The sequence below is a fragment of the Amphibalanus amphitrite genome, unplaced genomic scaffold (genome assembly GCF_019059575.1).
Source record: "Amphibalanus amphitrite isolate SeventyFive unplaced genomic scaffold, NRLGWU_Aamphi_draft 000097F_arrow, whole genome shotgun sequence".
Lineage (NCBI taxonomy): Eukaryota > Metazoa > Arthropoda > Thecostraca > Balanomorpha > Balanidae > Amphibalanus > Amphibalanus amphitrite.
In genome coordinates this window covers 123,526-193,079 of record NW_024881592.1, presented here as the reverse complement: position 1 = coordinate 193,079, position 69,554 = coordinate 123,526, and the positions used below count along the sequence as shown (strand labels likewise).

General features: G+C 48.4%; 6 protein-coding genes across 7 annotated transcripts; 1 reads left to right on the top strand and 5 right to left on the bottom strand.

Moving 5' to 3' along the window:
• Positions 1–21,637: 21,637 nt before the first annotated feature.
• Positions 21,638–23,638, bottom strand: LOC122380394. Its single transcript, XM_043363542.1, has 5 exons — positions 23,604–23,638; positions 23,292–23,394; positions 22,769–22,981; positions 22,203–22,535; positions 21,638–21,982 (listed from the first exon to the last, which is right to left on the bottom strand). The coding sequence occupies exons 2-5, from the start codon at positions 23,382–23,384 to the stop codon at positions 21,833–21,835; spliced, it is 789 nt and encodes a 262-aa protein (XP_043219477.1). The 5' UTR covers positions 23,385–23,394; positions 23,604–23,638; the 3' UTR covers positions 21,638–21,832.
• Positions 23,639–31,198: 7,560 nt separating this feature from the next.
• LOC122380408 lies at positions 31,199–36,673 on the top strand. Of its 2 annotated transcripts, none has more exons than XM_043363560.1 (2): positions 31,199–34,378; positions 35,725–36,673. In XM_043363560.1, the coding sequence occupies exons 1-2, from the start codon at positions 31,588–31,590 to the stop codon at positions 35,736–35,738; spliced, it is 2,805 nt and encodes a 934-aa protein (XP_043219495.1). In that variant the 5' UTR covers positions 31,199–31,587; the 3' UTR covers positions 35,739–36,673. The 2 variants fall into 2 exon arrangements, with proteins under 2 accessions (XP_043219495.1, XP_043219496.1); XM_043363561.1 differs by having other exon boundaries at positions 31,203–33,376; positions 35,232–36,673.
• Positions 36,674–41,064: 4,391 nt separating this feature from the next.
• Positions 41,065–43,695, bottom strand: LOC122380395. Its single transcript, XM_043363543.1, has 5 exons — positions 43,396–43,695; positions 42,683–42,779; positions 42,199–42,414; positions 41,601–41,936; positions 41,065–41,399 (listed from the first exon to the last, which is right to left on the bottom strand). Exons 2-5 carry the CDS (start codon positions 42,773–42,775, stop codon positions 41,253–41,255), a joined length of 792 nt encoding a protein of 263 aa, XP_043219478.1. The 5' UTR covers positions 42,776–42,779; positions 43,396–43,695; the 3' UTR covers positions 41,065–41,252.
• A 4,737-nt stretch (positions 43,696–48,432) lies between these two features.
• LOC122380415 lies at positions 48,433–50,692 on the bottom strand. Its single transcript, XM_043363567.1, has 5 exons — positions 50,592–50,692; positions 50,120–50,216; positions 49,613–49,828; positions 48,974–49,309; positions 48,433–48,769 (listed from the first exon to the last, which is right to left on the bottom strand). The coding sequence occupies exons 2-5, from the start codon at positions 50,210–50,212 to the stop codon at positions 48,623–48,625; spliced, it is 792 nt and encodes a 263-aa protein (XP_043219502.1). The 5' UTR covers positions 50,213–50,216; positions 50,592–50,692; the 3' UTR covers positions 48,433–48,622.
• A 1,137-nt stretch (positions 50,693–51,829) lies between these two features.
• LOC122380372 lies at positions 51,830–54,206 on the bottom strand. The gene is made up of 5 exons (XM_043363468.1): positions 54,098–54,206; positions 53,701–53,797; positions 53,062–53,274; positions 52,564–52,890; positions 51,830–52,246 (listed from the first exon to the last, which is right to left on the bottom strand). The coding sequence occupies exons 2-5, from the start codon at positions 53,791–53,793 to the stop codon at positions 52,106–52,108; spliced, it is 774 nt and encodes a 257-aa protein (XP_043219403.1). The 5' UTR covers positions 53,794–53,797; positions 54,098–54,206; the 3' UTR covers positions 51,830–52,105.
• Positions 54,207–57,321: 3,115 nt separating this feature from the next.
• LOC122380398 lies at positions 57,322–66,298 on the bottom strand. Its single transcript, XM_043363551.1, has 9 exons — positions 65,455–66,298; positions 64,623–64,775; positions 62,985–63,120; positions 62,605–62,732; positions 61,997–62,125; positions 58,984–59,148; positions 58,677–58,787; positions 58,117–58,230; positions 57,322–57,867 (listed from the first exon to the last, which is right to left on the bottom strand). Exons 1-9 carry the CDS (start codon positions 66,245–66,247, stop codon positions 57,746–57,748), a joined length of 1,851 nt encoding a protein of 616 aa, XP_043219486.1. The 5' UTR covers positions 66,248–66,298; the 3' UTR covers positions 57,322–57,745.
• Between the last annotated feature and the right edge of the window lie 3,256 nt (positions 66,299–69,554).

The following is a 69,554-nucleotide window of genomic DNA, read 5'->3' as shown; positions in this document are numbered from 1 at the left end:
ACGCGAGCGGAGAGTGATTACCAATAATTCACACACGACAGCGCATACCGTGGCCGGGCTGTACGGATTCGGAGAAGCTCCGTCTGCCGGGCGTTCTCTGGGCCCATGCCCACGGTAACGGCAACTCCCCACGTCAATCGGTGCACGCCGCGAATATTGTCACGCCATCCGACCGAGCCATGGGAGAATACCCGATCAATCGGCCGCAGAGGAGCCGTACCCGAAACAGCGCCGATATCCGCTCCCAGAGATTGGCATTCTCCTCTCGGCTGCAGGCCGGCCGCGCGCCCCCTGCAGAGCGTGAGAAACGACCCGGCGGCCGGTCAGCAGCGGGAACCGATATCGCGGCCAGCCCGCTGCGGACGGGTAACGCGGTAGCCGGCGACGACGAAGAGCTCAATTAGGCGCCGACTGCGCGCGATAAGGGGCCCAATTAAGGCCAGATTACACGGCGTTCGGAGCAGCGGCGGCGAGCTATGCGGCCGGTGCCGGCGGGCGCCCCACGATGGCCCACGGAGCAGTCAGGCCGCCGGGCCGGCCGCACGCGACCCGCTCAACGCCCATTATGGACGCCGCATGCCATAACTAGCATAGTAGATTATAACGACAGACGGCTTCAAGAAGAGGCTGAGTTATGAGTGGGAGCGTGGGAAGGAGTTTATCTCAACACCTGCGGGAAGCAACGATTGGTTTTCAAGTGGAACTCCTTGATAATTGGTTCAGACCTTGTGCTATATGGTCGGTACAGGAATCTGCCTGAGGAGATTATAAAATGTTCCTGATTGTCACAACGTTTCACAAATCGACGTAAACCTTGTGAACCAAAACAGCTACAGTAGGTACACACTTTGTGTCGCGGAAAAGCGCATTTAAAAGCTCTTTTAGAGCTGTCTCGCTAAAATGTCCTCAGAATTCACTGACGTCAACGGATTGGCCTTCAGAAGGCCAAACCACCAAAGTAGACGGGTTTCTCAAAAAAAAAAAAAAACTCAATAACTTTGGCGTCAAGCATTGTATAAGCCGTCGTTTTGTAATCTTAAGTTTTGCGATTTAGCCCCAAAGAAGAACAATTTCTTTTATGCATAGGCGTAGGAACAGGGGGGGCCAGGTGGGCAAGTGCCCACCCACTTTTCGAGGTGGGGGGGCCGACCATGTGTTTTGGCCCACCCACTTTTTACTCGGCCCCTCGTCTCGATTTGAGAGGACGTCGTCACCTTCCAGAATAAACAAACTCGGTAAAAATAAGTTCCACGAATCCCCACGCACGGACTCCAAGGGGCCGTGATGGATCCAAGGAGGCCCTCTGTTCATACTGTCAGTCGAAGCCCCTGAGACTGATGGCCTGAGAGGCCCTAGTGGATCTGAGGAGGCCCCAATATCCACACTGGTCTGGGGAGGCCCCTGACACTGGCGGTCCTGGGAGGCCCCCTATCCACACTAGTCAGAGGTCTGAGACTGGTGGTCTGGGAGGGCCCCTCCATCCACACTAGTCAGAATAGGCCCCTGGCCCGGACACTGGCGTCTAGCCGAGGCCCCCTACCCTCACTAGTCAGAGGAGCCCCTCTATCCTCAATAGTCCAGAAGAGGCCTATCCATCTACACTGTAGTCAGAGGAGGCCCCTGAGACTGATGACCTGAGAGGCCCTTATAATCACACAAACCCAAGGCAGAAGAGTGCCCATGGGACTGATGGACTGAGAGGCCCTTCTATTCATACTGGCCACAGGAGAACCCCAAAACCTTTCGGATCTGGAGGGTCCCTCAAATCCGGCACCAGTCAGAAGAGTCACCCCGAGACTGATGGCCTGGGAAGCCCTTATATTCACACTAGGCAGAGGAGGCCCCTGAGACTGATGGTATGAGAGGCCCTCATATTCACACCAGTCAGAAGAGGCCCCCGAGGCTGATGGCTGTGAGGCCCTTCTGTTCATATAACTGGCCACTGGAGGCCCCTGAAACCGGTGTCTGGGAGGGCCCTCTATCCAAACTAGTCAGAAGAGGCCCCTGAGACCGATGGTCTGAGAGGCTCTTATATTCATACTGGCCACAAGAGGCCCCTGAGACTGATAGTCAGAGAGGTCCACTCCTAATGAATCTGAGGGGCCCTCTATCCACATTTACACTTTTCTAGGGAGGCCCCCGAGACTGATGGTCTGAGAGGCCCTTTTATTATACTGTCCACAGGAGCCCCCTGAGATTAATGGTCTGAGAGGCTCTTCTATTTATACTAACCAAGAGAGGCCCCTAGGATTGATGGTCTAACAGGCCCTTCTATTTATACTAGCCAGAGGAGGCCCATGAGACTGATTGGTCTGAGAGGCCCTTCTATTCAAACTAGGCAGATGAGGCCCCTGAGAATGATAGTCCGAAGAGCCAGGCGGCGGCAACTGGCCGTGGCCATATTTCGGCTCGGTAGGGCCCCACAGAGCTCATGAGAGCACCTCAAGGCTCCTAAGTAGACACGCTTATCCCCAAAGGGTGCCACGCCGGCTTCTGAAGGCTCCTTGTAGGCATCTAAGGGCCCTTTCCGGCCTCTAACGGCTCCACCCGCCTGTGATGGCTCCACACCAGTGTTAATGAGCGCCACACAGCGGCGCCTTTGAGGGTCATACTAGTGTCTCTTAGGGCCCTATATCGGTGGCTCTGGGGGCCCCACACCGGCGCCTCTGTGGGCCACCACACCTGTGCATCTCAAGGCTCTATAGGTATATCTGAAGGACCCACACCGACAGCTCTGAGGGCCCCACACCAGTATCTCGGAGCTCTGAAGGCCCACACCGGTGACTCTGAGGACTCACCGGCTCCTGAGAGCACCATGTTGATGTCTAACGGCTCCACAAGGCCACTGAAGGCACCACACAAGCTCTCACTGAGCTCTAATGTCCATGTACCGGCCTCTGAGGGATTTAAGCCAGCGCATTCATAGCTCCACACCAGCAATTGTAAGGGATTCACACTGAAGTATCTGTGGGTTCCACACCGGTGTATCTAAGGGCCACATACCGGCATCTCTAAGGGCCCCATACCGGCGTCTCCGAGGGTCCACATCTGGCGGGCACCCATCAGCGACTGAAGGTCCCACACTGTCGACTCCGAGAGCCCCATCTGCGTCTGGGAGCAACATGCCGTCTCTAAGAACCACAGCGGCTCCTCCGTCGAAAGATGGGCGTCTGCATGCCAAATGGGAGCGGTTCTGAGACAGTAGGGCACCTACGTGCAATAGAGGGGCGCCTATGAAGCCCATAGGGGCGCCTCAATGCGAAAGAGGGGTGCCTCTGAGGACATATATGGGCATCCACATGCAATAGAGGTCTGCGACTGCAATTGATCAATGCCATGGGGGTGCATTCATAAGAAACAGGTGCGCCGGCATGGCAAAGAGAGGCGCCTTCAAGTGTCCATAAAAGAGAGACGCCTATGATAAGCGCACATTGTATGCGACAACGGGGCGACTGTGGGACATAGGGATGTCTCTGATGACATAGGGCGCTTATATGCCAAAGAGGGCGCCTATGAAGCTAATGGGGACACCTGGGAAACGAGGAAGACATTAGCGTAAGGTTTTCCAGGGGTCATGCGCCGTTTGCGGCAAATAGATTCTAAAAAAAATCGGAGGGGAATAAGTTTTAAAAATGGTGCGGACTTTCCGCACTGTTCGCTTAAGCGGTTACGCCCCTGGGTACATCTGCCCGATCTCAGAAGCTAGATTTGGAGGTCATACTTGAAAGCAGCCAGCAGGACGAGGCAAAAGTTGGAGGCCCCTGAAAAAAGGAGGCCCCCTGGAAAAGGAGGCCCCTTGACAGGGTGGCCCACCCACTTTTCATGACGTTCCTACGCCCGTGCTTTTATGCATAAATCGCCCCCGTAAAAACAAAATCTTGGAAAGAAACTAATTTCCTTACGCTATAAGGTGTCAATCAACATACCACATTCAATCAAATAACTTTATTTATAAGAAGTGCCCTAATCCAAAACTGACGATGTCAGATTGTAACTCGATTTGAAGCCGCTTAGACCAGGTAGAGCAAAGTTATGAGAGATATCCACCAGATTCCCCCCTAAAGAGGTGCGTCAAATAAATAGTCCTTTACGGCAAAAGAGCACCTTTAACGTTTGACCTAATCATGACATGACCTTGTCCTGATCTTCTTGCAAACTTGATGTAAGCCGTCCTCAATAATCAAAGGTTCTCGTTTATAGGTTGAAAAACGAAACGGGCCATAAGACATGCTCGCACGTTCCAAACATCATTTTGCAGCCATGTGACCTTTTGTGACCTATCCTGCGTGGCCTGACCAAGTAGCAGTGACGTCACATAGTAATGCAAAGCTCAAGACAAGGATTTGTTAACGATAGAAAATAATGTATTGGTTTAATCTCCGATATAGCACATTTGACGTTGATAGTCTCGCCAAAGGTGAACAAGTAATAACTGTCCTTTGACCTGACCTGTGACGTCATTGTTGGCACCAATGCTTATGAAACTGGGTCACCTGGTGTGGTTTTCTGCATGGGATTATCATGAGCTCCGCAACGGTTTCAAGCTTGGAGAGATGCGCGGAATAAATAGTCATTCACGTCAAAAGAACAACTTAACGTTTGCCCTTATCATGACCTGACATGCGCGACAAGCGTCCGACCCAAAAATGCACAGCCTTGGGTACACATCAGGCTGCATTACGGAAGTAAAATTATTGGCCGGGGTCCGGAGTCGGACCCCGCGACCTCCCCGGTGGCGAAACTCCTTGGATCAGCAAAGGATGTGCCTTTACCTTGAGTGCCATCACCTCTCCTTTACCCATAATAGCCATATTATTAAATAAAACGTGCAACAAAAACGGTTCAAAAATATCTTGCAATATTGTCTCTTGGCGTGTGTGTGTGGGGGGGAGGGGAAAGGACTTATAGGTACTTACCTATAAGGCCGATTGCTGTTAGTTAGCAAAAAAAAATGTTTCACTGAATTTTCCGTTGTTCGACAGATATTGCCGCAAAAGCATGGACAGAACTGTAACGAGCTTTCGTGGCACACTGTAGATGGGTGTTAGTTTTTAACAACTTTCTTTTTAGTTAGTTTCTTTCTAACCTTTCCACCTCGTGTTTTATGTGCGACCCCTCTTTCTCGCCGCTGTCACTGAGAAGTCAGAGCCAAAGGAACCGGGTTAGGTTAGACGACTGCTCGTAAAAGTGCGTTCTCCTCCACGACGCCTAACGAAAGGACCAACCGTACTGGATCAGGGGCGTAGGCAGGGGGGGGGCCACTGGGCCATGGCCCCCCCCTTGGGCGCCGAAGGCGCCCTTTGCGATTGGAGGGCGCCGAAGGCGCCCTCCAATCGCAAATGCAATTGTGATATAATCGAATCGAAAAACAATCGCGACTGGAGGGCGCCCTCCAATCGCGAATGTGTTTACAGGGAAAATACGGATGGAGGGCGCCCTCGGAGGACGCCCATTCCAAATACGCCCTCCAAATACGGTTGGAGGGCTCCCTCGGGCGCCCTCCAACCACATTTGTAGGCTGTAGCTCTCTAAGCGTAACGGTGGTCGCCTATGTAAGCCGCTGTCCTGTAAATAAGCTCTCACCTCTCACCCGAAGGCGCCCTCCTGTAGGTCGCCACCCTGCTACACATTGCCGCCCTTCTGCTGATCGGCGTCCTCATAATTATTGGCGCTCTTACCTATTGAGCCCTCATGTGAAATTTTGAAGGCCGCCTTTCTCCCTTTTGGCACCCTCTTGTTCAGTGCCGCCCTCCTATATGGTTCCCTAGTCCTTCCTGTTGAATGTTAATCGGGGCCCTTCTCCTATTGGCGCCCTCGTGTAGATCGCCGCCCTCCTAACCACTGGCACCCTCCTGTTGATCACCGCCCTCCTATCCACTGGCACCTTCCTGTTGACCAGCGCCCTCCGCACAGACGCCCTCCTGTTCGTGTCATCCTCTTGAGCAAAGGCGCCCTCCTCACCATTGCCACCCCCATTTTAATCGTCACCCTTCCGCTCATTGGCGACTTCCAGTTGATGACCGCCCTCCCACCTATTGGCGACCTCTTGTTGATCGCCACCCTCCTATTGGTGCTCTCCTGTTCCTCGCCACCCTCTTACCTGGTGGCGCCCTCCTGTTGATTGTTGATCGGCGCCCTCCTACCTATTGGTGCCCTCCTGTTGATCGCTGCCCTTCTATCCATTGGCGCCCTCCTGCTGCTCGCCAACTTCCTACCTATCGGTGCCCTACTGTCGAAACTCGGGATGTTGATCGGGGCTCTTCTACCTATTAGTGCCCTCCTGTGGATCGCAGCCTTCTACCTATTGGCAACATCCGTTGATCGCTGCCCTCCTATCATTTATTACTCCTTTGGCATGTTTTTCAACTTAGTCGTTCTATTGCACATAGTTGATGTCTTGCCTGTGAAAACTGCCACAAATGAACGTGCATTCAGCACAATGAATGAAGTATCTATACCTACCAAAACTATCTACGCTCTACGATGCATAAAACACGTCTTTGGTCTTAACGGATTGATCCTACTTTACGTGCATCATGGCATCTATATGGATTACGATTAAGTATTGTCAACAGGTTCGGGCGCAACAGCAGGCATCTGAAGTTTCGGTGATTGAAACTGGTTATGTGGGTACACTGTATGCATCTGTGAGAAGGCTATGAAGGCTGGTCTGAGGTAATTTGGATGATGTTTACGCATCTCGCGCTCCGGTATCAATCCGATACGGTGATCTGGTGCGTAGATATGCCACCGCCAATAAACTTTTATACATCGACACCCATGAGCCAAGCTTTCTGTACAGTTTGTGTGGCAGCGGCCCTACCAAACCTTAGGTTTTTTACACCTTCAAATTTGGTAAAAGAGCGAGAGGAGCTTTGAACAGTGATCGTATAAAAGGCGTGCCTAAAAAGCGGAGGAAAAGGTTGTTTTCAAAAATTTCGCGCGCCTTCGGCGCAGCATTTCAAGAACACTGACCTTTTGGACCTGGAGTATAAAGAATACACACGATGCAAAATCAATGCAGCACGACCTATACGAGGTTACGCAAAAAAAAAACTGTGGCATGGTAAAAAACGCCTCCCAACCCCCCAACCCCACTGAGCGATTTTTTATCTCGCGACCGTATGGCGCCTCCTTGGGTGAGGTGGCGCCCTCCAAACCCTTGGCCCCCCCCCTTCGCGATTTCTAAATACGCCGCTGTACTGGATTGTTTGTTTGTTTGTTTGTTTTGTTGGGTTAGGCCCTTTCGGTCGACAAGACCATTGCAGAGCCGGAAGGATGACAGGAATTAGGGGAGACATTGGTCTGGGCAGGCACCCTAGAGAGTCGCCGGGGCTGAGCCCGTCCATAGGACAGGCCGACCAGCCCCCCAAGCACTCTCTGCACCCGGCTACGGGGTGCAGCTCCCTCGGGAGCAGCGGTGCCGCTCCAAGAGAGCAGCCCGCATGAGATAAAGTTGCCTGTCCAGCCCGGAAGGGGGTTGTGGCGTGGAGGAGAGGGATTTCAGTATCCTGAGGATAGAAGCACGGATAGGTGACCGTACTGGAGCGATCAGCGAGGCCATATATTCATCGCCAGCAGTCATCACTTGGCGTTCCATCCATCGGAAGACTAGCAACCACAAGCGCCACCTACAATTATTGACAGCGAGGCTTCCGCTCACCGCGCCACCTGATGTCCAGTGTCCACCTCATAGTCTCGATGGGCCGCCAGCAGCGCTACCTGTGGTCCATCTCGGGCCCTGTTTCACCAACACTGCCAGCACACGTGGCAGTTTGGGTGTCCATGGAAACATCAACAAGGCAATAGCTCCAACACTGCCACAAGTATGACGTCAGCTCGCGGAATGCGCTGGCAGCGCGCTGGCAGCGTCGGTGAAACACTGCCTCAGTCTCGACATGCCGCCAGCAGCGCTACCTGTGGCCCATCCATGGATGAAAGAACCTCATTCATGATCCACCTTATACGATTACGTGACAAAAGATCGTGAGACAAAAGATCGTATGGAAAAAGATTGTAGGAAAATGATCGTAAGCTAAAGATCGTATGTTGTAAAAGATCGTACGACAATGATCGTAAGATGAAGATCTAATGTCGCAAAAAAATGTACGAATAAAGATCGTAAGCAAAGGATCGTAAAGCAAAGGATCGTAGGAAAAAGATCGTAGGATAAAGATCGTATGTTGTAGAAGATCGTACGACAAAGATCGTAAGCAAAAGACCGTAAAGCAATTGATTGTATGAAAACTATCGTAGGAAAATGACCGTAAGCTGAAGATCGTATGTCGCAAAAAAATGTACGAATAAAGATCGTAAGCAAAGGATCGTAAAGCAAAGGATCGTAGAAAAAAGATCGTAGGATAAAGATCATATGTTGTAAAAGATCGTACGGCAAAAGATCGTAAGCAAAATATCGTAAAGCAATTGATCGTATGAAAAAGATCGTAGGAAAATGATCGTAAACCTTACACACTCGACGTGCCGACAGCAGCGCCACCTGTGGTCCATCTCACAGTCTCCGCGTGCTGACAGCTGCGTTTTCTATGTTTAAAGTTCGCCTATTTCACTCCACCACCACCAAACAGCAAGTCCTTTTTCGCGAATTGATAACGCCATTAATGGTCTGTCAAACTGAATGATATGCATGTAAATATAAAACGTTGTTTTGACACCAGGCTTTATTATTTTAATGAAGGTTTTCAAGATTTTTTAATGGAAGCTTTCAAGATTTATTTGACCTACATACGATTTTGACCTCGAACCGAACAATATCTCGATGTTTTGTATTACTGTTTCCAATTGACTTGGCTGAAGAAGGAGCCGAATGCTCTTGAAATCTTCCATTAAAATAATAAAGCTGGTGTCAAAACAACGTTTTATACAAGTTAACTACTCCCAGCTGAACAGCAACATTTACAACTGAACGATTTGCAGTATCATTCAACTTCGACAAGCTTCCTGACACGAGAAGTCTTGACATAACCTTGACTTGTCTTGAGGTCAACACCCAAGCAGATCTTTCCCAAACAAAAGTGTAGCCTTCCAAGCGCCTAAAGGTGGTGAGCACTATGACGCCAAAAACAGCTCTGCCATCATTTCGGACTGAGAAATTTGCCAAAAATGAGACCCCTGACTTAGGGGCCTACAACTGACCTCATAGATCACCGACTGACCTGAGACCCTTAATGGTACAGTAACAGTAGTCGCCGTGTGTTTTAACCTCGCACACGCTCTAAAGCTCTTGCTCAATTAGAGGCGAAATTTAAGTGCGTGTGGGGCAGTCCCCTCCCCCCCGGGCACCACACACACACACAGGAGCCGGGGAGAATGTAGACAACCGATCAGTCCGGCGAAAATTAAGGCTTTCAAATGAAAAGCCTTGTGGCGGTATTTGATGTTTGACTCTGATGATGATATTCAGCCCGAAATCAGTGTCATTATAGCGATATGGATACGGTAACGAATAACGATAGCGTAAACATACACCCTCAGTAAGCTTAACAACCTGGCAGGCTTAACTTCTGTTCATAAACTCACAAAATGACCGAATAGTCGCGTTTAACATTGATCGGGAGCTATTGCCAAGAAAAAAAACTCCAATAACCTTAGAGATGTCGCATATGACGCAAACAAGGTCAATAATACAAAATGCAAACATCGGTCCTTGCGAGGAGTGCATGAAATGACCATTACACATATATGCAGTCTTAGTTTATTTCCGGCGTCAGAATCTCAGATTTCGTATTTCCTTCGTTGACCGATAATCAGGGTTTGTGTTTCTTAACCCGCGCCCCAGTGGCGGTCTCAGCCAACTTCGCCATAGTGGGGGGAGGGGGGGGCATATGTTACCACCCACCTCTAACTCAAAAACTTAGAGGGCTAGAAAGACGCCGTAAAAAGCAGTCGATAGCGCTCAATGCGTATGTTTGAAAGTATTTCGGTCATTTTCATATTAGAGCAATATTGGGGTCACCAGAGGTCATCAAAGGTCAAATTTCCCAATCGTCATTATATTTTTTTCAGAAAACATGTCGTTATCCCAGGAACTATGATAGCTAGAAAAACGCATGGAAAGGCAATCGATAGCTATTAACCCTCGCGGGCCCGGGGGGGGGGCGTTTTTCGCCCCCCCCCCTGGCGAATATTTGCGATAACTCCCGAACGCTTAGGGATAGGAAGGCGAAACTTTCAGTACCTTTTCTCCCATCAATTTGACATCTTCTGAAGTAAAAAATTTGGACCTAGCCCCCTTGATGACGTCACAAGGTCCATTTTTCTAGACCCCTGCACGGCAAAAATCGGCGTCACAGACGCAAACTTCAAATAGCTGCTAAAAATAGAGTTTTAGAGATAAAGACAAATTACGAGCACGGTTGTGTAGCGTTTGACCTAGAGAAAAATAGAAAAATAGTTTTGGTGACCTGAGGTCAGAGGTCAGGTCAACGACCCCGAAATGTGGTTTTAGTTTTTTTTTTGCAAATAACTTCGACAAAAATGGTCCTAGAGCTACGGCAGTGGTGCCATCGCATTCGCCTTGTCAAGCCGCGTCGAATGATATATATTTTGTTCGGAAAAGGTCAAGTTTCATGTTGACCTCATGTGACCTCGAATGACCTCTGGTTGACCTTGACACATGAAAGGTCGTTTATGATGGATTTGTACCCGCTGATCACGAATCTGGCATCTATTTTCCTCTAAGCCTTCATTTAGAGCTTCCGGATGGCAAAATTGTCTTATTTATTATTACTAGCTTGAATCAGTGAAATAGCCTCTAGCAGGGATACTCTTCTGTGACCTTGACCTTTGAGCAGCCTTGTATCGTAAGATGAACCACATATAGGGAACTGATAAGCCTCAAAACATTTCAAAACATCTTGGAAGTTAGCCCGCAAGATGTGCGAAAAAGTGCCAAGTTTGAGGTCAATTTTGAGCGTGACCTTGACCTTGACCTTTGATTTGGAACACATTTTCAGAATCCTCAGATTCTCTCCTTTCGTTTGACACCCAATTTTGCCGGTTTGATGCAGCCTGCCGTCCTCTAGAAGGCTTACTTTGAGATCACTACACATGTGCCGGTTTTGGCCTTTGACCTTGACCTCTTACCTTGAAAATTGACCTGAGGTCAAAAATTTTAGGTGCATTAGAATCGTCTCGTAAGGACCTTTCGTTTGGTATCGCTTTTGTTTCCGTAGCTCCCTTATTTACGGAGTTAGACAGGGGGGGGGGGGCGAAAAACGCCCCCCCCCGGGCTGCGATGGTTGGGATTACCCCCCGGGCCCGGCCGGGTTAAACTCTTCTTTTGAAAAGGTCATCATCAAAATTGACCTCAGGTCAACGGTTTAGCCTCCAGAGGGCAACAACACCAAAAAAAAAAACTGTTTTTACGAAGAGTGTTTTTCGACAATAACTTTTGACTAAAAACCGCCACGACATTTTTATTGCCAGAATCGTGTTCCTGCCAGAATCGTGTTCCTCCCGTCGAGACGCGTCGAATGAACTATAATTTGACCTTGAAAGGTCAACTCGAAAATTTGACCTTAGGTCAAGGTCATGGCCTGACCGGAAAAGGTCATGTTGCATCTCAGTCGATGCGTCTCAACAAGACAAACACAATCAATGTGGCCATTCCCAGCGTTCTATCTCTTTCCAATCGAGAGTTATTGGCACAAATCTGTTTGTAGCCTCAAATGACCTCGGATGACCTTTCTAGAGGCTATCAGCAAAAAAGTCACCTTGGTCGTCACGGGTGGTCCAAAATCCAAATCATTGTGATTCTGAAATATTTGGACTGTTCCTATGCGTACACACGGATCTAGAGGCATTTTCATTTTCTCCATTGACTTATAATGGTAAGGTCACGCAACTGCATCGAATGCAACTGCTGCAACTGCAACGCAACTGCATGGAGTGCATCGAATCGCGATTCTGTGTGCTTGAGATAGTTGGAGATCGTTCCCGGCGCCAGAATAGCAGTTTTCATTTTTTTCCCCATTGACTTATAATGAGGTCACGAAAATGACCTGACCTCATATGACCTTTAGCAAAAATCCGAGATATACAAGTTGTTAGACTCGTAATGGATACTAGATCCTGCAAGTTTCATTCCCTGTGAAAGCTCCTCTGGCAGTGAGGGCGTTACGAAGTTGCGACATCTGAAGACCGTGCAGAGGTTCACTTATGACGTCACTGGTCAGTGACCTGACCTGACCCGAAAATGCCGTTGGTGTCAAAAGATTGGGATTGAATCAAAGGTCACGTATGATAAGTTTCAGCTCTCTATCGCCAGTGTGTTTGGAGCTATCGCGAAAAACCCTATGGGGGGGGGCGGCACCCGCCCCCCCCCCCTCGGCCGGCGAGGGTTAAATAAAAAATGTAAACATCAGGAATAGACGCGTTCACAAACAAGCTAGGTCATCGGCCGAATTTTGATAAACACTCAGCGAACAGTTCGCAAACGTTCATGAACTTACAAAATGGCCGAAGAGCCGTGATTTTGGCAGGTCAGGTGCGCCCAATGATATACTGTTTTTTGTTTGTTAGATCAACTTGGAGACGGGGTGTTAACATCATGGGAAAGATCAGGGTCAAAGCTACTCAGGTCACAAAGCTTACTTGATGTCATATTGGCCGTTTTCACGACGGAATAGCAGGCATCTATTTAATCCCCATTTGATCCTTTGGTTCCTCAGGAATTTTAGTAGTTCTTTTTAGTAGGTTCCCCAGCTTTCGAATGAATGGTGTGTTAGTTTGCTATTTTTCTATTAAATATCACATCGATTTACTTTATCTAAGGATTTATCACTAATATCAACATAAAGCGTAAGCACAATTATAAAATTATGAAATTATTAAATACTAGTACAATAGTTAAAAAAAGATACTGTGTTGCCAGGCTACAAAGAATATATTCATTTATGGCGCACGACAGACATTTAGAAAGCAGCGCCCTGTTTTATTGCACGCTGCTAGCCGCTTCCATTGGGTTTTGCAGGCCGACGTCATTGGTCGTTACACGTATGATGTCACGCGACTTGTGGCCTGTCACGGCTCTTTAATGATCTCCACTAAATGAATGTAACAATGGCCTTTTAATGGAATAACCTTCTGTTCAAAATTCTAAAAATTGCCAAAAGTTTTCGTATTTATTAACCGGAGGTTCAATAAATACGAGAAAATCGCCCGTACCTCCCTCAAATTTTGTCGTAGAGCAAAAAATAAAATACGACTTGAATTCCCGTTCAATTCTCTACAAAATGGCTATCTCCAACATTCACGGAAGTGTATTTTGCCATCACACATATCCCTTGAACAAACTACTCCACGTAGTCTCCGTTCAGCTGCACGCATTTTTCCCAGCGCTCCACCCAGTGTAGGAAGCCGGCGCGGAAGAAGTCAGGGCTGCAGCCGCGAATCCACTCCTTCACAGCAGACTTCACGGCTGCGTCGTCCTCGTACCGTCTGCCACGCAGATGGTCCTTCATGGGCCCGAAGAGGTGGTAGTCGCTGGGCGCCAGGTCCGGGCTGTACGGCGGCTGTCGCATCACCGACCAGCCCAGCCTCTCGATCTCGCGGACGGTGGCGCGCGACGTGTGAGGACGGGCGTTGTCGTGGTGGATCTTGATGCCGCTGACCTCCAGTTCCGGTCTCTTCTCTCTCACCGCTCTCTTCAGCTTCCGTAGCGTCTTGATGTAGCGGTTGCTGTCCACGGTCTGCCCTGCCTCCAAAAAGTCAACCAGGATGACCCCGTCACGATCCCAAAAGACCGTGACCATGACCTTGCCAGCACTCGCAGCGACCTTGAAGTGTCTGGAGACGGGTGAGCCGGGATGTCTCCACTCCATGGACTGGCGCCTAGTTTCCGGACAATAGTGATGTGCCCAGGTTTCGTCCCCGGTGACGACTCCGTTGAAGAACTGATCTCCGGCCGCCCGGTACTCTTGCAGGAGATCCTCGCAGATTCGTCGCCGATTCTCCTTTTGCTCCTGGGTGAGTTCTCTGGGAACCCATCGGGCGCAGACTTTGTGGTAGCCCAGCTGCCTGACCATGTTGACCACTGAGCCCACCGAACAAGCCAGCTGTTCAGCCAGGTCCGTGACTCGGATCCGGCGATTGGCCTTGATCAGGTCATCCAGTTTCTGAAGGTTTTCGGGTGTTGCGGATACCTTGGGTCTTCCCGGTCGGGGTTCGTCCCGGATGCCTCGCTTTCCATGCTTGAAGCGCTTTACCCACTTTCAAATGGCAGATACCGCCAGTGCATCATCGCCATAGGCTTCGCGCAGTTTCCGGTGGATTACAGTGGCCGATGTTTCGCCGAGTTTAACGTAAAATTCAATAACTGAACGTTGCTTTAAAACATGGTCCATTTCGTCACGACACCACAGCAGAACATACAACCAGAAAGAAAATCTGAAATAGCCAGTTTGTGGAGAATTTTTCGTAGTTTCACGTGCTTTTTTCATTGTTGCTCCACGACAACACTTAAGGGAGATACGAGCGATTTTCTCGTATTTATTGAACCTCCTAGTATAACAAGTGATTTACATATAATGCTGTTCACCAGAGTGCTTCGTCATTTGATTGCAATGGCCTTTTAAAGGTAGTGTGCCACCTTTGAAAGATTTCCCATTTTATTTTTCCTAGGATAAGAAGCTTCTGTTTTTACCTAATATCGCAAAAAAAAATCAAAAATGGGCCTGGAATAGTGCCTTTTTCGCCTAAAAGTTTTTCGGTTTTTAGATATGTATAACAACTGTAGTGGGCTCACCTGCAAACAGGCGTCGGGCAACAATCGCGAATGCGGCGCACTTGTGACAATAAGCAAAGGTCATTATATCGAGTTACGACGTACGGGAATGAGTTATCAGCTGTCTAATCATTCGTAGACAACACAATGTCGAGCCTTAAACTGTAAGCCTGTATTGGTATTGTTTCTTTTATTTGGCTGTCGAACATTATTTATGGTTTGAAATATGATTTTATGTAAAATAATTGATATGAAAAAGCCGTCTCTTAAGTTATGACCCCATATCACCACACGCAAGTGGCAGAAATGACAATGATCAGCTGACGCATTTTTCTTGGCCGAAGTCAGAGCGCGCGGCCCGACGCACCACCACCGCACCACAAAGTATGAGCCGCGCCCAAAGCCAGGGCCCCGGTAACGTGAGGTAGCCGAGTCGGGGCAGCGTGCGCTGACCCAAGCCGGGGCCGCAGCTTTAGGCGCGGTCTACCGCATCCCCGCGGGCAGCCCCGGGCTATCACATGACACCGGGAGGACGCGCGGCCCCGGCTTGGGTCAGCGCACGCTGCCCCGACTCGGCTACCTCACGTTACCGTGGCCCTGGCTTTGGGCGCGGTCTACCGCACCACCTAACAGGCGTGTTCGAAACCGCAGGAGATGATGATGAACAGGTTTATCGAAACTTGATTGGATGAGCATATCGGTAATAGCGATTTCAGTGTGTGCATTTATTGTTCAAAGTGGTGTGAAATGTGGTTGGGGTACGACCGACAACCCGTCGGGGCGAATTTCGCACTGGGGTACTCAAAATTTGAAGAATTTAAGACGTTTCCATGAGTTTTGAAGGTATGGATAAGTTCTAAAAATCCGGTTCTCCTTATCTGGGCCATTAACTCATACGGTCCAGGAAAGCTGGCACACTACCTTTAAGATCCTCGTACTGTGCGTCCCTTGTCATAAGCTCTATTAAGACGTGCGCAATCCTTCAATTAAGTGCTGCACTAGTGACAGGTCCATGCAGGGGTCAGTGATTAGCACAGCTCAACTCAGGGAGGGTCAAGGTCAGGTTAATCAGATAAGCACAAATACCCGAAAATCAAGAGTGGTATTCGCAACATATGACATGTTTGACATGTGATATGTGATATATTAACCCTCGCCCGTATTGGTGTTTTTCCAGCCGAGAACGTATAAGGGGGGGGGGGGGGGGTCCAACGGACCCCCCCTTGCCGTTTCGCCCCTGATCGAGCTACAGCTTCGCGGAAAAAACGAGCGTGTTGCCCGTGACGAGAGGAAGCCGATGATACCTAATTTTAAGGTCCTAGGTCATTGGTTGACCTTGCAGGTCAGGTCAATGACCCAAAAGTCGGGAAAATCGGGACCTGTTGGAACGTCGTAAAGTGTGGCTGCTACGGGGTTTTTCGGGGTGCTGATCACGAATATCATGTTAGTTTTGATCACAGATGATGTCTTCATGCATTTAGTCCGGGTCGGGTCAGGTCAGGTCAGGTCAACCAGTAGGGGTCCTGCCGGGTATTCCTAGTAGGTGTCAACCGCCTCTGATAGCTTCGTAACATGTTACGAAGGCACCAAAACTACTTCGTAAATGTTCAAATGGTTGCTAAATTCGAATTCAGCTGCAAAAACTGACCTAGAAACATGTAAAACTCGAAAAAGTGTACCGAGGTCATCAAAGGTCAATGACCTGACTTGACCTTCAGGTGACCTTGACACCCACTCTAACGCATGGGGGCAACATCATATCACATGTTTGAACGCTTGAAACCACGAAAAGACTGCAAATGCGCGGCTAATGCGAGCCGACATACGCCGAATCGCGATTCCGGCCAAACATGGTCTCGAAAAGTAGGTCACAGGTCAAAGGTCATTGGGGTCAGGGTCATGAAATTTTCAGAGTAGATGTAAAATTGATTAACGCGAGGGTACTGAAAGTTTCGTCGCGATCGGCCGCTTTTTACGCGAGTTATTCGCGAAAAACCATGGGGGGGTCCGTTCGACCCCCCCCCCCCCCTATACGGGCGAGGGTTAAATATGATGCATGTGACACGACTTAACATGATATGCTATGATATATGACGTAACAACAGCATGTTTATGGGCATTTTTGGGCGGAGATTACGACGGTGACATTAATTTTAGCATACGAGCACGTCTTTGGTCAAAAAGATCAATCTAAAAAATGCATGCATCATAGTCCTCCCTCGTTAAGTAGTTACAAGGATTTGCCAAGATACAGATTAACCCTATTAGTGGCGGGGGGGGGGGGTTGTTTTCATCCACCCCTCAGGTTTTTCGGGAATATCTCCGAAACCGCTGCAGCTACGATGCTGAAATTTTCTGACTTTTCCTAAAAATAAATTGGGCACATTCCCTGAAAATTTCAAGTTCATAACTTTACCAGGGGCGGCTCCATAGCACTGGGAATTGGGGGTCATATTCGTGAAGCGAGTCATTTGGACGAAGATCAAGATGCTGATGTATTATAACTGTATGCAACAGTTTTATGAACAGTGAATGAAAGGTATCATGTGATAACATATACAAAGTTATTGTGCATCCTCTTTTGACACGTTTTTGCTATAATAGGCGGATCCAGGCGTCCAAAAAGGGGGGTTATGTTTTACCTCTCAACATAGAAGCCCTGACACCGCCTATGCATGACCAATACAATTGTAGTCGTTCTCTCATAAGAAAATTGTAACATAACAAGACCATTACCACCCTTTTTAGAAACAGTACCAACAAAAACCTTATTTACTATACTTTTTGTGTACCCCCAATCTCAATGATCTGTATCCGCCTATGATTTTTGAAAATGCATATTTTTAGGATCCATGTGAATTCCTGGTTTATTCGCTATCGATCGGCAAAAGTTGCGTTAAGATTGGTTCAGAAACCTGGCCGTGATAAACAGTCTAAAATGTATCTGCAATTTGCCCGTTTTTACCCCCTCTACCCCCCTATTGACATTTTTTTAATATAAATTAACACATGGTTTCCCGTGTGTAAATGGTTTTAACGCACGACGTGGATGGATTGGAGCACGAGTGTGTTAATGCACGAGTGAAACGAGTGCATTAACGCACAAGTGCTCCATTCCATCCACGAGTGCGTTAAAACCATTTATGCACGGAAACCATGTGTTAAACTAATTAATACATGCTTAACGGTGCGAATTTAAATGAAAATTAAACCTAGTCCATGCCACTAAAAAGGGCCCTTTATGGGAAATCTTAGAATAAAGTCAATGACCCTTCCGAAAAACTTCAGTCGAGAAAGTCATCACTGCACGCGCGTGCACCAATATATATTAACACATGGTTTCCCGTGTGTAAATGGTTTTAACGCACGACGTGGATGGATTGGAGCACGAGTGTGTTAATGCACGAGTGAAACGAGTGCATTAACGCACAAGTGCTCCATTCCATCCACGAGTGCGTTAAAATCATTTATGCACGGAAACCATGTGTTAAACTAATTAATACATGCTTAACGGTGCGAATTTAAATGAAAATTAAACCTAGTCCATGCCACTAAAAAGGGCCCTTTATGGGAAATCTTAGAATAAAGTCAATGACCCTTCCGAAAAACTTCAGTCGAGAAAGTCATCACTGCACGCGCGTGCACCAATTTAAATTGGTGCACGGCTACCTTCGAATTAACGCACGGTTAATCTCCAGTGAACGCACCGTAAAGTATGTATTAATTTAAATTGGTGCACGGCTACCTTCGAATTAACGCACGGTTAATCTCCAGTGATCGCACCGTAAAGTATGTATTAATTTTTATTTTTTAGAAATGTAGATCACGTTGAGCGAAATCGAATGCCGTTTGAATTTTGAAAATCGGCCCGTTAGATCTCGAGATATCAAGGGGAGTCATAAACAGCCCCCCCTGCCACTAATAGGGGTAGCCAGGAGCCTGCCACTAATAGGATTAAGATTTTTGGAAATGTGGATCGATAATTAAAAGTCGAAGATAGCCATTTGTTTGTTTATGGTAGGGGCAGTTTTGTGGCATTTATGGCATGTCTGTACGGTCTGTTCTGAGATTTTAAATGATTTTTTTGAGCATATGCCATTTCGGTCGAAAACTAAGAAATAATGATGCCATTCAAACCTCCATATGCCAAAAAAAGTTAAGACAAATTTTGTGAAATTTCGTCACATTAACCTTCAAGCAATTGTCTATAGGTTACTACAATTTGGAGCGCGTCAGTGGCGCGCCATTTTTTTCTTACAGCTACACCGCGGAGAAAAAGCGGAGAAAAAGCAACGAACCCTCCCCCAGCAACTCGTGGGGTATGCTACATGTACAAAGTAAAGTGCTCATACAATGCTCGGCATTTTACATAAATCGTTTGACGTTTGACATTGTTTTAGTCCACGACCGGTAGGGCTATTAGCGGACCGTATCACCCTTTGCGGGGAGCGCATGGAATCCCTCCCCCCCCCGCCCCCTAAGATCTCCTAATGTTACCGACCGACCCCATATGCCACATACCTATATATGCCCCCCCGCACTGGGGCGAGGGTTGACTTTTTAAATAAACAAATGTAAACATCAGGATCAGACTCGTTCACAAACAAGCTAGGTCATCGGCCGAATTTTGATAAACACTCAGCGAACAGTTCGCAAACGTTCATGAACTTACAAAATGGCCGAAGAGCCGTGATTATGGCAGGTCAGGTGAGTCCAATGATATAATAATTTGTTAGATCAAATTGGGGTGACAACATCATGGGAAAGGTCAGGTCAAAGTTGCTCAGGTCACAAAGCTTACTTGATGTCATGTTGTGTATCATTCGATTCGTCAGATCGTTTTGAGTCCATTGGTGGCTTTTCCGACTCGCTAGGTCAATTTGATCGAAAGTTATTAAGGAAAAACTTCGATTACATCAGGGGCGGCACATGCCCCCTCGGCCCTTCTCCTCCCTCTCGGTCGGCGAGGGTTCGTGTACGATTTCACAAAATAGTATGAGTGATAGATGCGCACATTGCGGGCAATGGCGCAACTATAAAAGCTACTAAAACCTTTCGTGCATGGGCTATATTCTGCTGTAATTCCGGCTTAATGAAAGCACACGAGAGGAAAAAAAACATAATTGGCCTCCAAGAGGCTGGGAGAGCAATTGATTTATGTCGACAAGTTACACAAAAACGGTACGGTGCATATAATACATTGCTCGGAAGGCTTTACACAACACACATCCTTCAAGGACCACTTCGCTGTTCTGAGAACGCAAACGCGCTCAAGACTCCTGGACTCGATACCAGTCGCACAGTCTTATAAAGGAGGCGGCAGCGGGGAGACGGACAGCCATTTATCCCTGCAGGGCAGTCGGGCGTACGTTCTCATACAACATGATGTACATCTGGATGAAGACGATCGTGGGTACCGTGCTGGCCACCAACTTTGCCGTGCCTCTGTTCGTGGTGCTCAACGACCGCCGTCTCTGGGACGAACCAATGGCGGCGCTCGCCGGTAACATGTCTCTGGCGTGTGCCATGGACGGACTGGCCATCATACTCATCGGAATCTACGACCTTATCCGCCTGGACATCACCGGCCTGTGCAGATCCCTGCAGTACATCGGATTCGGGTTCGGCATCGCCTTCAAGGCAGGCCAGGTCTGCATGGCGCTGGATCAGTTCGTGGCTGTATTCTATCCTCTGCGCCACTTCACCATCATGAAGCGCGCTTTGCCGTGGATGTTAGCCGCTACTTGGCTCACATGGTCTGTCCAGATCGTCTTTGGTCTTCTGGTCAACATCTTCGACATGGAGACATTCGCCGACAACGCGCTGAACAGCACCAACACTACGCTGCTGTTTCCCGAGTGTCGCTGGGAGAGTGCGCTCGCCAACGTGTACACGATCGTGTTCGAAATGCAGCTGATCACCTTCTCCCTGGCCACCGCCTGTCTGCTGGTTTATACAGGTGCCGCCGGTCACCGCGTCATGAAGAACCTCATCGAAGAAAGAACGCGTCGTGGAGGCTTTCTCGTCCCCACTGAGGATCAAAAGTTCTTCAGCAACTTCCGCGCCTTCAAGAAGATCATCGCCGTGCTCTCGCTGACAGTGACAATGGACATCGTCGCCCCGATCATCCGCTTCGTCAGCCGCTGGTACCCGATGCCCAAGGTGAACGGCTTCCTGCACCAGGTGCGCCTGCTGGCCTTCATCTTCGAGGGCTGGGCCTACGGTCTGCTGAACGCCAAACTGCGCGCTGCTTATAGAAAAGCTTTGTGCGGGACCAGTGCCAGAGGCTCGACCAGCCCCACCGTCTGCCCACATACGGAAGGACCAATTAATTCCCTGCCGAAACGGCACACCGGTGGTAACAACATTGGAGAAATATCCTCCGCTTCCATCGCGGTAGCTTAGCGTACATGTCACACGCTGTGAAAACCCAGCGAATAATCTGGGTAGATGGCCGGGCGGAAGGCGGGCCGCCGGAGTGGTCACGGAGCAGTGATCATTCAAAGGAGCCTGCCGTAGCCTGCCATGTTGTATGTAATTGATGTTTCTGTTCATTCGTACATACATCTAGCGCTAAATATATTTGCGGCTGAACAAATGGTTTTTCGAGGGAACAACGAAAAACCAACAGGTACTAGATCCCAGGGTAGAAGTATGTAAGTGCGATACTTAAACATTTCTTTGGAAACGCTGTCCCAACTCATTCGAAATATTTTCTGGCGTTTCATGACAAACACGCAGCATTTCAAATGTTTCTGAAATATCATTGGAATTGATTCTCCGTTTTCTACTACACTTACGGTATCGGACTGTATCACATCCTTCCAAGATAAAATATCACAACTTATTTCCGTTACAATTCAACCGATCAATAGCAGCTTCAGATAGACTCCGTTTCAGATAATTCATGTATTTCTGGAGACCAAGTCGTGTCATTAGCGCAACAATGCCCTTTAACGAACCTCAGGTAGCATTAGCAACAGGTTTATCATGAAAAATGGGAATTTTCCCTGTTTCACACCAGTGTTCTCCAATGCCCCTCCCGCTGTCTGCCGATCCAACTCTGCTGCTGCTGTCCTGTGTCCTCGCTCACATCATCTCACTGTGCTCCTCCAGCAGGGCGGAGGTGATGATGGTCTGGAAGCTCTCCTCCGAGTCCAGGTTCAGGCCGCTCCGCAACAGCGCCGGGAAGTAATCGTCGCGGAAGTCCTGCTTCATGCACGATTCCACCTTCACCATCTGAAAACGGCGGGACGGGTCATACGCTGCAATACACACAACACCATACCGTAACGCAGAGAGGCAGAGTGAAAAAGAACCGCTAAAACAGCTACGGCCATCATACTTTGCAAAAAAAAAAATATACAAAAACCGAATGGGAAAGAGACAGTTTCGCCTATCGTTAGTTTGTTACGGGCCGTCGTAATAATGACTGCAGCGTCAGCAACACTGGACGTACCTCGAAGCACTTGAAGAAGGCCATCTGCTTGCCGAAGCCGGCCATAATGGGAGACTTCTCGAAGATGGAGCTGGGGATGCAGGAGGCAAAGTCGCGGCACTTGTCCAAACCGTCGCACAGGTCGTCCGTCATCTCCTTCGGCAGGGGCAGGTCCATGATCCTACGCTTCATCGACGGGAAATCCACCTGCTTGTCAGAGTCGAGGAACTTGAGCTCCTGCAGCACGCAGGTCATGTTGCCGACGAGGGAGGCGATCTTGGCCCTCATCTGCTCCAGTTTGTCGGCGGTGATGTGGCCATCTGCGCTGCGCCTCCAGCGACGCTGGTAGGATACCTGGAGATGTGACCACACAGATTGAAGGTCTAAGCAATCAGTGCTCTCAGTAGCTGATATTTATATGATGGCAAGATGCCTGCCACAAAGTTTAACGGTTAACACTCAGTTCTATATCGACTGATAAAGATATCAACCAGCAAAAAATCACTCCATCCTCTGTTATTATGTCCTGACATCCTGTGAGTCCCTGCTGTCCTCGCCAGACCCCCACGCCACGGCACGGCACTCACCGGCCGGAACTGGACGGGGACGGGCACATACTGGACGCTGTGCGCGTAGCTGGCCGGCCGGGAGGTGTACTCGGAGCCGGCCAGCATGGCCGCCATCTGACCACGCAGCTGCGGCATCTCGGGCCCCTGCTGGCCGGCGCACTTGTCGCAGGCCGCCTCCACCTCAGCCTTGATGTCGGCCATCAGCTGCTCGCCGAAACAGCTCTCCATAATCTGGTGGTACGCAAATGGTGGTGTAGTTTGAGCTGGAAATGTCGAGTGTCAGATCAGGTGATCCAGGTCAGATAGAGTCAGTTGGTAGGCATGTGAAGCTTGAACTTTCAAAATATTGTCGTAAATTAAGATATAGGTAAAATAGATAAATAACTGCACGAGAACACCTTTAAATACCATTGAAATAACTGATTTGACGTGCTTAATTTACAATAAAAAATGCGCAAAAATTTTAATACCTTCTCCCATTTGTCAATGACCAAGGCATCATGCATTCACCTACAAGTAAATTAGCACAACGAACGCTTACCTTCTTCATGGCATATTTCTTGAGCAGCTTCTTTGGAATGCCCGCCGAAGCGATGCATACACAAGCAGCCAGAAGGAGAATTTGGAGCTTCATGATGCTGATTCTGAAAACATAAGAATGAAAAATGTAAACAATACATATGTCAACAATTGATGAGCTCTGCAAAAAGATAACTTCAAGATTCGTAAAACACTTTAAAAACTTGTCGCCTACAACGCATGCAACGCAAATGCAAATAAAACGCGTTAGTCATGAAAAAGGACACGTTGACTGCCGGCCGCAGGCTGACGCCTGACTGTGATCATAGCTCACCTAGATGACAAGGACGGGGCGCTGTGGTCCCACGACTGAGTGGGGACGCCACCGGGAGGTGGTCTTTTATAGGACCCGCGGCGATCGCTGGGGTGAGACGCACCCGAGGCCATTAGCACCAGAGGCGGTGACGTCACGCGAGTCATCATCCTGCCCACGCCGCCGGAGCGGAACACTCTGAATGGGCAGCCGTTTTGTGTTTGTGTGTGTGTGTGGGGGGGGGGGGAGACCAAACATGGTGACCGCTCTGTAATCGGAGGCAGCGTCAGCTCTGCTCCAAGGGATAGAAGGCAGTGACAATACTGTTTTTTTTTTACATCAATAGGAAAACATCAGTTGCGAACGTGATCACCGATCATTCCAAAGTAAGTGGGGGCCATACTTTCTTTTGGCCCCACCTTTTCAGATCGAACAAAAATCCTACAAAAACTTTTTTGTATGTTTCATGTTCTCGTTTAATGAAAGGTCTTTCTTGCGCCATCAAAGGAAGTAAATTTCATTCATGAGTGGGCTCAGCTTCGCATTCTGTCATTTTGGCGGTCAGTGTCACTGGCACCGGTTCAGGAGTATGGCCGGATGTGAGATATACTCTAACTTATGTGAAATATCGGCGTGGGTTTACTTGAGGGCTGAGGCTCTCGTAAGCCCAGCATTGGCTGCCATGAGACCCTCTTCGGCATTTGCCCAGCCAGCAATTCGTCCGGGATGCGGTTGGGGACGGTCGGGATAGACTCCGGATGTCCCGACTTGTCCCTACCGGGTTGGGTAGGCTTGGGTTGTCCCAATCGATACCGGACCTCGATGGCCGGCGGTAGGGGCGACTCGGGATTTCCGGACCACATGCTTAATCGGTTGGGACGCGGTACGGATAGCCCAATCGAATCCCATGTTAAGACAGGCTTGTGATTTACGTTGTTATCCCAACCGATCTGAGAAGGCGCTTCGGGCACCATATCCGGTGGCCCAGAAAGCCTGGAAAAGCAATCAGATGGGCCGCGTGCAGGCAGACGCGTCCTTTGAGCGCAGCGGCCAGTCTAGCTGCCGCGTTGGTCAAGTGTCGATCCCTGCTTTGAGTTGCTGCCTTAGGATATTGCTTTTGAACTGGCTCTAGCAAGCGGTCGGTTCAACTGTTGTCGTTGCAGGGAAATCAGTCCGTCTTTGAGAACAGGGTGAGTAAAGTGCACACTTCATCCGTGATGTAGGGAGCGGGAAAGCTAAGCTATAGGTAATATAAATTTTTATGTTCGTTGTGGTTGTACGGCATGTGAATTACACTCGTGCTGTCGCATGTTTGATCAGTTAGGGGAGAGTGGGGTAATTTGGCCGCTTTTTTTAGAAAACGATGTAACTAAAAATCTACAACACCTTGCTGCATTTTCTCAACGCTGACAGGTGTGGCATACATTTTACTTTCCTGGACAGTAAACTTAAAATGATAGGGTGACTACTTATATTGAAATTGTGACGTATTACAAAGGTCTGCAAAGCGGCCAAATTGCCCCACTAGCAGGGTTATTTGGCCGGGGGTGTGGGGCAATTTGGCCGGTGTTAGTTTGAGGCCATAATTTTTGTTATCGGCGAGTCAGCTTCACATACAGCAATGGCGCGTGTCCTACGACGCATTTGAAGCATTTTGGAGGTTGACTCAGCCGTCACAGGGGTCGAAAATAGTCAAAATAGCGGCTCTAGATGCGATGACAGTTTTTACGAATAGCTTTTGAAGTAATCAAGCTAGGCAAAAACTAAAAGTACCATCGTAATTCTCTCGTCATTCCGCATCGAAACATGTATGTGTTGACCTCGAGAGGTCAAGGTCAAAGGTTGGCTTCAGGTCACGTTACCTCAGGTCGCTTGATCTCAAGGTTACGTGAGTTCAAGGTCATCATGCATGTCATTCGATGCGCCTTGACGAGCTGAACACAATGAGACCATTTGCGCGGCTGTATCTTTTTTCTGTAAGTATTTATTAGCAAAAAAACGTTAGGTAACCGTTGATGACGTCACATGCCCTTACAGCTGTCCAATAGGAAATATGTCATCAAGGTAGTCAAAGTTGGTCATGAATATGTCCTTTATGGTATAATTGACAGTGACAACTCGGCCGTCCCAGCATAGTGACTCTGAGCGCCAGTGGCGCAGCCAGAACTCTGGCGACGGGGGTGAGAGACGTTCGCGATGGGCCCCCCAGCAAAGTGGGCCCCCTCAACCTAATGGGGGCCCCTTACCAACAACGAAAGGACAGATCATTGTCCTGATAATAACCAGCCAAATCGGGGAAAAGGACAAATATCTCTTGATCTGAAGAGGCACGTAAAAAACAACAACATATTTACAGAAACACGACCATTCTGCCCTTATTTGATGGACAGCGTGCAATTCATGGCCAGCGGCCACTCAAATGGTCGGGCTAGGTCAAAAAGCTTTTAAAAAAGCTCAACATCAGTTTTTCGACTATTACTTTTGATATAGGAGACGAGGTAGAGTCAGGGGCGGATCCAGCATTTTGCCAAGGGAGGGGCTATTCCGAATCGGGGGCCCCCCATCGATGGGGGCCCTACCTACCCCCAAAAGTTTAAGCCTGGATTTCGTCCACTTTATTTTTGGGGGCCCCCTATCATGCTTTTTTTGCAAAAAAAAAGAAAATGAGAAAGTCGCCCGGGGGGGCGCTATAGTCCCTATCGCCCCCCTGGATCCGCCCCTGCTAGGAGGCCTTGTATGTGAACTAGGAAGCCCTCTGTGATAGCTAGGAGGCCCTCTGTGCAGATGCGAGCGCAGGCCCTCAGTACAGACTTGGAGACCCTTTGTGTGGATGCGAGTGGAGGCCCTCTGTGGAGATTAAGAGGTCCTGTGTTGGCGAAGAGGATATCTGTGCAGGCTTGGAGTCCCTCTGTGCAGGATAGGAGACCTTCTGTGTGAGTTAGGAGGCCCTCTGTGTTGGCTAGGAGGCCCTTTGTTCGGATGCGAGTGGAGGCCTCTGTGTAGGCTAAGAGATTTTGTGTTTGTTAGGACATCTGTGCAGGCTTGGAGGCCCTCTATGCAGGTTAGGAGGCCCTGTAAAAGTGGTCATCTCTGTGAGTATAAGAGACCTCCAAGTTATGAAAAGCTTTACCAATCTTCTAACAAAGAAGTCTTCTCAGCTAGTCTTCTAAGAAATAACTAAGTGGGTAGGTTAAAAAAAAACTCATCGGATTTCGGCCACTTTATTTTCAGGAGGCCCCCTTTTCAGCTTTTTAACTTTTTATTTTATTTTTGAAAAAAATCGGCCAAGGGGGGGGGGGGGCCATGGCCCCCATGCCCCCCCCCCTTGTATCCGCGCCTGGGTAGAGTAATGAAATTGTCTTTTAATTCGGATCAGTTGATGACCATCATGAACTTCTCAAGTAAGGGCATGACCTTGATCTGCGGTCACATTTTGAAGTTGAACTTTTTAATGGAAATTATAGGTGTTAACATTCGATGCATGTTAACGAGAGAATGATGACAAAGTAAATGTCTCATAATTTTTCTCACCAAAGTTCTTGGAAAAATTCTTAGCAATTAGCAAAACTATTTTGGTAAAATGCGACCATTTAGATGGCTTCACCCTCTGCTCTGTTGCCAAACTTGACATGAGGCATTGAGGTCAAATCTTAAAAGCGAAAGCGTTTTGAAAGGCCTATCGAATGAGTTGTTCCGCGAAGCTCTAGCTCTTTGGTTCACGAGTTATACGGTAACGGTTATTTGTGAAAATATAAAAACAAGAATTTTTTGTCGTAATCTTGTCTTTGTGTTTATCATAATTTTATCATAATTTCATCTTCAATGACCTCAGCGATGGCCTAATCGAAAAAGACCTCTACGATTCTGAAGCATCCTACAGCGATCTGTTGCTTTTCTCGTCTTTCTAGCCTTCTTAAATTATGATCGGGTTTGGCCGATACGCCCCCCCCCATGGCTGATTGCACGCGTTAGAGAGCTATCGAACCCACTTTCAGCGCGCTATAGCTTTATATGTCCTCGAGTGTCGAAATAGGCGAAACTTTTCCTTCAATGAACATGATGACGTGGGCTTTGGTCTGAACTGCAACATGACTGAAGTAATTTCTCCATGATTTTCGACGCTCTTTAGAAAGCTGCCTACCACCGCACTTGTCGCTACGTGACCCTGGAGTCGGGTTAGAAGGGAATATTCAAACACCCCTCAGCGACGTAAAACTGGAAAGCCTGGGGCCCTGCTCTGCGGGGCGCGGTCGAGCTAGGCTAGAGCCAGTTCGGGATGTTTACAAGCCCACGTAAAGCCCTCAAAAATCTGCATAGAGTACAGGCCTTCCAAGACTTGGGGGTTTAGATTAGTGATGTCAATTACGGAAAATCGGAATACCGATACCAAACCAAATACTAACCAAAAGTACGGGAAAATACCGAAACCAAACCAACTTGGGAAACTGAGGGAAATACCAACTTTTTACCGATTTATTAGCCTCTTATACATTAGTGAGGGCTTATGATACCAACAAAATACCAAACACATTACGATTTAAATACCAAATACGAAGTTGGTATCGGTTTGGTATCGGTATACCAAAAAGTTGGTATCCGATTGACATCTCTAGTTTAGATATCAACAATCGACATGGTCTTTTGAGACCTGCGTGGTGGCTATCAGAGGTCGGTGGGCCCCTCAAAAGCCGGTGCAGGAGCCTCGGGTGTCAGTTTGGAGCCATCATGGACCGGTGTGAAGTCCTGATGAATACCTAGGCGTCAAACCCCTAGACGTCAGGGTGGGGCCGGGCGGTGAGGCAGGCACAGACCTGAAGAGAAGAGGAATTTTCAGATGTCGGCTTGGCATCTTAACACCGCGTGGTTCTCCTGCTCAGTGACCCGACCTGACCCCTCCCCAGACACCCACCGTGTGGTGGGGCCCTGCATGGCTGTCTCAGAGGCTGACATATCGTACTGCGGGACCTCCATGAGCCTCAAAAACCTCTATGAGCCCCCTCACGCTTGGGGTAGGCTTCCTGAAGCATAAAATCTCTGAGTCTTGAGATGGGCCCATTAGACGTGAACTGGGCCATCAATATACATGTAGGCGCGCCATTTCCATTTTGTCATTTTATGTTCCTTAGTCCACGTTTACCATTCTGCTGATTTCCTATTTTCTTCCTTGGTTTCACAGCCTTGGCACATTGCTCGCTCGGTCCCTCTGACCTGTCGAGGTCACCGGCTGACCGTAGCCTGGGGCAGGGCCCAGGAATGTAGCTGCGCCGTCGCGACCGCAGGGTCAGAAAAGTAGTAACTGGAAACTGTGATATTTGACTCGTTAATGTGTATGTTATGCCCAATAATGTGCTCAGGATTGTAAAATGTATTGTTTGATGCGAGTAGGGATCTCCTGGACATTTAAGTTGCGAATATGATAGCTGACGCGGATGAACATTTCTGAATATGGGCGGTGCCCGGCGCCCCGGCGCTGGTCGGGGGCGCGGCGCGGGTCAGTTGAGCCCCGTTGAGGCTGGTCGTCTAATGTGCCTCTGGAGACGTGTGCCTCTGGTTTCGTTAGCCGATAAGCGACTCAGGGAGCACATTTGTCGCAACGATTGCGTGCGGAGGGCCACACGGTCCAATACACCGATCCGTGACGACATCCGAGTTTCGAACTGAGTCTGGTCGGCGGCTACAGTTGCGACAAGTGCGACAACGCTTCGCGAGACGACGGAGTGACGTCATCTCGTCGTGGAGGACGGCACGCTACAGGAGCAGGAGCACCACACTCGTCCGTACTGGTATGGTGAGCGCCTTCGCGCTATCACGCCTGTGGTGACTCCGCTCCAGGCCATTTGCCGCGTGATCTAAGTGACGTCATAACGTCGGACAGTTGCGTCATAGACTTGGTGACGTCATGCTGAGTGGTTGGTGACGTCATACTGGATGGTTGACGTCATAGTGAGGGGTGACGTAATACCGTACTATTGTGACGTCATGACGGGGGTGACGTCATACTGAGCTTTTGACGTCATATAGCGATTGTGGCGTCATACTTAACGGAGTTCGCGTTTTGTTGGGTGTTCCGTCGGCTGTTAACGTGTTGCCGACGGTTATTGATCGTGAATGAACTGCACTCGGTGTTATATTAAGCAAACTCTAAGTTTTCACGTGATCCTGGATAATTTTCCTATTGATTTACCTCACCTGTCTGGAGACTCACCTCGGTTTCACGCGTCGTCGATAGGCGGTTTGTCCTCCGGGCAGCTCGCTGATTGTCGTAGCTGGCTCGGTCGCCTTGCGTGATTGGTTGATCAACTGCTAACTAAGTCTTGTACTTCAATTGGTCACACTTCTGTTAATCAGCTAGATGATAGTTGGGAGCCGCTTTGATTAGTTGTCATCAATCATGAATCCTCTAGAAGAGCTGAAAGTGTCGGAGTTGAAGGCGGAGTTGAAGGGAAGAGGTGCAGACACTAAGGGTTCGAAGCCGGCGCTGATGCTGCGATTAAATGAGGTTTTGGTTCAAGAAGGAATCGACGTTGCATCATTCGTTGCAGCTCGACGGGACGTTTCCGCCGAACCGAGAGCTGATGCCGCAGCCGCTGAGGTGGCTGTTCCTGATTTAGACAACACGGTCCCGGCTCCTGGACCCCTCGTCAGAGCCACATCACAGATGTCCTTGCGTAGTTCTGCCTCGCAAGTCTCCATCTCTTCGTTGCGAGCTGCGGAGTCGGCGACGAAGGCGGGACTGATGGCTCGAGCTGCCTTTCTGAAAAGGAAGCAGAAGATGGAGAAGGAAGAACTGGAGATGAAGATGCGCAAGCAGAAGATGGAGAATGAAGAACTGGAGATGAAGATGCGCATGGAGAATCTGCAGTTGGAGAGTGAGCTGGCAGAGGTGGAAGCCAGAGAACGTGCACTGATGGAAGCCGAAGAGCAAGGTTCTCAAACAAGACCAGGCGTTGCTTCGTTGCGAGCTGTCTGTCCAGCTGAGCCGAACGAGAGGACTGGACATGCAGAAGACGTTGTCGGCAGCGAGCAACCACTGGTCACTGTTCAGTCAGACGCTGGGGCTTCAGAGGCGCGTGCTGATCAGATGAACGTCAGGAAGAATCCACCTCAACCTGACCTTAACGCTTCACAGCCCGATGCTACACAGGTCATCCTGTCCCAGATCCAGCAAAGTCGTCTCCCGAGACCAGAGTTGCCAGTTTTCAAGGGTGATGTAACACAATACAGATCCTTCATCCGTGCCTTCGATAGCAGGATCGGGAGCAAGACCGACAGTGATTCGGAGCGGCTGTTCTACTTGGAGCAATACTGCGCTGGAAAACCACGGGACATCATCAGAGGATGTCTTCACATGACCGAAGATGTTGGATATCTGGAGGCTCGGCGACTGCTGGAACGAAGATATGGCGACCCAGAAACAGTCTCGTCGGCATTCGTTGACATGTTGATGGACTGGCCTCAGCTGAAGCCAGGAGATGTTGAAGGACTTGATCGTTTCTCACTGGCGCTCACCTCGTGTTTGAATGTAATGCAGAGCATTCCTCTTGGAGCCAGGGAGACTGACCATCCCCGGACGATGCGAAAAGTTGTAGAGAAGCTCCCCAGCCATCTGCAGGACTCCTGGCGGCGACGAGCTCACAAGATCCAAGAGTCTGAGAAGAGGAGGGTGAAGTTTCAAGACGTCGTCACCTTCGTCGACAGCGAGGTGCAAATCCAGACCAATCCTACGTTTGGCAGGCACCGAGAAGAACGAGTCAGAAGACAGACACACACAGTCTCAGCTACAGCAGTTGCAGGAGCGGTACAGTCCTCGAAGAGTTGTCTGTACTGTCATGGTAGTCACTTCACTGATCTGTGTGCTGAGTTGGTCAAGCTGCAATGGGAAAAACGGCGAGAGTTCGTTCGTGAGAACAGACTGTGCTTCGGATGCCTTCGAAAGGGCCACAGATTCAGTAACTGCTTCAGGAAGCTCGTCTGTGGAACTTGTAAGCGGCTGCATCCAACAGCGATGCACAAGAACGAAAGTGTTGAAGGAACTGGTCAGAACCCTTCTGATGGAAATGGTGAGCAAAACACTTCTGTGAAGAATGGACGATTGGATGCATCGCCGACTGAAGTCTCTGCTGGTACGGCAAGCTGCAGGTCGTCGGCGATGATGGCTATTCTGCCGGTGAAGATGTGGAACGCTGACTGCTCTCGTTCAGTCGTCACGCATGCGTTCTTGGATTTGGGCTCAAGCGCAACGTTTTGCACGCCGAATCTTCTGAAGGCGCTGGGCATGGAAGGAGAAACTACGGAGCTCACAATGACGACTGCAACAGCTGAGAACCAGCGGATTTCCAGCACATTGGTGAAAGGCCTGAAGATATCTGACATGGCGGGGAAGAAAGTAATGGATTTACCGCCGTCGTACACGTTGCAGAGAATTCCAGTCGATCGCCAGGATATCGCAACAGCTACGGATCTGGAGCGCTGGCCACAACTGCAAGAGGTTGTTCCCCCGGAAGTACATGCGGATATTGAACTTTTGATCGGAGCCAATTGTCCTCAGGCCCTGATACCTCTCGAAGTTCGCGCTGGTGGAGAGGGATGCCCATTTGCCATTCGTACGTCTCTTGGATGGGTGGTGTATGGACCAAGATCCCGCAGCCGGGTTTTCGATGGAAGCGCGAGAGTAAATCGTATCGAGGTACTAAGCCCAACAGATGATGAATTTGACCTTCACAGCAAATTTGTCGCGCTCTACAACCAGGACTTCGAGCATGATCTTAGTTCCACAGACGTTGGCTTCTCCATTGAAGATCGAGCGTGGATGAAGATCGTGGAGGGCGGAGTCCGTCACCTGGATGGTCGTTACCAGATACCCCTGCCACTGAAAAGCGAGATCATCCTGCCGGACAACAAACAGCAAGCAGAGAGACGAGCAGAGCAGCTGAAAAGGAAAATGCTCAAGAGCCAGAAGTATCTCCAAGACTACAAAACATTTGTCAATGAGTTAATCGAGAAAAACTACGCAGAACGTGTCAAGAACGAGCAGATCGACATGGCAGAGGGACGTACCTGGTATATACCGCATCATGGTGTATATCATCCGATGAAACCTGAAAAGATTCGTGTCGTCTACGATTGCTCTGCAACTTACCAGGGCATGTCGCTCAACAGTCGGCTGCTGCAAGGACCAAATCTGACGAGTTCTCTCTTGGGCGTGTTGCTGAGGTTTCGAGAGGGACCGGTAGCAGTCATGGCTGATATTGAAAAAATGTTCTATCAGGTGAGGGTTCCGGAGGATGACAGAAGTTTGCTCAGATTTTTATGGTGGCCGAATGGTGACACAGAACGGGAACTGGAAGTGTATCAGATGAATGTGCACCTCTTCGGTGCGATCAGTTCTCCGTCTTGTGCAAACTTCGCGCTACGGAGGACAGCGCAGGACTTCGGAGATAAGTTTGATGCTGACGTCATAGACAGTATTCAACGCTCGTTCTATGTTGATGATTTCATGAAGACAGGATCTACGGCTGATGAGGTGTTGAGGATTGCAAGAGGAGTCAGAGACTGCTGTGCGTTGGGAGGATTCCGACTGACCAGCTTCGTCAGTAACTGCCCTGACGTCATGTTCTGTTTCCCGGAATCTGAGCGCGTGACACACAAGAAGTTTGATCTGACCGGCCACGATCTTTCTGCGCAGACGCTAAGAGCTTTGGGTGTTCAGTGGGACGTATCTGAAGATACTCTTAGCTTCCGTGTTGATGTCAGGAGGGGTCCGACAACCAGGAGAGGCATTCTTTCTACAGCAAGTGCCGTTTATGATCCGCTAGGGTTCGGAGCTCCTTTCGTCATGTCAGCCAAAATCCTGTTGCAAGATCTCTGCAGGCTGAAGTTGGGATGGGACGACCCGGTTCCAGATGCTCACCTGAGAAGATGGGATCAGTGGTGCAAAGAACTGAGCCTTCTGCGGGAGTTCAGCGTGCCAAGAAGTGTGACTGCACCAGACGCGGTGGTGAATTGCCAACTTCACATGTTTGCTGATGCAAGCGAAGCTGGCTACGGTGCAGTAGGCTACACCAGGGTGACTGACAGCACAGGGACAGTTCGCACTTCGCTTCTGATGAGCAAGGCCAGAGTAGCGCCGCTGAAGACTTCTTCAATCCCTCGACTAGAGCTGGCCGCTGCGACGCTAGCTGTGCAGTTGAGCACACAGATACTTACCGAACTTGACCTGAAAGTTGACGAAGTGCATTTTTGGACGGACAGTGTGTCCACGCTTCGCTACATCCACAATACCACTTCTCGTTTCCAGACATTTGTGTCCAACAGGCTTTCCGTCATCCATGATGGTTCTGAGCCCGGTCAGTGGAAGTACGTGCCGTCTGCACTGAACCCGGCGGATGCTCTCTCCCGTGGACAGTCGGCACGCGAGTTTCTTCAATCGGTATGGGCTACTGGCCCAGCGTTCCTCGGCGCAGAAGCAGCTGAATGGCCTGACCAGAAGCATGTGATCCAACGCCATGAAGATGTTGAAGATCTTGAGGTAAAGAGAGGCTTGGGGACTCTCTCGGTAGCAGCTGAGTGTGACAGTACTTCGAAGTTGTTGAACAGCGTATCTGACTGGCACAAGCTCAAGAGGCACGTGGCGTGGTGGCTTCGGCTGAAGTGCATGCTGTGGAAGCGGTTGATGAACAGAGGTGATTGTGATGCCGAGGTAGCGGGTCAGCTCTCGCGGGTCAGCTCTCGCTTGACCGTTCAAGAACTTGATGATGCAGAAGTGGCGATTGTGCAGTACACTCAGAAGAAGGCCTTTCCAGAAGAACTCAGCTCCCGTTTTGTCAAGAAATCCAGCTCGATTTATCGTCTGAACCCCTGCATGATTGATGGCGTTCTCAGGGTTGGCGGACGTCTCAGCAACGCAGCTATCTCGGACGCAGCCAAACACCAGATGATCCTGCCGAAGAATGGTCATGTCACGGACATCATCATCAGAGACATGCATGAGAAGAAAGGTCACTCAGGACGTGAACATGTTCTCGCTGCACTGCGCGAAAGGTATTGGGTGGTTAACGGCAATGCAGCCGTTCGCAGAGTCCTGTCAAAATGTGTCAGATGCCGACGAGTTCAGGGCCCGATGGTGACTCAACAAATGTCTGACTTACCTGAAGACAGGACGACTCCTCAAGGCGGTGCCTTCAGTCGAGTGGGCATCGACTACTTTGGCCCGTTCCACGTGAAGGTTGGACGTCAGCGGCACAAGCGGTTTTGTGTACTCTTCACTTGCCTGGCGACGCATGCCATTCACACCGAAGTTTGTGAAAGTCTGGACACTAGCTCGTTTCTGAACGCGTTACGTAGATTTCAGGCTAGAAGGGGACAGGTGACGTTCATTCGGTCAGACAATGGCACCAATTTCGTCGGCGCCGAACGTGAGCTTCGTGAGGAGTTTGCCAAGCTGCGTGAGAGCCAGGTGCACAACTTCTTGCTGAAACGAGGAGTCGAGTGGCAGTTTACTCCTCCCGGTGCATCGGCACAGGGTGGTGTTTGGGAGAGGCAGATCCGGAGTGTCAGAAAAGTGCTGAACGCTGTTTTGAGGGAGCAGTCCCTGACTGATGAGTCTCTTCGTACCCTGCTCTGCGAGGTCGAGGCAGTCCTCAACAGCAAGCCGCTGACGACTGTCTCCAGCGATCCGTCCGATCTTCAGCCGCTCACGCCAAACGATTTGCTGTTGTTGCGGGGAGGACCGATTCCAGACGGCGTGTTCTGTGAACGAGATTGCTTTGCGGGAAAACGGTGGAAACAAGTCCAGTTCTTGGCTGATGTTTTTTGGAAGCGCTGGGTAAAAGAATATCTGCCGCTGCTTCAAATTCGTCAGAAGTGGAACAAGGTTCAGAGGAATTTGCAAGTTGATGATGTGGTACTGGTTGCTGATATGAACTCTCCACGCTGTCACTGGCCTTTGGGACGAGTCACCGAGGTTTTCCCAGATAGAAAGGGTTTTGTGCGCTCTGTGATAGTCCGTACCACTACATCTACCCTGAAGAGACCGATCTCCAAGCTGGTGCTGGTGCTGGAGAGCGAGACCACCGACATTGAGAGCGTGTGAGACCACGAGCATGGCAGACTATCGCACGTGGTGACGTGATTTTCATATCAATTCCAGAAGACTAGTTTGTGTTGATTGATAGCTGTATTTCCAGAAGACTGAACTGGGGATTGACTGCAAGCGGTTGGCGATGAAGGCTCCAATTGCGCTTAGCACGTTTGGTCTGTTGAACCTGGAAGGTTCAAGGGTGGGGGTGTAGGCGCGCCATTTCCATTTTGTCATTTTATGTTCCTTAGTCCACGTTTACCATTCTGCTGATTTCCTATTTTCTTCCTTGGTTTCACAGCCTTGGCACATTGCTCGCTCGGTCCCTCTGACCTGTCGAGGTCACTGGCCGACCGTAGCCTGGGGCAGGGCCCAGGAATGTAGCTGCGCCGTCGCGACCGCAGGGTCAGAAAAGTAGTAACTGGAAACTGTGATATTTGACTCGTTAATGTGTATGTTATGCCCAATAATGTGCTCAGGATTGTAAAATGTATTGTTTGATGCGAGTAGGGATCTCCTGGACATTTAAGTTGCGAATATGATAGCTGACGCGGATGAACATTTCTGAATATGGGCGGTGCCCGGCGCCCCGGCGCTGGTCGGGGGCGCGGCGCGGGTCAGTTGAGCCCCGTTGAGGCTGGTCGTCTAATGTGCCTCTGGAGACGTGTGCCTCTGGTTTCGTTAGCCGATAAGCGACTCAGGGAGCACATTTGTCGGTACGTAACTAAATGTCGCGGTAGCACAATCATGTAATCAAGTGCTTTCGATATAATTATACTGTTTCGTATATGCATATTCAAGTGCATGAATGGACGCGTAGCAATGTACCTGGTTGCCTTTATCAAGTTATTTATTTATGCGTGTGTTATGTTCCCCCTCGCCTGTCCCTTTTATTTCCGTCACGTTTGTTTGCGCTCGTTTATGTTTATTTGTGCAATGCTTAACTTAGGGCCGTTGTTTTACAGCAACGATTGCGTGCGGAGGGCCACACGGTCCAATACACCGATCCGTGACGACATCCGAGTTTCGAACTGAGTCTGGTCGGCGGCTACAATACATGTGGTGAGTTGACCTATATCAAACATGATATCGGCTCAATCAGGATTGGGATAGGCCCTCTCAGACCCAGACCAGGCACGGAGTACGGACCCTCCCACACATAGGATGATCCTTTCATTCCTGGGATGAGTCTTCTCAGGTCTGAAATGGGCCCCTCTCAGGCCTGAAGTGGACCCTCTCAGGCCTTAAATAGGTCCTCTAGGGCCTGAAATGGGCCCTCTCAGGCCTGACATTAGCCCTCTCAGACCTGAAATGGGCCCCTCTCAGGCCTCAAATAGGACCTCAAGGGCCTGAAATGGGCCCTCTCAGGCCTGACATTAGCCCTCTCAGACCTGAAATGGGCCCTCAGACCTGAAATGGGCCCTCAGACCTGAAATGGGCCCCCTCAGCCCGTAAATGGTCCCTATCATGTCGAAAAAGGGCCCCTGGCCCCTCATACCGTAACTGGGCCCTCTCAGGTCTGAAATGGTGCCTCTTATGCCTGAAATGGGCCCTCTCTGGCCTCAAACGGGCCCTCTCTGGCCTAAAACAGGCCCTCTCTGGCCTAAAACAGGCCCTCTAGGGCATGAAATGAGCCCTCTCAAGCTTGAAATGGCCCCCTCAGGCCAAAAATGGGCCCCTCTCAGGCCTGAAATGGGCCCCTCTCAGGCCTGAAATGGGCCCTATCAGGCCTCAAGCATGCCATCTAGGGCCTGAAATGGACCCCTTCAAGCCTGAAATGGGCCCTCTCAGGCCTGAAATGGCCCCTCTCAAGCCTCAAACAGGCCCTCTAGGGCCTGAATTGGGCCCTCTCAAGCTTCAACTGGGCCCCTTCAGGCCTGAAATGGGCCCTCACATACCTGAAATGGACCCTCTCAGGCCTGAAATGGCCCTTTCATGCCATGGAACGGGCCCTCCTAGGCCTTGGATTAGTTCAATCGGGCCTTGGATCACCCCTTAAATCATAATATGGGACTATATATCCTAAGGGGGGGGGGGGCTATCAGGCCTGAAGACTGTTTTTCAGTCCTATGACGGACCTTGACATTAGTGATAAAAAGATTGTCAGGCTGCATAACGTTACAGTTCGAATCGACGGTGGGCCCCTAGGATAAGAGACGGGGGTGAGATCTCACCCCTTTCACCCCCCCTGGCTGCGCCACTGCTGAGCGCACCGGCCAAGTTGCCCCGCTAGTCCCGGCCAAATGACCCCACATTGCCATTCTGAAAATTTTTGTCTATAAAATCGTCATGGCTGTACAGAGCTAGATGAAATTGCTCTTGGAACCGCTGAACATCCTCAAAAATGGCGCTATAATGTTGGAATTCGCTTTCAGCCCAAATATTAGGATTAACATCAAAATTTCTTTGATGTTAATCCTGTACCGTCACTACATAGCAACACGCGCAGTGGTCGGGGGGGGGGGGGCGGATTTCGCCCACCCCTCCTGTTTTTCACCAATAACTCGCGCCGCAAACATAATATTAATGTGAAATTTCGGCTATCTGTCCAAAATGGAATTGCGGATCTTCTCGTGCAAGAAATAAGAAAATCGGTTCACAACTTTTCTAGTAATAGCGGTGTAAAGTCAAACATCCTGCCGCCGCGGCGGCCGGCGCTAGCCGTTACGCGCCGCCTGAATTGTAGACTGTGCCGGGGCGGGACGGTTCTGTCTTTACATCGCGCTCCCACTGGCGGATCCAGGGGGGCCACGGGGGCCATGGCCCCCCCCCAAAGGCCTAAAGTGGCCTGTTTGCCCCCCCCCCCAAAACGTAAGAAAAATTGCTAAGAAAATATACCTTGATGGAGGTTTTTAGCCACTTGGTGAAGTAAAGCTTTCCACAGCATAATATGGAAGCAATATGGTAGCAGTGAGGGTCAGTCAAAAGTTGCGCGAGTGGAGTCGACCTTCAAAAAAGACTTGTTGGCACGTGTTTATGGCGCGGTAGCTGGGAGTTGGCGGTGTTTCGCGTGGTGTGGCATCACTGGCGGATCCGGGGGGGGGGGGGGGGCACAGGAGCCTGAGGTGCCCCTGACAGACCCGTGGTGCCCTTGGTAGGTCTGTGGTGCCCCTGGACCCTGGCAGGCCTGTGGTGCCTCTGGCGGGCCTAGGGTGCCTCTGCTAGGCTGCTGATGCCCCTGGGACCTGACAGGACTGTGGTGCCCCTGACAAGCCTAAAGTGCCCCCAACAGGCCCGTGATGCCCCCGACAGGCCCAAGGTGCCCCTGCGTGATGCCGTGATGCCTGCGAGGTCGGTGGTGCCCATGCGAGGTCGGTGGGGCCCCTGACAGGCCCATGGTGCCCCTGCGAGGCCGGTGGTGCCCCTGCTAGACCGGTGGTGCCCCTGGCAGGCCTGTGGTGCCCCTGCTAGGCCGCTGGTGCCCCTGGGCCCTGACAGGACTGTGGTGCCCCTGACAGGCCCAAGGTGCCCCTGTAAGGCCTGTGGTACACCTGCTAGGCCTCTGGTGCCCCTGACAGGCCCATGGTGCCCCTGCAAGGCCGGCGGCGCCCCTGACAGGTCTCTGGTGTTCCTGACAGACCTGGGGTGCCCCTGACAAGCCTAGCCTGTGGGGCCCCTCACAGGCCCGTGGTGCCCTTGTTAGGCCTGTGGTGCCCCTGGCGGGCTGGTAGTGCCCCTGCTAGGCCGGCGGTGCCCCTGACAGGCCTGTGGTGCCCCCGGGCACCAAGGGGGGTCATGACCCATGTGGCCCCCCTTGGATCTGCCACTGGTACATATTATATTGATTTGTAATGGCGTTATGGCTTATGCAATATGCAATTGCAGGCACTTGGTATCCCTCACTTATCCCTCATTGGGGGCTCTGGCGGGCTCCTGAGGGCCCACGTCTATCTCCGGGAGCCCTAGACAGGCTCCTTTGGGTCCTTTCAGTCCACTATAGCATAAGAGGTCTCCATGCAAGTCCTATACATCTGAGGACGTACCCTGACGTCTGAGGTACTCAACTGCAGCTCCAATGGTCTCTTACACTGGCGGATCCAGGGAGGGGGCATTTAGGGCCATGCCCCCTTCCCAGAGGCCTAAAGTGGCCCGTTTGCCCCCTCCCCCAAGCGATAATGAAGCACAGTTCAATCAGTGCCTGGCCCAGGAGCCGAGTTAGACCACCTCCCGTTTTACCACCTCCCGGCCCGCAAAGGGACCCAAGCACTGACTCGAAGCGGGTTAACTGGTCGACAAAAGCAATACTAAGTGTTTACAAAGTAATATAAAGGCATGGGTCGGGTGGGCTACCATTTATATATTTTTATTTTTAGTTAAAAAAAAATATTCATAGTGTCAGGGCTGTGACGAAAAATAAGTGGCCTAAATCCGATGAGAAAACAGGATTTGGGGGTACCCTAGGTTTGGCTCCTGCATGAGTTGGCCCCCCCCCCAAAACGCAAGTCTGGATCCGCCAGTGCGCGCTCCTTACCGCTGATTATATTAGATTCGCGTCAAATTCGGTGAGAAGACTGAGAAATGTAGAGGCAATCATATGGTCAAAGAATTTTGAAAATCGGCCGGTAGCAACTTGAGTTATGAGTGTGTAAACACAAAATTGTGATTGCCGCGTTTCGCGCGTCGGCCGATCCCGCTTCAGCCGGCGACATCCTACCCTTAGCAGGCTTCTAACTGCCATATTTATTGCTGGATTATCTAGAAATTCACCAGACATACTTACAAATGTTTGTTCTTTCGTATAGTAAAGAAAAAATAAAATCGGCCGGTAACTTTTTGAGTTATCGGCGTGTAAACGCAAAAAAAGTCGCTCATATGGCAGATTTGACCACATTTGACCTCATTTGACCTTAAAGATATTGACCTAGGGTCATGAAATTCACACACAACAGTGTTTCTCATGGCTCCCACCTACCCTCCAAATTTCGTCTTTCTAGCTTCAGTGGGAGCTGAGATCTTACGGGGGGGGGGCGACATCCGCGCCCCCCTTCCACTGGGCGTAGTACTCGCAACCCTTCCACCGCGCGTGTTAAGTTTGGTGCTTCTGGGTGCTAACGTCTGCCTGTTAGCAGATCTAAGTTGTTTTCTACCTTTTTTGCAATATATCAAAGCGACAGTCAGTAGGATGTGAGGCTCAGCAGGCTATTATAAGCAATCAAAATTAATAGGCAACGAGACCTATTTTTTCTACGTTTTCTAGATTCGCCTGAGGAAGTGCAATGTGTGTAGGTGTTCGCCTCATGTCAGAAGCTACAAGCCTACAACCTAACGCAGAGTAGACATGGTATGCCGTGATGAAGGTGGATTTTGCTGATGCTTTCGCTTTCAATGCTTATGGCATGATATAACTCGCTGAAGAGTCATTTAATTCACGATATTATTTTTATATATTAAGAGATTCAAGTCAGCTATTGACAAAACGTTTATTTTCAGTTCAGGGTCAACTGAGACATGGAAACACATTTTGTAAGTGGGATTAACATGAAAAACACGAAAATGCCCTCCTTTCTGACAGCACAGCAGAACAGGGCCAAAGACATGGCGAGGTCCGGTCGCCATCTTCTTCGATCTTCGTTCTTAAGTCTTGAGTGAGCAGTTTACATATCACTGTCCTCCTCCAGCATGGCGGAGGTGATGATGGTCTGGAAGCTCTCCTCGTCGTCCACGTTCATGCCGTCCTTCATCAGCTCCGGCAGGTACTGCTCGCGGAAGTCCTTCTTCATGCACGCCTCGATCTTGGCCATCTGTTGGCAAACCAGAGCACAATCTCAGCAAGGATTCAGGATACACCGACTCACATGATTGTCGTTTGCGAAACATGTGCGCCGTTACTTTCACTTATTGGGTTGAACGTTATAATGTTACTATCGTAATCACGCTTTCACGTATCACTAAAGCTAAATAAGCGAAATCAGTGTTTATGGTGAACAGATATAGGCACTGACCTTCAGGCACTTGATGAAGGCGACCTGCTTTCCAAAGCCGGCGGCGATCGGAGTCTTGGCGAAGAAGGACTCGGGCAAGCAGGAGGAGAACTGGCGGCACTCCTCAACACTCTCCACCAGGTCGGCCACCAGTCCCTTCGACACCGGCAGCGCCGAGAAGCGAGCCTTGATGGAGTCGTAGTTGACCTCGTTGTCGGCGGTCAACATGTTCATCTCCTGCATGACACAGGTGACGTTGCCGACCATGGAAGAGATCTTGTTGCGCAGGCGCATGAGCTTGGCGGCGCCGAACTTGCCGTGGTGCGCGTCGCGCCTCCAGCGGCGCTGAGCCTGCACCTGTGGAAGGTCGGTTCGAGATCTGTGAGCAGCCTGGATACTCCTTGTAAAAGAAGAGTAATAATAATTGCATGATGCAGGAGGTTAGGTTACACTTGAATGCAGAACTGAAAGGACACTTGAAAAACCTCGTTATTTGTTACACAAAAAAAAAACTTCAAACCAAAATATCATTCAAAAGTCGCAAAGTTTGTAGGCATTTATAACTTAGCATCCTCTCGAAAACTGCACCGAAGCTGGCGCACAAGAAAAGAAGACGTACCGGCTGGAACTGGACGGGGATGGCCACGTACTGCACGTTCTGCGAGTACAGAGACGGTTGGGGCTGCCCCAGCTCCGAGCCAGTCAGAATAGACCGGAGCCGGTCACGAAGCTGAGGCAGAGCAGGTCCCTGACGACCGTGGCACTTCTCGCTGGCAGCGGCCAACTCCTCCTCCAGGTCAGAGATCACCTGTTCGCCGAAACAGCTCTCCATCACCTGCGAGGAATGATATGGGCTGATCAACGAAACGGACTTTGGTGAAGTTGCAAAGCTGTGGCAGCGGGCAGTTTTTTCGCAGTTTTGGCATATCGGTTGAACCACTATTCTGCTTTAAATGATAGCATGCGCTTTGAAGCATGATGTTTTGGAAACATGAGAAGTTGATCATTCTCAAAATGTTATAATCTACTGCAAGGTCTAACGAATCATCCTGTTCAACAAAAAGTAGTTACATGGCTTCTCTCTCTAGACGTCCCATGATTACCTTCTTCATGGCATATTTCTTGAAGAGCTTCTTGGGGATGCCCGCCGAAGCGACGCACACACAGGTGGCGATCAACAGGATCTGGAACTTCATGATGCTGAAAGACGAGAAAAAGCAGTCGTCGGTCGAGGAAGCAGTTTGGAGATTTCGCGGAAAACTTCTACAAAGCTTTTAGCTATTAGCTCTCTCAAAGCGTGAACGCAAAGAGAATCGAGTGTTTGCAACAGCAAGTTACATGTCAAGCTTCCAGCCTAAGCGCTGCACCTATAAGCCCCTTCCTGCTATTCAAAATGGTACGGCCCTCCAGCAAAAGAGTGGTTGGTCAGCCTATGTGCTTTTGGTGTAATAACTTCAATTGACAGAGACACTCCTGTAAAATGACTCAATAGAAATGAGAAAAGGGTTCGTGCACACATTTAGGTAGTGATTTTCAACAGCCATTAACGTATTCATCAATGCAGATCGATGATTGTGATGTTGGCAACCAACCACTTAATACCTGGAAAATAATACCTTGATACCTTATACCTAATACCTTAATACCTTAATACCTAGAAACGTCCTTTTCAAGGTTCAGCATTTTATGTGAAGTCCACAATCAAGGCTAACAAGTTAGACACGGTTCAAGTCAGAGAGGAGGCCAAAGGAAGCTCAGGGCTGCACCAGGAACAACACGTCTCCTTTACAAGTGAAGAGAAGATGAAGCACCTTACCTATGACTGAGAGGTCTTGGCTGAACTGGCTATCGTTGTAGCACGAGCAGCATATATACTGCCCACCGCCGCGCCGGAGGCCCTGCCGACGTCACAGGGAGGTCGTCCTTCGCGGTGTCAACAGAGGAGCGCCACTTTTGCAGATGCCTGACACCTGATGGACAAACATCAGGCGTACGATAGCTGGGTAACGACAACCCCAGCATTGCCACCGGTGTGTCGGTGGCCTCCACAGCGACACCGGCCTGACAGTCGCAGTCGAAGGCACAACAAACTGGCATTGCTGGCTGAACTTGTATGGCAAACTTTTTGTTATGGGACTTTAGATCCTCGAACTGTGCGTCCCTTGTCATAAGCTCTATTAAGACGTGCGCAATCCGCGCAATCCTTCAATTACCTAAGTGCTGCACTAGTGACAGGTCCATCAAGCACAGGTCAACTCAGGGTCAAGGTCAGGTTAATCAGATACGCACAAATACCCGAAAATCAAGAGTGGTATTCGCAAAATATGACATGTTTGACATGTGATGTGTGATATATTATATATGATGCATGTGACACGACTTAACATGATATGATATGACATATGACGTAACAACAGCATGTTTATGGACATTTTTGGGCGGAGATTACGACGGTGACATTAATTTTAGCATACGAGCACGTCTTTGGTCAAAAAGATCAATCTAAGAAATGCATGCATCATAGTCCTGCCTCGTTAAGTAGTTACAAGAATTTGCCAAGATACAGATTAAGATTTTGGGAAATGTGGAACGATAATTAGAAGTCGAAGATAGCCATTTGTTTGTTTATGGCATGGGCAGTCTTGTGGCATTTATGGCCTGTCTGTACGGTCTGTTCTGAGATTTTAAATGATTTTTTTAGCATATGCCGTTTCGGTCGAAAACTAAGAAATAATGATGCCACTCAAACCTCCATAGGCAAAAAAAAAAAAATTACGTTAGGCGGCACGGGCGGACATCGATAGCAGCGCCTCTATCGGTCACTAGGGAAAGCTGGGCTGTAGGAGACGAAATACCGGCTGAGTTGTCACACGTTGAATAGGTTTATAGACATCCGTTTTGTGAAAAAGTTGAACTTTTGCCTTCAATATTTCTACAGGCAATTTTAGAAGTGTCTTCACATAGATTACAACACCGTTTAGATTATTGTATTCAGTTCAAGCCTTCCCTATTGTTCTTGACGATGATGCGGGAACTATTTCTAATTAGTGTTTCTAGCTTAGTAAAAGAGCATATTGTGCAAACGATGAAAAAAGCATAAATGGAAGATTTTAAATGCAATTTTCTCTAGCAATTAATGGTGAATTCTCTACAGATCAAGGAAAAGGTGCATGCTAACTGATAATTTAAAGTTCTTGGGGCCAGTTTTTTCTTCTTTTCTTACGTCGCCCCAATGGCCGCGAATACACTTGTGATAACGCCTATCGAAGACCAATTTTGTGAAATTTCGTCACAATAACCTTTAAGCAATTGTCTATAGGTTCCTACAATTTGGAGCGTCGGCAGCGCGCCGTTTTTTTTTTCTTTGGCTTATAGCTACACCGCGGAGAAAAAGCAACGAACCCCTCCCCCGCCCCAGCAACTGGCGGGGTATGTTACATGTACAAAGTATGGTGCTCATACAATGCTCGGCATATTATATAAATCGTTTGACATTTGACATTTTTTTAGTCCACTCCCGGTAGGGCTATTAGCGGACCGTACCACCCTTTGCGGGGAGCGTATGGGATCCCCCCCCCCCCAAGACCTCCGAATGTTACCGACCGATTTTCAAAATAAAAACGGTGACCCACCTGGGGAAATACCACTTGCCCGGCTTTCATTCACCTAGATCTAACCGATAACGTTACAGATCAGGTCCAAGGCCACATTTTTGATCGGTCACTGGCATTATAAAAAACGTGTTATAACATCGAGCATAAAGCATGTTATCTAAACACTAACTCGTCGCTGGTGCGCTATATTTTTTTACACATATTTTGCTAAATGAGGTCACTGATCAGGTCCCTAAGGGTCATGATCAACCCTAGTTTACTAGGATCAAGTGATGAACACTGTGTCCAATTTTACATTTCAACTTTTGAGTGACCATCCCGCCTTAACATGAGTTTTGAGTTGAAATAGCCAAATTGGGATCCCTGGCTCACAATTACTGGTCCGGGTTCTCACAAGTCACAACATTGAAAAATGCCTCAACTAGGAAATAGTTGATTTCAAAGTCTGCAGCACTAGAATTCAGAGGGGCTAATGCATTTGGATTGTCTTTCTTACTTTATGAGGTCAGCGTAGACTATAATTTATATTATACTAACGTTATAAGCACTCAAAAGGCCCAAAAATAATCAAAAAGAGAAGTCTAATACCTTAAAAAAACTGGAAATATTTTTCGGTGAAATTTGGTACAGATTCATTTTTGCTCTTTCTGAACCACGATACAACACTATGATGCCAGTTCATTAGCTTTTTTAAGGTGGAAGGGTCCCTTTAGTGGTGTGGGTTAGGTGACCGTCTGGACTACTTCGGGCTATGTTCTTGTCGAGGTGAGGTCGAAAACGTCAAAAAGCTCAAATTTCAAAGTTGGTATTTTGGCATGAAAAAACATCCTCTGGCAAATGGAGGTAAAATGTCTAAAGAAGGGTTTCACTCAATTTTTGCATCTCTATGCTATTTATAACCGACCGAAAATGGCTCCAAAGTTAGGGTGGCCGTCTTTCCCCACATTCCCCTACGGTGGCCTAGCTCAAAGGTCAAAATGTCAGATTAACATTTTAAAGATAAACTCCTTCGACACATAGAGCGATGCATGGTAAAACCAAGCTTGTAAAGTGGATGTCACTTACAATCTCTGTATCAAAACGTGTTGCAGGAAAAAAAAAAACATTTTCACAGAACACGCAGACTTTGACTATTTTACTCTCTTGATGCCAAACCACTAATCGTTGTCCAAAGCTGAGGATGTATCAGCAAAAGAGCTTAGAAGAACTATCCGCGAATGCTTTTTCCTGCGATGCTGTGACTCTATCGACGGACCATCTTTTAGCGCAATCGGCTCAGTGCTTTTCAAATGAATAAGTGGGCCCTGCACAGTGCACAGTGCACTCGCGGATGTGCGGTAGCACCCCTTCCATAACACATGGAAGTGGGCCTTTCCAGGTGGGTGCTCGGTGTTTAACGATAGACCAAGTTTCATCTTCTCCTCAGTCAGCTACCTCGTAAATAGATGTTTCAAATTTCTTTTCCACTTCTTTTTTTTTTTAAATTGACTTTTATTCCCTGTAGTGCGGTGCAACGTTTCCTTGAGCATTGTTATCAAAACTTCACTGAAAAATTAATTGTTTGCTCCTAATAGAATAAAAAAGGAATGAAAAAAATAAACGTAAGAAAGTAATTAAAAATGACCTTTGATATGTTCCTGTAATCAGTAATGTCACTGCATTGCTAAAATAGCAGGAATCGTTGATGCTAACGGGTGACACCCTTGGCTCATGTTAGCAGTGCTAAGTTTGTTTTCGACTTATCAGTTTTTGACGATGCACCAAGCCCGCAATCAGAAAAACCGTGAAACACAGTACACCTATCATAAAAAATAATATTAAAAGCCAAAATATTTTTCTCAACTTTAACCCGCGCCCTGCTGGGGGGGGGGGGGGTATTTGAACACCCCCCCCCCCTTGTGGATTTTCGCGAATATCTCAAAAACGGCGGCTGTTTTTGGTACATCTTATCATACATCAATTCTACACATGTTGTAAAAATTTCAGACCAAGGTCGTTCAAGGTCAGGTCACCAGGTCACTTGAAGTGACCTAACCTCGTAAAAAGTTTCAATGTCTGCCATAGCTACACCGAGTGACCGATCGCTTTGAAACTTTCAGCGGTTGCTAAGAGCAATAGCATGTACAAAATGTATATCTCAGAACTTTGATATCGATGACCTAAGGTCAGGTCAATTTTGCGACCTCCCCATTATAAGTCAATGGGAGAAAATTGAAATGCGCCTCTTTTGGACGAAAGACAATATAAACACTCCCAAACACTGAATTACAAGTGGTTTAGACACACTGAACATGAAAATGGTGTCCGTGACCCCTGTTTATGCCCTGAGGTCATCTTAGGTCACGAAAGGTATCTAACAGTTTTTCGCAAATAACTTTTGATAGAGGCATGCTAGAGCGATGAAAACGCCTTAGATGTGTTCAGCTCGACGATACGGATCGACTGATATGCAACATGACCCTTTCCGGTCAGGTCATGACCTTGACCTGAGGTCATTTTTTTTTTTTTTTAAGTTGATCTTTTTAAGTCAAGTTATAGTTCATTCGATGCGTCTTGACGAGAGGAACACTATGCCGGTAAAAGTAAGCTCGTACAAGGCTTGGGTCAAAAGTTATTGCAGAAAAACTGTTTCCGAAAAATCGGCTATTTTGCAGTTTTTGCCCCCTGCATGCCAAACCGTTGACGTTAGGTCAAATCTGAGAGGATTACTCAGAAAGGGCGTTAGTAGGGCTATCGAATGCGCTTTTCCGCGGCGCTGTGGCTCTATTGGTTCCCGAGTTATGCGTTGGCTTCTTGGAAATTGTCGACATTCGACCTGGAAATCGGCGAAATTTTGCCTACAATGACCTCTGGTGACCTGACCTTTGACCTGACCAAAAATTGACTGAAGTGATTTCGACATTATTTTTTACGCTCTTTGGAACGCCGACTTCAGCGTATCGCTACGTGGCCCAGGAGCCGAGTTAGAAGGGGGGTGTTCAAACACCCCCCCCCCCCCAGCAGGGCGTGGAAATCCAGGACCCCCAGCCGGGCGCGAGTTAAAGAATTGCTCACAGAAGCAAAATTAGTGTATCCGGCTTCTGCCAGAAGCCACTGATAAAGTGTTGTAGCTGTGTATTGTCTATGCCGTGATGAAGGTGGCTTTGCTGCGGATGTTTTGGCATCACCTAAGTCCATAAGTGTCAATCAACTCAAAACGTTATTTTTGTTTTCTTTTTTTCTTTTCAAAACAGTTTAACTACCGACAAAAACATTTATTTTCAGTTTAGGGTCAGCTGCGGAATGGGAACACGTCAATTTAAATGGAAATCACATGAAAAACACGAAAATGCCCTCCTTTCTGACAGCACAGTAGAACAGGGCCAAAGACATGGCGAGGTCCGGTCGCCATCTTCTTCGATCTTCGTTCTTAAGTTTTGAGTCAGCAGTTTACATCATGCTGTCCTCCTCCAGAATGGCCGAGGTGATGATGGTCTGGAAGCTCTCCTCGCCGTCCACATTCACGTCGTCCTTCATAAGCTCCGGAAGGTACTGCTCACGGAAGTCCTTCTTCATGCACGCCCCGATCTTGGCATTCTGTTGGCAAACCAGAGCAAAATCTCAGCATGGATTCAGGATACACTGATTCACATGGTGGATGTTGGCAAAACATGTACGCTGTTGTTTTCACCTAATGGGTTGAAGAAAATTGCGATAAAATCTTACTCATGCGTTTGATTCAAAAGCTAAATAAACGAAATCAGGCAAACTATTAATAGTGTACTGGCATGAGACACTAACCTTCATGCACCTGAAGAAGGCGACCTGCTTTCCAAAACCGGCGGTGATCGGAGTCTTCTCGAAGATGGACTCGGGCAGGCAAGAGGAGAACTGGCGGCACTCCTCAACGCTCTCCTCCAGGTCGGCCACCAGTCCCTTCGACACCGGCAGCGCCGAGAAGCGAGCCTTGATGGAGTCGTAGTTGACCTCGTTGTCGGCGGTCAGCATGTTCATCTCCTGCATGACGCAGGTGACGTTGCCGACCATGGAAGAGATCTTGTTGCGCAGGCGCATGAGCTTGGCGGCGCCGAACTTGCCGTGGTGCGCGTCGCGCCTCCAGCGGCGCTGAGCCTGCACCTGTGGAAGGTCGGTTCGAAGATCTGTGAGCAGCCTGAATACTCCTTGTAAAAGAAGAGTAATAATAATTGCATGATGGAGGTTAGGTTACACTTGAATGCTGAACTGAAACGAGGCTTGAAAAACGTAGATATTCTATAAACAAAATAGGTATAATAAGGCTATTTGATTTTTTGAAAGTTAAAACGACACAACTTCAAACCAAAATACCATTTAACAATCGCAAATGTCGTCGCATTTCGTAGCTCAGTATTGCATCTCAAAAGCTAAACCAAAACTGGTGCAAATGAAGAGAAGACGTACCGGCTGGAACTGGACGGGGATGGCCACGTACTGCACGTTCTGCGAGTACAGAGACGGCTGGGGCTGCCCCAGCTCTGAGCCGGCCAGCATGGCCTGCAGCCGGTTACGAAGCTGAGGCAGGGCAGGTCCCTGACGACCGTGGCACTTCTCACAAGCAGCGGCGACCTCCGCCTTCAGGTCAGAGAGCACCTGCTCGCCGAAACAGCTCTCCATCACCTGCGAGGAACGATATGGGCTTATCAACGAAACGGACTGGTGAAGTTGCAAAGCTGTGGCAGTGGACACTTTTTTGGTAGTATTGGCATACATATGGGTTGGGCCACTGCCCACTATTATAGCCGCTTTTAATGATGAGCACGCGTTTTCAAGCATAACCTTTTGGAATTGCGTTATAGAAACGTTGATCATTCTCAGAATTATTTAAATGAGCTGAAATACTTAACCAATCGTTTTGTTCCACAACAAAAGCAATGCCCTCTCTTTTCTCTTTAGATGTCCCCTACTTACCTTCTTCATGGCATATTTCTTGAATAGCTTCTTGGGGATGCCCGCCGAAGCGACGCACACACAGGCGGCGATCAACAGGATCTGGAGCTTCATGATGCTGAAAAATGAAAAACAGTCATTTGTCGATCAAGTAGGTAGTTCGAGACTTTCTTTGAAAAATGTAGGTACATAGAACTCCCGAAGCCCACAGATTCCTCAATAATTAACACGAAGAGGACTCAGTGTTTTGAAGAATATATTACATTTTTAACCCTACAGCGGTACTGAGGAAAAGCCCTTTTTGTTATTCCAGAATGGTACCTAGAAATAGCCCTATCGATGTTCGCCGTTTAATGCAAAATAAAGAAATCCCAAAACTCAGGGTAAGATGTGAAGGCGTAAGTCGTAACGGAGAGCAGGCCCAAATAAGTTAATTCAAATGTAAACGGAACGAGACATCTGTTCTATAGGCCGCGGGAAGATGAATTCTTACCTATGACTTGGAGGTCTTGGGTGGACTGGCTATCGTCGTCACCCGAGCAGCATATATACGGTCCATCGCCTCGCCGGAGGCACTGCCGAACCTGTGATGTCATCGGACAGCGTCTGACGTCACAGCGAGGTTGTTCCTCCGCGGTGTCAACATAGGGAGCGGAGCGCCGCATTCGCGGAGGGATGATGGACAAAAACGCTACTGGGTAGCGACAACCAGGGCTGCGGAGTCGATGGATTTTCGGCGACTCCGACTCCGACTCCGACTCCGGCTTTCAAAAACCAGCTCCGACTCCGACTCCGACTCCGGGCAGAATTGTCGACTCCGACCGACTCCAACTCCCGACTCCGACTCGCAGAACTAGTAGGGCTGCGGAGTCGACAGATTTTCGGTGACTCCGACTCCGAATCCGGCTCGGGTTTCTAAAATCGACTCCGACTCCGACTCCGGTCACAACTGTCGACTCCGACCGACTCCGACTCCGACTCCGACTCCGACTCCGCAGCCCTGGCGACAACCCCAGCGTTTCCACCAGGGCGCCATACAGCGACACAGCTGGCTGACGGTCGCAGTTTAAAGCTACTTTAGACAAGTAGCTTTAAAGGAAATATTGAGTAGGTATCAAATGCTCTTTTCCGCGATGCTGTAGCTCTATCGAACCACAAGTTTGCACCGACTTGCGAAAAATGTAAAAGCTAGGACAAATATAAGACTTTTGACCTTTACGTAAAATGACCATCAGAGCTTTAGAAAAGCTCGTAGAGAGCTATCAATCACATCTAAGCGACTTTTAATCTCTCCAGGCCCGATCTTACCAATGCCGTAAATAGGATTTGGCAGAACTGGCCGGAGTTTGCTTCACTGATATCAAATATATCCTTTTTATTTACATCCAGCTAATCTTGTCCAATGATTTTGACAGTGCTGAGTGAATGTTGCCTGAACGAATGAATAAGTAATGTAGAATAAGTGAATGAATGTTTTATTTACATCCAGCTAATCTTGTCCAATGATTTTGACAGTGTGAGTGAATGTTGCCTGAACGAATGAATAAGTGAATGTAGAATAGTTCTGAATGTTACCAAATGCCGTGAATGCGCATTCACGGCATTTGGTAAGATTGGGCCATTTATAGATAACTAAGTGCAGTCATTTTGACCATAAGGAACTCGGCTGCGCCCCAATTACGATGCGAATCTAACAGCAACAGCAAATAAAGAATTACTAAACACTAGTACGACAGAATTGGTAAAATATATTTCCAAAAACAATGCCAACCGTAATAGGAGTGTCGCGTTGTTTGAAAGTAGGATAAACGATAGTGAAAAGTACAGACATGCGTGATCGATGCAGACGAACAGAGAAGGACGCTAGGCGATATCTCGCCGCCCTAACAACCACGTGCGTCGCAGGCTTCATTTACATGATCTCATTACAAATTATGTCTTGCCCTCTTGGTCACATTTACGGCGGTCCTCGGCGGACCCCGGCGGACATCGAATGATCCGTTCCCATTATTCACTGTCCTCCAGAATGGCCGAGGTGATGATGGTCTGGAAACTCTCCTCGGCTCCCATCTCCATGCTGTCCTTCAACATTTCGGGCATGAAATTCTCGCGGAAGTCCTGCTTCATGCACGACTCAACCTTGTTCATCTGTGAACACATTGGACATCGGCATTCAATTCAGGGAAACGATACGATGTTACGGAGCAAATGTTCAAAGACAGTACAATAAAAGTGTCACGTAACTCTTAGAGGTAGTGTATAGAAGAAGCAAAGTACGTAAAAACATAAAGGATGTGTTGTATATGAGTGCTACGTTAGCTTCAAAACCGTTCGATGCAGCTTTTTTCGCCCCACTCAGGCATAGATGCATTATATAGGCTATTTTTTGCAAGACACAGAGGGACTCTTCGACCCCAAAGATGCAGACGCCATCCTCGAAATCGAAGAACATTGAAATCACATACCTTCATGCACTTGAAGAAGGCGATCTGCTTTCCGAAGCCGGCGGCGATCGGCGTCTTGTCGAAGAAGGTTTCTGGCAGGCAGGAGGAGAACTGGTGACACTCGTCAACACCCTGCTCCAAGTCGGCCACCAGTCCCTCCGGCAGCGGCAGCGCAGAGATGCGGGCCTTGATGGAGTCGATGTCGACCTCGTTGTCGGCCGTAAGCATGTTCATCTCCTGCATGACGCAGGTGACGTTGCCGACCATGGCGGAGATCTTGTTGCGCAGCTTCATGATCTTGGCGGGCCCGATCATGCCGTGGTGAGAGTCGCGCTTCATACGGTGAGCCTTGAGGGAATGCAGCAAAATTCAGGTCATGTGTAAGACAATAAATAAGGATCAAGAGCGTACGTATCTTAGCTTGTTTTGAGCTAAGTTAGACACTGAACTGTCAATAGGTATCGAGTAAATGTTACACAAACGAAGCGACGTGACTCAACACCATTCTTGGATGCGTACCTGCTGGAACTGGATGGGCACAGCCATGAACTGCACGCTCGGAGCGAAGCGGGCTGGCCTGGGCCGCAGCTCGGCGCCAACCAGCATGGCCTGGAGACGCTGGCGGATCAGAGGCAGCACCGGTCCCTGACGACCGAGGCACCGCTCACAGGCCTCGGCCACCTCCTCTTTCAGCTCAGAGAGCACCTGCTCGCCGAAACAGCTCTCCATCACCTGCCGGGAAGGGCCAGGGGGTGAGGGTGTCAAACAAAGTACGGCGACGAGCACAGTTAATGTGCAACAGCATTGCGACACGTGAAGTGGTGCCTCATCGGTTATGAGTAGTGCAAATTTTCATGAGTCATCGATTTGCTAAATGTGTGATGCATTTATCACGAAAAGCCGAGTAAAACCTATATGATTGAAGAAGGCATACAATCACACATGCATGTCTCCCATGGGAGACATTCCTGTGCATGAAAGTATTGATGGGGGATGGAACTGAGGGCGAACTGATGAAAAAAATGGATATAAACATGATTTATTTTTAAATCCACCAAGATATACAAACAAATCATTATACACGAGGTAAGCTTAACAAAAAAGCATTATATCTTGGCCAACATATGTATACCTAAGTGGTATTAAGCAAACGATTACCTTTTGCATGGCATACTTTTTGAAGAGCCGCTTGGGGATGCCCGCCGAAACGACGGACACACAAACCACAAGAAGGAGAAGCTGGCACTTCATGATGCTGTAACAAGTAACAACGCACAGATGTTAAATATAGGTAGACTTATGTATAATATGATATTGTTGCGGGGAGTAGGTATTCATACGGCGAATATTATCATTTTGTTCCGGCAATGTTATTGAAAAATATTCTCTAATGCAAAATGGTGAGCACTCATAAGACAAGAACTGCGCTGAAAAGTATTTGCATACGAAGTTGAAAACGTAAAACAGTACACAAACCAATTCCTCGAAAACGCAAGATCGAATTCGCAGTTAAGACTAAAATAAACAGCTTGCTGTATCCTGCACGGTCTCTTACCTGTGATTCGGGAGACAGCTGAGTCCAATCTGAATACTGCTACCTGGTCCCCGTATTTATACTCCTTGCTCCATACGACGACACTGCTAATTTAGCGGCATAATCACATCATCTTCGTGACGTAATAGGCGGATCAGTTCCTCACGCGATCACAAATTCGATCGGCGAATCACAGAGAAAGGTGGAACAAGTGAGCGCATAAAAGCTGAATGAGTTGGCATTTTTGTTCCTCCGTTCCGTCGTTTCCATCTTCAGGATAGTTAATGGCTGGACTCCATATCTCCTATATCTCCTATCTATCATATCCATAATCTCCTCCATGCCTCAACTCCCTATTCCGGGCTGGACGGGTAGCTTTATCCTATGCGGGAAGCTCCTCCAGGAGCAGGCCGGTAGCCGGGTGCGGTGAGTGTCAGGGGGATGGTCGGCCTGTCCACTGGATGGCCAGCCCCGGCGACTCACCAAGGCATGCCCGCACAGACCAATGTCTCCCCCTAATTCCTATCATCTTTCCGGCTCGGAAATGGTCTCACTAGACCGAAAGAGCCATAACTCAAGAAAACAAAACAAAATAATTTTGTTTTGTTACAGCCAATTTTTAATTTAGCGTAAGTCCTAAAATATTACAAGCGACAATAAGAGAGCTAAAGGTAAGTACACCACCTACACGCCTCTAATTCATTAGCTTGAATACGTGTCACAGACAACACCTCTGGCTTCGGATACTGGCGAGCACAGGGTGGGACTGCACCACTTTCTGGTAGCCCTGCCTTGTGCTGGATATCATCAATGACATCACTGGCTGTACCCGGTCCATTGCACAGTGGGGATTTTTCCGATCTAGCGCCTATTAATTCAAAAAATCTTTTTTTGGTTTTTGTTTATTTTATGTGTCAGTGGGGCTAAGAAATGTCTGAATTTTTTATATATGGCATTGTTTTATCTGTATGTCCACAGCAAGACTAGGAAAAATGCGCCCAAAGTTCACACTCATGCGTGATTACTCAATAGGCTCAGTAAGGACCGAAAGTATGGCTCAATTTCATTGTCCTGTCCTGTTGGTTTTATTCTTGCGAGTTCTTAAAGTTGCATATCTTCTGAAAGGCACCTATATTAGGAATGGAATGGCAAACAGAAAGTATGCCACAACCTTACTAAGGTCACAAAAATGCCATTTACAAAAAACCCTTACAGACACCATATTGAAGGAATGGTATTCTAGATAAATGTAGGAAATCTACAATGTTTTCCACACTTTTCCACTCCGAAACATATCCTATCGAATTCGCCACTTTCTCCTGCACAAGACAACGCCTAGTTTGGCTGCCGGAACTTGCCTGAACACGGAATATTCGCATTAGAGTATCTTAATACCCCACTCTAGGAGCGCTAGGGCAAACAGAACGATATAGGTATGTTCCAGACATAGGCGAATAATTTTACTTCCTGACTTATATGATGCATATTTTCTGAGACAAATTCATGAGGAATAGGATGACAGGCGTAAATTATACATACCGCAACCTTATTAACCCTAGCACTAGTGGGGAGGGGGAGGGGGAAGGGGTCGGATAAAACCCCATGGTTTTCCGCAAATCACTCGCGCAAAAAGCAGCCGATCGCGACGAAACTTTCGTTGCCCTCGAGATCATCAATTTTACATCTAACCTAAAAATTTCATGACTCTGACCCAACTGACCTTTGACCTGTGGCATATTTCTCGAGACCATGTTTGGCCGGAATCGCGATTCGGCGTATGCCAGCTCACATTATCCGCGGTTTCCAGTCTTTTTGTGGTTTTAAACGTTAAAATATGTGAAATGATGCTGGTGCCATGCATTATGGTGGGTGTCAAGGTCACGTGAAGGTCAGGTCAAGGTCATTGACCTTTGATGACCTTGGTTCACTTTTTCGAGTTTTACTTGCTTCTAGGGTAGTTTTTGGTGTTGATTTCGAATTTAGCAACCATTTGAATATTTAGGAAGTAGTTCTGGTGCCTTCGTACCATGTTACGAAGCTGTCAGTAGTAGGTGACACCTATTATGGATGGCCGGCAGGACGTCTACTGGCTGACCTGACCTGACCCGACCTGGCTTAAATGCATGAAGACATCGTCTGTGATCAAAACTAACATGAAATTCGTGATCAGCACCCCAAAATACCCCGTAACATCCTCACTTTACGAAGTTCCAAGAGGTCTCGATTTTCCATCTTTAGTTGGGTCATTGACTTGACTTGGAAAGTCAACTAATGACCTTGGACTTTGAAATTGGATATATTCGGCCTCATCTCGTCATAGACAGCACGCTTGATTTTTCCGCGAAGCTCTAGCTTGATCAGGGGCCAAACGGCTGAGCCGGGGGTCCAATTGACCCCCCTATACTATGTTGATTATGCACATTTACAGGTAATACTCTCACCAGAACACACCAGCCAACATCTGTGCACAATCTGGCTACAATACTACCTATGGTTTGCCCTCTACGAATAAATACGTGCTAGATCTGAAAAATCCCCACTGTGCATTGGCTGGAGCTTCCCTCCCCTTTCCGTTGGCCCGTACCGCCTGGAGTCGTTCCCCTGTTTCGAGTCCCTGTCCACAGACTGGAGCGCCTCGCCCAACGATAGTCGCTGCAACGGCGGGGCGGAGGGGGGTGAGGTGGGGTGGGACGAACGGGCTCATCGGAGAGTGACCTGCCCACAGCGGTCACTGCCGAGAAGGAAGTCAGACCTGGTTCGACAACCGACCAAGCGAACGGCCGCGACCACTGAGTCGACATGACGGGGCACTTTCCCGACCGTTGAACCTGCGTCGGCGGCGGTTTTTTTGTCGCGTGGATGGACGATCGTGTGCAGGTGGGATTGTGAGGAAGGGGCGGGACGGCGCGGTCTGGAGCCGCTCGGTCAACCACCGCGCCGGCGGCAACACCGAAACAAAACCGCTAGGACTTATTGTTCAGCGTGACACCATCGGGTAGCGACTGTCGGTAACAAGTGGATGTCCATTTATGTGGTATTATAACTGCAACAGATAACATAAACAATGTTCAATCTTTATCCTGCAGCTTATGAAAATGCAAAATAAAATAATTCTCCAGACCAAATAGTGATAAGGAACATTTCATGTCAACCACTTAGAAGTGCTAAATCTGCAAATTAGACCCTGAGCCCTTGCCATTCCTTTCGGTTAAAAAATGCGAGTTCACCCAAGGGAATCAAAAGGATATTTGATGCTTGTGGATCTACTTGCTTTATTTATACACTTGTACTTTCATAATGCACCCCATCCAGCCGTGCACCTACTCTCCCTTGTTTGTGACATTAATATCAGTAGTATACGTGTTCATATGTTAATGTTCAGCAAACCAATGCGTATTTACATTCTATCGTGCGAAACACGAAATTTCATTTTCCAATAAGAAAAAATGTGCTTCACTTGAAGAGGCAATCGAGGACTATCTATCCAACAATGCTCAAATTCGCATTCCAGCAAGTAGGCAAAAACACAACCACGCTTCACATTCAGGGCTCAAAAAGACATTTCACTACTGTTTACAAACACTCTTAACACTCCACAGTACTCTCGTATCAACAGGAAGGAGGGGTAACAGCGAACAACATTGTACAATCATTGTCCAACACCTGGACTTAGGACGTGCACGGCTGCTGTACATAGTCCAGACAGAATCCCCGGTTTCCGTCCTCTGCCGGCGTGCTGGCTCCCTCCTGGGAGTCAGTGTGGTAGAAAAGACGGAACGGCTTGGTAAAACCTGTAACACAACAGAGCCAAGACGGAATTGTGATTGATTAGTCAACACAATAGTGCTGATTAAACACAAATAATCATTAAAATATTCATCAAAAAACACTACTGTAGTCATCCCTAAGTCTTCCCTATTCATCCCTTATTTCGCCATTTTTTTAGTAATGAGATGCAAAATAAAACAACTGCGTGACTGCACAGAGCAGTCTCATCTCAACCCGTTCGTCTCCCCGCGTTGTTCGCAGGAGTGACGTACTGTAGGCGGCGGCAGAGGCCGTGGAGCCGGAGACGGTGTTGAACTGGTCGCCACACAGACGGTCCACGCATACGTTGCCGTCGCTCATCGTCGTCAGGGGGCTGTTCACGTTATCTGACAGATGGGGAGGGGACGGGCGGGGGAGGTGGTTACATGGTGTATATCATATGATATATTATAACCAAATGATGCTAACGTTTATTGTTTAATCAAACTGTGATCTATGTGTACCTAATTGTGATATTCAAAATGACGATGCTTTGTGTAATGATAGTACCTATGTATCACGGTATCATAAGAATAAACCGTTGGAAACATCATGCAAGTTCATATAGTTCCTAAAAGAAATTAATATGCAAAAGAGAGAAAGAGAGCGAGTGAGAGAGAGAGAGAGAGAGAGAGAGAGAGAGAGAGAGAGAGAGAGAGAGAGAGAGAGAGAGAGAGAGAGAGAGAGAGAGAGAGAGAGAGAGAGAGAGAAAGAAAGAGAGAGACAGAGACAGAGACAGACAGACAGACAGACAGAGACGCTGTCGTCATGCTGCACTGTCTGTGGGACTAACCGGAGGCGCAGGGGACGATGAGCCAGTCAGAGGAACAGCTGCTGCCCGTGACGGCGTTCACAGGCGTGGCAGAGCTGCCTCCGAGGGAGAACGAGCCGGCCGAGCTGCCCGCTGCGGAGAGCCGCACACACACAGGTTAGAGAGGGCCGGAGTAGCCTGCTGACGAGCAGCGCATACTAGTGTAACGATTAGGATCGTTTTAAAGAAAATATAACTAATCAACCAGAGAAACGTGTTCTGGACGATCTGCTGCATGGTTTTATCACACATGGACTAATGACCAACATCTTTGCAGCATGTCACTCACCGGCATCGACGCAGGGCTGGTACTGAATGCCGCAGAAGTTCCTCTCCATGCGTATGCAGATGGCGTAGTCTTGGTTGGACAGCTGCAGGCCGGAGGTGAACTCAAAGTTAAAGGACTGTAGCTTTCCCGAGACGCCGGTGTGGTACTGCAAGCAGCCGGGCTCCGCTGGAATGGACAGAGTTCCCCTGTGACAGCTGCAGCTGTAGAAAGGCACTGCTGTCTGCACTAAACAGTTCGGGAATATGATAAAAGTGAGATGCGTTGAAGGGTGGGAAAGACGGAGTGTCTGAGATAAACAGCCCAAATTTTCACTGCGGAGACTGCATCGGGATGATGTCAGTAACACCAGCCACCACGGGAATTCAACCTACATGACGGCAGTCCAGAGCTTGCATTTGAAATGATACACACACAAAATTCGCGTACGTACGCGCCCCGACACATATCCGCTGGGTACTTTGTTTCCGGGGATGACCTTTACTCACCCCGGCTAACTACGAGCGGAATTGCGATCACTTGAGCACGTTTCTTGCAGCGACGATGATTTTGAAACGACACACTCATTACGTCCCTACAATTACGCCCATTTCGAAGGCAGTACCAGACGCATGCATGAAAACCAAATGATGTAGATTTGTAAAATGGGGTTGAATGCCTTCAAACAACTCCGGATGTTATGACCTGACTCGCGTTGCGTGACATGCAAGTTAGCAAGTTACTGCCGACACTATACGAGGTAAAGATGGCTGCAGTGGCGATTCAGTGGCTGAGCATACGAGCGAGCTCAGCGGCGCACAACGCAACCGCAGAGGATTGCGTCTCAAGGTTAGCCCAAGCACGCACCGTGAAACGGCCACATTCTGCGACGGATCCTAGCTCTGCGTTACAAACACAGAACATTTGGAGAGAGTTATTGTGATTGCAATAAATGCAAGGATAACTCAGGGTAATTGCAAATACAATTACAGCTCTGTGCCCTGCAATGAGATACCTAGTCAGGCTTCAGCAAAATATCCGTATACGTTCGGCTTGATGCACATGTTTTGAGAATTATGTAAATGTTATTAGGTAACAATTAGGTAACCAAAATTTAGTGTCAATGCTATGGGTGTATCCGCATATTACCTCGGAAATAAGTAAAAAGAAAAAATGTAGCAACAAATAGGTAATCATTCAGTCCAGCAAGCCATTCTATCGTGTTCTTTAGTATTTACTTTTTGCTTGAGCTGCCGTTGAGAATTGCTATAATTTATGAAATTAGATGAGAATGGGAAACGCTCACATCGTTTATCTCTACATTCTATCTAATAGGTATAGCCAAAAAATGAATTTCTGGCGTCAAAGAAACAATCTTGAAAGCGACGTACTTGCAAACTAATGATCGAAGCAGATAAAATAAGGATTTATAGATAAAACATTCATTTTTTTGACAAAACAGTAATATTTATGAGGCTGCATTTTTGTATTTGTTTGACGTCTTTAACCTGTTTACATGAATACAATGTTAAATGTAAAATGCGGAACAAATAGTGTGATGATCGTTAGATGTCATTTCTACTTTCTTTCCTTTTTCATCACGCATTGCATGCTTGCACATTTAGGTGTCGTGTGCTTCGCCCTTGAAACGAAAGCTTACGAATAGGGCAGAGTCAATAGCGACGACCTCTACAATGTGAGGTTTAGCCAATCTTGTTATATCGACGCTTTACAAAAGGCAGTAGGCACTAGGCATTATTGACATACCATGAAAAACTTGCATAATTGCTCAACAGCTAAACCTCACAATTTGCTCTTTTCATCTGCCACAGCACACAGAAGCAGACGCCTTCCGAGGATCAGTTTGCGCCGAGAATTTGCCGACTCACGCCTACCAGCTGCGGCCGCCGAAGTGCTGACTCATCACCGATCGGAGGATGCGCCGCGGTCGGTGGAAGGGACACGCGCGCGCGCGCGGGCGCGAGCAATGAACCGATCAGCCGCGGGAGGGTGCGCACTGCGCAGCGCACCGCCAGGGACCCAGGTGACCCTCGGTGACAGCGGGCCGTAATTGGGTTCCGCTCTCGTTGTTCCGCCCAGTGGTGGTTTCGAGCAGCTTGGTGCTTACCGCGGACAATTGTGGTTTTGGTTACGATTCTGATGAAAAGCGAGACCTTCAAAAACGAAAATGGGATAGTGAGTGCGGCTAGCTAGTTGTTGAAATTGTGGTTTATGTGATTAAAGGTCCTCTGTACCTATTATAGAAGAGTATTCAAATGAATCTGTTCACTATATATAGATTGTAGAGCAACAGCTGAAGACCACCGTTTATAACGACGAACAGTGCGTTGAATGAGCAATAGCGAACCATGCCTTTACGAGTTTATAGTTCTCATTAAAATGAACATGTTAAAACATCAAGGTACAAATTGGAACTTTGAAATTATGTTGCCATGACTTATACTTAATTGCCATTGTTAATCCAACTATTCTGCACATGAATTCATTCACGGAAAAGGTCGGAAAAGGTCTTGTAAGGTGCGCCAGATAATTGATTTCACGAACAATTGACTTGTGCTTACGTTTACTTGTGTGTGTGTGTGTGTTTTTTTTTTTTGCGTACGTATAGTCGACTACAGAATGATGTTACACTCCTCAGAAGCTATCAGTTGACCGAAACGCTAAGTTGTGCCGTTTATCACGCAATTACGCATGTCGATTGTGAGCATTGGGACAAAGCTATAATTTGTGAACTCAGCCCGTGTGATGCGGCACAGCCTACCACTCCAGGCAAATAATTGCCTGTGAAAAGTGGAACATCATTCTGTAGTCGACTATACATATATCGGCAATCGTCATCAGAAAACTTCCGTCTAACTTTAAAGTCGACCGAGGTCACTGAGGAAGTGATACGGCAGTTGCTCAGTTTGCACACCGCTGTCACAGTTGACCTGTGCCGCCTGGCCTGTGCCCTCCCCTCTGTCCGCGCCGCACCTCTCTCCTCGTCTCTACCCTCCCTCTGCCCGCTCCATCTCACCTGTGTACAGTTCGTTGCACGGAATTTGTGAGACGCGGATCTTCCAGGAGCGGGCGAACGTGACTCCGGAGGTGACCACGGAGAGCGTGATGGGTGCCGACGTGTTCAGCACCCCCGTGTCGATGTACACTGGAACGGACACACCGAGAGGTCAACCACTGACGAGTGAGAACTGACTTCTTGGCGGCTGTCAGCTGCTCTGAGTCAGCTTGCAAAGTGGTATAAAACTCATCAATCGTCCATTTTATTCTCGTATTGATTTTCGTGGCATGTCTGAAGATGGGGTTTGAAGGATAAAACATTATCGAAACCATTCTGCTTCACGAATATTGTAAACTAGTTAAACAACATTATGTGGCTAATGCGATAAGCGAAATTCTCTCGAAGAACTACTCAGAAACACTTGGATAACAGTCAGATAGGCTTAGCTGAGCACTGGTGGACACGAGACACTTGCAACCATGACTCTTAAAGTCCTGCTAACAACCCGGTCAACCTTGTCTAACAACCCTGTCACATTCCTGCCAGTATATTCAGCATGCGCTATTTGCCGAGGACCTGAACCCCTCAGTCCTCACTGAGAAGGACCTGACCTCCTCCCCACTCACTGTGGTTGCCGGTGTTGATGCCGCAGATGGACGGCACCGGACTGGCGGCGTCCACCACAAACTGATCGTTCAGACACAGGTGGTTCGTCGACTCCGGCTGGGAGATGGTGAATATGTCGAAATCAAGTCTGAAACCGGAACAGGCGTTGACAAAACAAATGATAAATTATACAAAAAGGTCCATAGGACATTCGGGCGAATTATTGTGAACAAAACCTAAATGTGCAAGACGGACAATGAAATACAGCATACCAATATCTACGAAGCACTGATATGTTTCAATTCTACACGTAACTTCCATTTGGATTTGCAATGTATTTTAAAATAAATCGTCAGAAATTATTTTGCATCGCAGGCGAGAGCGCCGCCGGCTGGCTGACCTGAGCTGGCAGATGTTGGAGTTGGCCTTGGTGACCTGCAGCTGACACGAGCCAGTGCCGTCGTACGAGGACGGGTAGTTCTCGTTGACAAAATACGTGTTGTTGACGTTGGTCGTGTCGCCACAGCTCTTCATCACTGCGGGTATTTATTTGAACGCATATAAAGTTCATAAAGGCAAATATTTCACCAGCTTGGTCAAAGAAAATATAGGTACGTCTATAATCATCCATGATCCATAATTTTTCCACCATGGTCCACAGATTTAACCCGCGCCCGGCTGGGGGTCCTGGATTTCCACGCCCTGCTGGGGGTGTGTGTGTTTGAACACCCCCCCCCCCTTCTAACTCGGCTCCTGGGCCACGTAGCGATACGCGGAAGGCGGCGTTCGAAAGAGCGTCAAAAATAATGACGAAATCACTTCGGTCAATTTTTTGGTCAGGTCAAAGGTCAGGTCACCAGAGGTCATTGAAGGCAAAATTTCGCCGATTTCCAGGTCGAATGTCGACAATTTCCAAGAAGCCAACGCATAACTCGGGAACCAATAGAGCTACAGCGCCGCGGAAAAGCGCATTCGATAGCCCTATTAACGCCTTTTCTGAGTAATTTCTCAGATTTGACCTAGCGTCAACGGGTTGGCCTGCAGGGGGCAAAAACTTCAAAAATAACCGATTTTTTCGGAAACAGTTTTTGTGCAATAATTTTTGACCCAAGCCTTGTACGAGCTTACTTTTACCGGCATCGCGTTCCTCTCGTCAAGACGCATCAAATGAACTATAACTTGACCTTGAAAGGTCAACTTGAAAATTTGACCTCAGGTCAAGGTCATGACCGGGAAAGGGTCATGTTGCATATCAGTCGATCCGTATCGTCGAGCTGAACACATCTAAGGCGTTTTCATCGCTCTAGCATGCCTCTATCAAAAGTCATTTGCGAAAAACTGTTAGATACCATTCGTGACCTAAGATGACCTCAGGGCATAAACAGGGGTCACGGACACCATTTTCATGTTCAGTGTGTCTAAACCACTTGTAATTCAGTGTTTGGGAGTGTTTATAATGTCTTTCGTCCAAAAGAGGCGCATTTCAATTTTCTCCCATTGACTTATAATGGGGAGGTCGCAAAATTGACCTGACCTTAGGTCATAGATATCAAAATTCTGAGATATACATTATGTACAAGCTATTGCTCTCAGCAATCGCTGAAAGTTTCAAAGCGATCGGTCACTCGGTGTAGCTATGACAGACATTAAAACTTTTTATGAGGTGAGGTCACTTCAAGTGACCTGGTGACCTGACCTTGAATGACCTTGGTCTGAAATTTTCACAACATGTGTAGAATTGATGTATGATAAGGTGTACCAAAAACGGCGGCGCCGCCGTTTTTGAGATATTCGCGAAAAACCAAAAGGGGGGGGGGAGTTCAAACTCCTCCCCCCCCCCAGCAGGGCGCGGGTTAAAATGTTGAACTTTCACATCAGCCTATACGAAAGTTATCTTTGCGCGGACGAGGGATGTCCATTACAAAAAAGAAACAAGTTAACGACAGACTTATGGACAAACGTTGCAAAAGGCTGACCTGAGCACACTGGGCTCACGATTGATGCATATTATTGACAGTAAAAAAAATGGCAAGCTCACCGACGCAGCAGACTCCGTATCCCTGTGCGCACGTGCCCTCCTCCACCCCACCGAGTCGTGAACACTCGGCTGAGGTGTAGCACGTGCCGTTCGAGCCCGACGTGGCGTTACACACGAAATTCGTGAAACGCACCAGCTTCAGCAACGACAAAACTGGAAACAAATTGGGCAGCATTTAGACTATCTTATGTCATTGCAAAATAAATGCCAAAGTAAAAAGGCAACGAAAATGTAGACGCGCTTTGAAAACGATTTAACGAACGAGATAGCCTACAATGACGAACAAGAAAATACAGTCAAAGGGTTTGCATTTTAAGCGCCCTTTCGTCTTTGTAGAGCCTTTGGTTGTTAAACACTCATACTCGTAATCCTCCGTCCTGGACGGAACACTTACGGAACAATTACACCTATATATCAGCTGGTTTTTGACGTTTAGTTTGTGCGAGCCTGCGTCCAGTCATTTGTCACCTGGCTAAATTAGGCGCACTTCCGCCGCTGTAGACACGTAGAAGCGCGTTGTTTCGCCCGCCCCTCCATCCAGGATTCACACATCGTGGACGGCGACATTGACCTTGGCAGGCCCCTCAGCCCCACTCCACTCTGCCCCGCTACTTCAGTAGAACGGCGTCATCACCAATTGATATTAAACAGCCCCTGGACATCGCCGCTTCGTGACGCTGCTGTTTCCGCAGCTCCAATATTGGTACTCGTTCTGGGAATGTGCAATGACGCAGCAAATAGCTTTTGTGGTTTTTAAAAAAGATGACGCGTAATATTCATAGTGACTACTGACTAGCGTAGCAGTTGGTGGAATTAAAGAAATAAAACTTACATTTTCCCTGACGCGTGACTGTGCGGTTTTCTTTGAGCTCTTCATAGGGTTCGATGCTCTCCATGGACCCGTGTCGGGTGCTCTCTGTGCTCAGGTCCTCTATCGGCTGCTTCTGCATGGCAGTCGCGGTACGGGTCGGCGCCCTATCTCCGTAACGCCAGGGTCTCCTGTTATCATCGGCCTGTCGCCAGCCCTGGGACGACACCCGCTGTTCGTAGTGACGCCGTCTCTCCTCGGAGACTGCCTCGGTAGTTTTGGAGGCAGCTGAGTGAGTTTTCTGACTGGCTCGTCCTGATGACGCCGCAGGTGAGCTCGTCTTCACCGCTGGTGTGTCGGGGGTAGTTGGACGAGATACGGCGTCCGATCGAGATTCTCCCGGTCTCTGCCAGCGTCGCGAGCTGTACCTCTCGGTGTACCGGTCGGACCTGTCGCGGCGCCAGTCTCCAGCGCGACCTGTGCGCCAGGAGCTGATCTCAGAGCGCCTCAGGTCAACCTCTGGGTCACCGGCGCGACCTCCGGAGCGCAGCCAGCGGTCACGCTCGCGCTCGGCTGAGAGACGGCTCGAACACAGGACGGTGGAACACAACGCGAGCAGAAGAATGAGGGAAATGGACGGTAGAGATGTCATCTTTGTACACCTAGCTGCAGAAGTAGGTAAGCACTGCGAAAGAGTGAAGGCGGCCACACTATCCTGGTCACTGGCTAGGACCGGGCAATGTTTACTACAAGACGCTCCTCGCCACACTGAGGGTAAGGTAATAACTCCACGACACATCGACAAACAATCGGTCATTGGACGAGGTAGCTCCACAAAAAATGACCCCAAAAGGCCCGGGAAACTTTTCGTCGCCCAATTACTAACGCGCCGGTTTGGTTTTCCGTGTAGCGTATACTCCGCTTGACGTGGCACCCTATATTGGAGAAAGCGATGAGCAAAAGCCACCTATGTCGGCATTGTTTGAGCCAAGCTCTCCGAGCTATCAGCTAGTTAATGCCCTCGGAATTAACCTCACTACTGGGGTATTCAACATTATTATCAATAAAAAAGGATATGCCGGCAGACGAACTCCAAAGGCGATGACGCCCTATGGTGCATTCCAACTGTTTCATGCATATTGTATAACGTAAAACCACGCACTCAGACATCGCATTTCGATACGTTTCTTACGAATATGCATTGCTATAAGCGCATATCCATTGGCGTAAGAACTAAGACAAATTTATTATGCCGCATTTGGCCACATGTTATGCCAGCTGGCAGCTATGCGCCACTTTTTACGCTATCCATATAAAACTTATGGGAAGGTCCTTCATCAACCTAATCTGAACAAAGCAAACGCGAAATTGTACTAAAACAAACATACAACCTCAGTTCAAGAAGTTCGCATGTGCCGATCTTTCCAATTTGGGTGACTGACCTGACCTGGAAGGTCAACCAATAACCTGGGACGACCTTAAAACTGGGTACCATCGGCTTCCTTTCGTCGGGCAGCACGATCATCATTTCCGAAAAGCTCTAGTTCGATTGGGATTCAAACAGATTGAAAGGGGTCCGAATGACCCTCCCCCCCACATGCGGCTGTAAACACGTCAATAAGGACAGGGGCTAAATGAATCGCAACCGGATCAAAAATTTGTGTTATAAATGTTCGAGCCCAATGAGGTGGTTGATTGCGACTACGGACCAAGCAATGCATTCATATTCCCGAACAGAACAAACATGTGTTTTGTAAACGGCCAGGAGGTCAGTGTGATAAAAGCGTGGTGCTTCCTGGTGACGACTTCCACACTTCATCAGTAACCCTATCGTGCGTTTTACCTTGGCCACAGATGTGTCTTATATGGTCGGCAAATATCGGCATTGCGTTCTGAATAAAGCCAAGGTCGAGCACATACTCAAAACACTCGTGTTAACCACCTTGCACATAAGTGATATTGATTGGATTAGTGCCCAAATTGAAGGCCTTGGCACTTAGTGAAGGCACTTGGGTGGATTGAATTTGCACCGCAGTGTTTCGGACCACACACTTAGACGATGTAAAAAGCCAGCCTGAAGGGAACACCCGTCCGCTTAGGAGTTAATTCTCTTGTGTGCATTGACATAAGAGAGGCATTACCTTTGCAAGATATTCGGAAGGTCAACGACGTATAGAAAATCATTGAAACTTACGTGGGGAGAATGCAGGTGAGAGGGAGCAGTCATACGATTTGATAGTTGCAGGTAATATTGCTGCTCAGATTCAAGCAGTCATTTACTGATACCCTGTAAGGCGATACAACTGAGCAAAGCTTGTCGGACAACGAGCAGAAATTCATTCTATGAAACGTCGCAACTTTCCGACGCTTGTGGTGCATATGAAAGGAGAAATATTTTTGGAAGATGACACTTTCACAAAGTTGCCACACTCCCGAGACATTAGCTATTTTCACGACGGCCATCTGGTACACATTTGGTGCACATTAGGTGCATATTTGGTCAAATTAGGTTCAGTGTGTCTCTGAGTAGCTATCAGCTGGGGCTGCACTAATTGCTTATACCTATCCCTGTTTCGTCATGTTATCAGAGAGTATCATCGATTAAAACACTGAAATAAATTCATAAAATAAAGATATTTGCAGTAAAAGAGATAAGGTGCAGATTTGGTCAAATAAGGTGCACTCGCCGGATAGCCCGTCGTGAAAACGGCAGTATTACATATGCTTGTGTATCTCGGATGTTGCATCATGGTCAGCTAAGGTTATGTCGATCACGTGAACTCCTTACCATAATGTAACCCACGTACTTCGAAGAGATCGGGTGGGCCCCTCCCTCGGTTTTTCATGGACGAATCGCGTAAAAAGTGGTGGGTGGCGACGGACATGTAGCAAGTGAAAGTTCTTCTATAAATTTAGAAGACTGCTCGAGCTCTTTCATAACAAATTTCTCGTGAAGTGAATCCGCCGAATGTGTGACTTCGTCATTTTTTTCTTCAACCCAATAATGTTTTATGTATATTGGTACTTGCCACGCAAAAGCACCATGAATATGACCAATATATGATTTCAGTCCGCTTATCATTACAAAACACTAGCGTTGATGTACGTTTCCACTTTCCAATGTATTGTCTCGATATACGGTACCGGCATCTGCGATGCCGGGCTCCGCATCGCGGGACCGCAGGTTGTTTGAGCAAGCACCTTTGTAAACGCAGCAAAAACGCCCGCCACCAAACGAGAGGATGAGCCTTGCACGTGCAGACCGGAGTCGGTGTGCTACGGACTGACGTGCACGGCACCCTATTCGTCGGTCTACCGGCCGTTCCTGAGATATGGAAGCGTCACCCTGCACGTGCGCACGTGCAACCTGGGACCCAACTGATCTGTGCAAGACACCCTACTACGCGGTCTCTGGCGGTGTGCCAAATTTGAACTCAATCGGCCCGGCCGGTCACGAGATCTGGAAGCGTCACCCTGCACGTGCGCACGTGCAGCGGCACCCCTACCGTGGCACATGAAAATGGATCGCCTGGTAGGTGACTACCTCCATGCCAAGTTTCAGCGCAATCGGCCCAGTAATTGCTGAGTTATTGCACTTATTACAAAACTGACACCTCTCCGTATTACACGTGTCACGTGCAGTAGGGGTCACCCGCATGCATCGTCCATAGTAAAATACTTCTAAGAAGGGTATACGCTACCCCACACAAAAAACCGCAAGTGTATTGGTCCAGTGGCTGCGGAGATATAAGTCGTACAAAAACGTCCCCACGGCGGCCGGCTGCTAATGTTTAGTATTAAATCGCATCCTTCAATGGGAGGTATCCCTGTCACCTGTTCGTATACTGTCTGAGCCAAGACCATATATAGGTCTGAGCTCAAATCTCGGTAAAGTCGTGCTTTTTTACCAAATTCCTCAAAAACGGCACAACGTGCAATAACGTTCTATATATCATTGGAAAGAGCATCAAAAGTTGTATAACCTATCAAATTTTCACTTAAATATATCTCAACTGTAAAAAGTTATTAAGCAACAAAGAGCTCCCATTGACTTTCCATGTTAAATGTTTTCATTTTTAAACGAGCTTAAAAAGAACAAACGAATTTGCACAGCTTAAAGAAGC

Coding starts and splice junctions, on each gene's coding strand:
- LOC122380398 (XM_043363551.1), bottom strand. CDS start 66,247: ATGACCGATTGTTTGTCGATGTGTCGTGGAGTTATTACCTTACCCTCA. Junction 63,121..64,622: donor ATACGGAGTCTGCTGCGTCG/GTGAGCTTGCCA, acceptor AAATACCCGCAG/TGATGAAGAGCTGTGGCGAC. Junction 58,231..58,676: donor CATCGTCCCCTGCGCCTCCG/GTTAGTCCCACA, acceptor CCCATCTGTCAG/ATAACGTGAACAGCCCCCTG.
- LOC122380408 (XM_043363560.1), top strand. CDS start 31,588: ATGCACAAGAACGAAAGTGTTGAAGGAACTGGTCAGAACCCTTCTGAT.
- LOC122380395 (XM_043363543.1), bottom strand. CDS start 42,775: ATGAAGTTCCAGATCCTGTTGATCGCCACCTGTGTGTGCGTCGCTTCG. Junction 42,415..42,682: donor AGAAATATGCCATGAAGAAG/GTAATCATGGGA, acceptor CATTCCTCGCAG/GTGATGGAGAGCTGTTTCGG. Junction 41,937..42,198: donor TCCCCGTCCAGTTCCAGCCG/GTACGTCTTCTT, acceptor GACCTTCCACAG/GTGCAGGCTCAGCGCCGCTG.
- LOC122380415 (XM_043363567.1), bottom strand. CDS start 50,212: ATGAAGCTCCAGATCCTGTTGATCGCCGCCTGTGTGTGCGTCGCTTCG. Junction 49,829..50,119: donor AGAAATATGCCATGAAGAAG/GTAAGTAGGGGA, acceptor CGTTCCTCGCAG/GTGATGGAGAGCTGTTTCGG. Junction 49,310..49,612: donor TCCCCGTCCAGTTCCAGCCG/GTACGTCTTCTC, acceptor GACCTTCCACAG/GTGCAGGCTCAGCGCCGCTG.
- LOC122380394 (XM_043363542.1), bottom strand. CDS start 23,384: ATGAAGCTCCAAATTCTCCTTCTGGCTGCTTGTGTATGCATCGCTTCG. Junction 22,536..22,768: donor TCCCCGTCCAGTTCCGGCCG/GTGAGTGCCGTG, acceptor TCACATCTCCAG/GTATCCTACCAGCGTCGCTG. Junction 21,983..22,202: donor CCTTCTTCAAGTGCTTCGAG/GTACGTCCAGTG, acceptor CGCCGTTTTCAG/ATGGTGAAGGTGGAATCGTG.
- LOC122380372 (XM_043363468.1), bottom strand. CDS start 53,793: ATGAAGTGCCAGCTTCTCCTTCTTGTGGTTTGTGTGTCCGTCGTTTCG. Junction 52,891..53,061: donor TGCCCATCCAGTTCCAGCAG/GTACGCATCCAA, acceptor CATTCCCTCAAG/GCTCACCGTATGAAGCGCGA. Junction 52,247..52,563: donor CCTTCTTCAAGTGCATGAAG/GTATGTGATTTC, acceptor ATGTGTTCACAG/ATGAACAAGGTTGAGTCGTG.